The sequence below is a fragment of the Podarcis tiliguerta genome (genome assembly GCF_965153285.1).
Source record: "Podarcis tiliguerta genome assembly, chromosome: 6".
NCBI classification, from domain to species: Eukaryota; Metazoa; Chordata; class Lepidosauria; order Squamata; family Lacertidae; genus Podarcis; species Podarcis tiliguerta.
The window spans coordinates 45,388,913-45,459,705 of NC_139539.1; the positions used below are offsets into that span (position 1 = coordinate 45,388,913).

The 70,793-nt window shown below is 45.0% G+C and overlaps 2 protein-coding genes and 1 long non-coding RNA gene across 5 annotated transcripts; 2 read left to right on the forward strand and 1 right to left on the reverse strand.

Moving 5' to 3' along the window:
- Positions 1 to 5,836: 5,836 nt before the first annotated feature.
- Positions 5,837 to 9,719, forward strand: LOC310679973. The gene is made up of 2 exons (XR_014512573.1): positions 5,837 to 6,676; positions 8,104 to 9,719. It is a non-coding gene; the product is annotated as an uncharacterized lncRNA (long non-coding RNA).
- Positions 9,720 to 15,327: 5,608 nt separating this feature from the next.
- Positions 15,328 to 32,047, reverse strand: MTCH1 (mitochondrial carrier 1). 2 transcript variants are annotated; one of them, XM_083445911.1, is made up of 12 exons: positions 31,798 to 32,047; positions 31,057 to 31,141; positions 28,579 to 28,685; positions 26,592 to 26,669; positions 25,438 to 25,495; positions 24,534 to 24,585; positions 22,989 to 23,048; positions 22,127 to 22,220; positions 20,789 to 20,836; positions 19,499 to 19,566; positions 18,792 to 18,867; positions 15,328 to 18,053 (listed from the first exon to the last, which is right to left on the reverse strand). In XM_083445911.1, exons 1-12 carry the CDS (start codon positions 31,969 to 31,971, stop codon positions 17,985 to 17,987), a joined length of 969 nt encoding a protein of 322 aa, XP_083302037.1. In that variant the 5' UTR covers positions 31,972 to 32,047; the 3' UTR covers positions 15,328 to 17,984. The 2 variants fall into 2 exon arrangements, with proteins under 2 accessions (XP_083302037.1, XP_083302038.1); XM_083445912.1 differs by lacking the exons at positions 15,328 to 18,053; positions 18,792 to 18,867 and adding an exon at positions 19,157 to 19,391 and having other exon boundaries at positions 19,495 to 19,566; positions 31,798 to 32,024.
- Positions 32,048 to 32,340: 293 nt separating this feature from the next.
- Positions 32,341 to 56,149, forward strand: FGD2 (FYVE, RhoGEF and PH domain containing 2). Of its 2 annotated transcripts, none has more exons than XM_083445721.1 (16): positions 32,341 to 35,653; positions 42,127 to 42,448; positions 42,780 to 42,860; positions 43,389 to 43,537; positions 44,629 to 44,785; positions 46,065 to 46,203; positions 47,277 to 47,335; positions 47,440 to 47,586; positions 49,339 to 49,431; positions 50,338 to 50,417; positions 50,509 to 50,539; positions 50,846 to 50,938; positions 52,094 to 52,228; positions 52,484 to 52,630; positions 54,252 to 54,395; positions 55,030 to 56,149. In XM_083445721.1, exons 1-16 carry the CDS (start codon positions 35,586 to 35,588, stop codon positions 55,240 to 55,242), a joined length of 2,058 nt encoding a protein of 685 aa, XP_083301847.1. In that variant the 5' UTR covers positions 32,341 to 35,585; the 3' UTR covers positions 55,243 to 56,149. The 2 variants fall into 2 exon arrangements, with proteins under 2 accessions (XP_083301847.1, XP_083301848.1); XM_083445722.1 differs by lacking the exon at positions 32,341 to 35,653 and adding an exon at positions 41,022 to 41,224.
- The last annotated feature ends 14,644 nt before the right edge of the window (positions 56,150 to 70,793 follow it).

The window sequence follows — 70,793 nt, forward strand, 5'->3', positions numbered from 1 at the left end:
GCATCCTAAGGACAGTTTGAGCATCCTAGGAGCTCAGTCCTTGACACAATCACCAAATTAATGTTATTGTACTAGATTTGCCTGGTAGATGAGAATGAACCAGATAACTCTGTTTCCCTTACTCAGCATAGCATTGCACTTTAGTTGTTGTGGATGGTTCAAGCCAATATTTGCACTCATGCCCAGCTAAAGTGAATTAATAGGACTAGGCTGGCTAAGCACAGCCGAGGATGCTTCAGCTATACAATTTCCTGTCTCAATGCCAAAGGCTAAAGAGATGGTGCTTTGCACACCTATGATTAAAAAGAAGGCCCACACTTATTTAGAGTGGAGCAAGAATAACAAAAGTGTGCAGAAAAAAATACAAGATCTCTTTACAGTAGAAAATCAGTGGTGTGCAATAAAACTTTTTCCTGACTTCATTCATATTATTAAACCATGCTTTCAATTGTTGAAACCACAATCTTTTATAATGTATTCATTGCACCCACATTTGGTTCATTGTTCTGCTTGTTTCCCTTATATTGTTTTCCTTTAAAAAAGAAAATAATAATGACAATTTCTAAGGCTTTTCCGGAGCGATGAGTGCACTATTTTATTTACCCAGAATCCTCTGGATGTTTCATTGCTCTGGAACATTATTGGGATAACAGCTGTAGCTCAGTGGTAGAACATCTGACTTGCATGCAGAAGATCCCAAGTTTAACCTCTGCCTGAAACTCTGAGGATCCACTGCCAGACAATACTGAAGTAGATGGATTAATGACGTGGTGTAACACAGCTTCCTATGTTCCTAGAAGATGGCAACTGCTCCAAAAACTTGCTTCTCCTACTGACAGTTGCTATCCCCACAGAATGCTTTGGGATCACACACCAGGGACATTTTGAGTAAATGAAATGGCAGCAGCCCAAAGGGGCTCTGCTGCCACCATGAGAGAGAGGCGTAAGCCCTTTCCCCAAGCGGCACAAATGGGTGCCAATTAAATGAATGGGACGCCCGTGTATACCCGTTCATTCTTCTTTGTGTTGATTTCAGAATGAATGGGAATTGAACCGAAGAAGCCCACCTTTTCTTCCATTCTGAAACAAATGCACACACCCACAAATATTCCCCTGTCATACCTGTGTTCTCCTCCTCCCCTGATGTATAGCTTAGCTGGAATAAGACAATAAGAGGAGCGGCAGCAGCATATTGGATATTAACTGATTGGCTATGGAACAAGCTTTTAAAGACAGGAGCTCATCAGATCTGCTAAGGGTGTGCACGTGGAGGATAAGCTATGTAAAAAGGAAGTCCAAGTTAATTAGATGTACAGTGACAACAAGCCACACACATTTTTGGCATCTAAATGCTGAATTGTGCATTCTGGGGTGGAAGGAAATGCATTTGAAGTTACATTTACACACACACAAAATTAAAGGGGTACGCCACCAGGCTAAATGGATGCTGCTCACTTATAAGGCCTGAATGCTATCATACTAAATGCTTGTACATTAAGATTACACCATGCATTTAAATCAAAGAAGCCCACAAACTGTGGTTCATTAAGGGTGCTGAAATGTCACATGTTGGAAAGTGTGACAAAAGACAAAATAAATGGAAACTTTGAGGTTTTGTGGATAAAACGTCTGTATTTCTTCAGGGAGTTTTTAATGTTCGATGTATTGTGTTTTAATTTGCTGGAAGTTGCCCAGAATAGCTGGGGTAACCCAGTCAGATGGGTGGCATATTGTAATATTATTATTATTTGGTAGTAATAAATTCATGGACCCACAAAATGGATTTGTGCCTAGAAAAAGAAAGGACCTACTAATGTTGCCAACTAGAAGGTGTTCCTCAGCAACAATGTTGCTCAATAGTCACAAGGTGGAAAGGGGCTTATGTTAGCCTAGCATGCCTTTATAAAGAGACGGCATAGTTCTGCATTAAGCTTTACAATCTTGTGGGCTATATTGAATTTATCACAGAGGAAATTCTAGGAGAAGTTCACTGAAGTCAATGAAGATGCTTCATGTGGGCATAAGACTAGATAGGGAAGAAAATAGATGTTAGCTATGTTGAATTTTGCTTCCCACACAGGAAATTGGGCTCAAAGCAAAGTAGTCAATGAGAACATAATCACCAACCACAGATCTATGGAGCTATGGTGATTTCTTCCTAGAAGGAATAGGGGGGAAATGGCAAGGGAGAGAAATGTGTTGGGAAAAGATGGGAAAGGAGGTGGCAATGACAACAGCCAAGTGCTACGTACAACTGCCAACTTCAAAGGAGTATGAACAAGATCCCTGCCCTATCTTGGCAAGCCTGGTGCCAGTCGCTAGACCCAGTTTTTAAGCTGCATGCAAAACCAGAATTTTTGCACCTCTCATTTAGAGCACCTTCCAGAAAATTACAGGCAACCCAAGTTTTAAACTTAGCAAAGGTGTCACACCTGTACAGATGAATATTAAAGATCGTGTGAAACTTTGAAGGAGCTCGAAATATGGACTCTTCCTGCTGAAAGCATCTATTTTGAACTGTGTCCAGTTCCTTCTGAGCAACACCCAACTAGAAATGGGGTTGATATCTTGCTGCTCTGAGCTTCCCAGCAGCCTGCCCCATCATTACCAAGCAATTTGATCAAATGGGCTTTTTTATAGTGTTGCTACTGAATGCCCAGGGGAAAAAACTTTGCGCCTTTGGGGGCATTTGACGGGAGTGCTTGTAAAATCCAACTGATTACTGGGGAGAGCTGGACTGGGCTCATCCATCACTATGAAATATATTCAGTGGTGAGTAACTGAGAAAATATGACTCAGTGAGATACAGATGTTTGAATTTATCCTTCCTGGTGATGCTGAGCATTCCCATTATGCACCTTGCTTCCAGCTGTTGTGTGCACATTCATTACTTTTGCCTGTAAAGGTCACCGTGCAGTATTTTTAATGCATCCACACAGACTGTGTTAAGTATGACTTACATTATTTCAGCATGATTCTAAAGCTTTCATAAAAGTACACTCCAGGCCTTCAAGAGAGTTAGAGTTGGAGGCATTGAGATGGGTGTGTGCATTGTGAGGGAGCTGGGGCTGATGTGAGTTGTAGACCATAACATGTGGAGGGTACCAGTTGGGAAAGGATGATTTAAAATATTGCATGCTACCCCTGGCCTACTTGATAGGGCAGGAGATACATTCAAACAGTTAAATAACAGTGAGATCACATTTACATTGGAATAGGTGGGCTTGTGTTAACACTTAATCATGGCAAGAGTAGTGCATTGTGTCCTCTGGCCAATTTAGAGTTGAGGACATCAAAATACAAGCTAGCTCTTGCTTCTGCTGAGAAGCAAAAGGCAACCCAAAATGATGGGTTCATAGCAAATGTGCAAGCTATGCTCCTGCAACAGGAATCCAGGTTTTCAAAGGAGTATTTTGCTCTCAATATCCCAATCAAGATTTATTTAACTCCATGCTCAAAAAAGCACTCTGAAGCAATAAACACAGCCAAAAATCCTAACAAATAACACACAGAGAGAATTTTAGGCATCCTAACTTTCAATCACCTCATTCTGGGTCCTTAAACATAATCCACTGTGTTATAAACGCTATGTGCAGAGGACCAGCGATTTTCTTGTACAGGAGTTACTGGCAAACCAGAGAGGAGGAGATGGTTCCACAGTTGTGAAGGGGGATTTCTCTTCAGATTAGGTAGTAAGTCCTTTTTTGCAAGGGGACAAGTCTATCCTCAGTGCCGGAGATCTCTTTCTCTTTGGCAACAGGGAGCAGGGTATTTAGAGAAACTAAGATTTTGTACAAGGCCCGGTTTTCAGAGTTTGAGAAGTCATGTCCGGCATTCAATGAGAGTTCTAGCTGCGGCACTCCTGGGTCACAGAGCATTTGTTCCTTTGCATTCAACACTAGCATTTAGAAGCCCGTGCTGAAATTTCTGTTTATTGTTCCAAGGGTTTCCCCCCCATTTTGGGAGCTTTGTTAATCACAAAACATTTAGTAGGAAGCAGTTGTCTGTAAGAGGAATCTGTTACTCTTGGGGAAACAATATTCTTTTGTTTTAGACAACAGGGGCCTAAATTAAGCTTGACATAAAGAGGCCAGATTTACAGACACTAAGCACAGCCCCTGAGATCCATTCCTTCAGTGTACGTCAGGAGGGGCTCCGTTTGCTGTGGTGGAGTCCATCAAAGTTTACACCAGTGGCAACGGAAGGGTGGAGCTACCCCTATGAAAGGACAAACCTTTAAACATGAAGTGAGGTGGGTATTGTGGAAAAGCATCCCATTTTACTCTTTCCAGTTGCTTCCATGCTACACCTAGATTTCTCCCAATAAAGACCAAGTGATGATGTCATCCTTCAACCCTGAAGGATGCCAGAAATCTACCAAACGTGCACCAAATTGCTCTTCCCGCCCTCCCCGGGTCCAAAATCTGTGCCAGCTAAGTCAAAACAAAGAAAAATATTTAAAAAACGGTATCTAAATGATAGACACAGAACAGCTCGTAAATGGTTAACATTTTGCAAAATACCAAGATGAGGAATAACATGGCCGAACTTTTCTTCTTGAAGGCTATACATAAAATCCCCCTCCCTGAAAAATAAAATAAAAATCCAAGGGAATATTTATGCCCCAATTCTTGGTCAACCTAACTCTGTCAAATTCCATGCCTTCAAAAATAGACACTTCTTGCCACAAAAGACATTTCTTTCGACATTGTAAAGCCATACTTTCTCAGCTCAGGCTGCCATGTTGAATTGCAGTTCTGACATGATTCAACACTTTCCTCTCTGCTGCGTAGTGTGGCAAAAATCCAGGAAAAAAAACCCCAATCACCCAGCCCCCCTCCTCCCGGTACCCATAATCAAAGTATTTTTTTTCAGAACCAGAATAAATAAAAGAGCCCTGATCTATGGGTGGGCAGTACAAATAATTTTTTTTTTTAAAAAAAACCCACCATCAGTTTGTCTGGTTTTTTTGTTTTTGAAAAACCTTGTATGTTTTAGCCCCACGAAAAGCGGGAAGGTTGCGGCAGGGAAAGGAGGATGTAGCAGTAAGCACGCGCCAGAACATTTGGACAAATAAAAAACGGCATTTTCAAACATTTCTAAAAGAGCTACATTTGATTTCGTACCCGAAAGAGACGTGCCATGAAGGAGAAAGGTTTTGTTGCTCGGTAGTCGCTCTCTTTAGTTCCGATTATCTGGACAATCATCAGGAATGGTTTTCTCCCCCCCCCCCACTCTGAGCAAGGCCAGTTTGAGTGAGACAGCCCCCACCCTGCGTTCCCTTTTCCTTCTCATAGCAGCTCAGCGCCAAGAAATGGGCGGTGCCTGCATGCCAGGCTTCATCCGAATGAGACGCCAAGGCCGACAAGAGGCTGGCACAAAGGGAGGCTGGCAGGAATTCCAGCACTTGGAACCGTTGGTTAGCATGCCCCTGGGACGGTCTCCCATTATTAACATGGTCTTTAAACATACTTTTAAAAAGACAACAAACCCACAAAAAACCCTGCCAAACACTCCAGTGACTTTTCAGGAGCTAGTGCATGGAAAGTTTTGCAGCTTTTTGTGGGAACACCCTCCAAAGGGCCAAAACGAAGAACAAAAAAAAACCCCCAACCTCAGCACACCAACACCCTAAACCACCCTCTTGCTTCCCCAACAAGCATTCCCCGGTCTCCCCAATGTACGCACGTAAAATAAATCTTGGCTCCTACTGTCCTGAACTCGGGATGTTGGTGGCGGCACAGTTCTTTAACCCAGCCAAGAGAGATACGAGGGCGGGAAAACAAAAACAAAAACACAAGACCCACCCACCCCCCACATCATCTTAGTTATGCAAGAAGCATTTTCGCTTTTGTGAAATGCCTCATTTCCCGATTGAAAAATGGAGCTAAGAGACAACAAAAACAAAACAAAAACGGAGGCAGGTGAGGATGATTAAAAAAAGAGAGAGAGGGAGAAAAAGAAAAGACAGAAAGAAAACCAACCCACCGGGACATGCCAGAGGAGAGCAGACAGGCCCCCACATTTTCCATTTTGTCCGTGCCAGTCTTAGAAAGAGACAGAGAAAGAAAGAAGAAGAAGAAGGGGGCAGAGTGAATAGCTGCCTCGTTCGGAAATGGGCCTACAGCCACTTCCCACTTTGGAAGCCTCAGCAGTCATTCTCTCGCTCGCTCTCTTTGCGTTCTCCCTGCCCACTCTGGCTCGGCTGCCAAGTCAGAGTTGGCACAGCTTCCCAGGCAGCGCGGAACAAAGCCCTCTCCCATCCCTGAACAGGCACTGACAGTAAGCAAAGTGACAGGCACATCTTCTGCATGTTAATCCAAACGGAGAGGAGAAACTGGCGTGAGAATTCAATCCCTCAATATCTCTCTCTATAGAGATATATAGTCATGAAAAACAAAAAAAGCCTCTATCCAGCCTGCTTGAAAGGATCCTTAAAACAGAAAAAATACAGCTAGCTGCAATAAGGATTGGAGAAGGGAGGGAGGGAGAGGGGGGGGAGAGAAGGATTTACCCACCAGCACCTTGGCAAAGAAGGCTGCTTTGCATCTGTTGTACCTGTTCCTGTTGCCTTCCTTGCCTTTTGGATTTGTGACAAGAGAGAAAAGTCGCCTCTGGTGGGTTGCTCAAAGCTGCGGGTCTGCAGCCCTGTGCAGGAAGTTGGCACCGATCCCAGGTAGGACTTTACTCCCACATTTCTACCCTCCACCTCCTTCCTCTCCTTCCCCTCCCCTTCTCCTTCTTTCTCTCCACCCACCCACCATCTCCCTTGGTAAATCCCCCCCTGCTCTCCCTCAAAGCCTGTTCTTAACTTACCTCTTTTTCCACTGCACCACTCTGTGCGTGTCTGTGTGTGTGTGTGTGCGCGTGGGTACATTATGGATCGATCAGATGCACTCAGCACCCTCCAGCATCCAAGCTAAGAAACACAAACACCCTTTAAGGGTGACCTGGGCAGCAAAGACGGCAACAGCTTCCTGCCTGCACTGGCTCCCCTAAATGCCTGTTTCAACACATGGAGTTGGGCAGTGGTTGGGTTAATTCTCTCTCCCCCCCCCCCCCGTGCTGCCAAGGAGACTGGACAGAACGCAAGGGAGGGAGAAAAAAAAATACTCCGAACTCTGTACAGGGCAATGAAAGGAAAATGTTGAGCTTCGTGAAACTCCTAAATCCAATCCCCCCTTCCCCCCCTCTTTTAATACTGCCTGGGCTTCTGAATTGTTTGAGCCCACAATTGAGAGGGAATGTACAGTATAGACTCCCTGCGACTGGCAAGAGTCTTGCAAGGGGGGGGGGAGAGAAAGAGGAGGAGAGTTCTTACAATCAAACAGCGAGAAGAGCAAAGAGAAATTAACATCCAATTAGTGCCGTGTTTAACGAAGGAGACAGAGGCAGCCGTTGTTTTATTGCCCTGTTCTTTTCTTTCGGCTCTGACAGGCAGCGCGAAAGGCACCCCCAGATCGCGGTGACGTCATTTCCCACCCCCCCTTTTCTCCTCGTCCAAGTTTCTCAGAGGTTGGCCATCACGTTTGCTGGAAAAGTTAATTATATTTATGGCTGAGCTTCAAACAAAAAAACAGAACGAGAAAAAGCACGCTCTTCTTTCTCTTCGGCAAGGAACCCAAAAAAATTAAAATAAAATGGAAGATATCAGCCCTCTTTCTCTCTTTCTGTATCTCTCTTTCTCTCTGCTTGCCTGTGTGCCTTTGCTTGTTTTCCTGCTCACTCAGCTTGTAAAAGTTTGAGCTGTGTGACACTCTATTCGGCCTCCTTTGGCAGCGTGACAAGAACTGCTTTGGTGTATCAAAGAGAACAGGCAGCTTTTAAGGAAGAAACTCAATTCAGAGAGATTAAAGAATTATAATGTTTTAATCAAGGGAGAGCAAGAGGATGAGTGGGAGGCTTTTCCTTACATCTGGATCAACATAAGTGGCCCTCTAAAGGCTTGCAGCAGCAATTTGGAATTGGGGAGGGCGGTGGGGGGGAGAGAGGGAAAGAGATGAACTTAGAAGCAGGAATCCAGCATTTATAGTCTCCCTCTTTTCCTCCCCCCTTTTCTTTCTCCCCACACACCACATGAACTCTGTGGGCCGCTGCCTGAAGGAGACGAAGAGACGCCATGATGGCAGGGCCTTTGTATACTGCCGCGGGATCCTACAGCATGCTCAGAAAAGACTCTTGTGCTTTTGTAGTTGTGGAGAAAGATTATTTCCTACCACACAGAAGACCCCTTGCCCAACATGGCCACCTTTCCACAGCACCCAACTGGGAGGAATCCAGCTGCTTCCCTTTTACCTCAGTATTATAGCGACGTATTCCCTCCTACCAGGAAGGACTCTCCGATCAATAATGGGAGACGGCATTCTCAAGCAAGGTGCTTTTAACCTCGCAACAACGCCACGAGCTTTCCTTCCTCTCTCTTCCCCCTCCGCCCCCTTAGTTTTCGCCTCTTGAATCCTATCCAAACTGTTTGGAACTGGATTTTTCCAGCTGCTGGAAGGAAAGCAGCTGAGCTTAAGAGCAACCTCCTTGGGTTCCGACTGAAGTCGTTTTATTCCAGTGATGTCCCTTCTTGTGCTCGAGTAACGGCTGCCATTTCAGGCTGCAAGTCTAGGCTCAAGTGGAGGCCTCCGAAGGTAGGAGTATATATCCGGGGATAAAACGAATCTAGTTGAAACATACATTGAAAATGAGATTTGTTCAAAACCGTAAAGCCAACTTGAGTATGTTGGCAAGAATGCAGTATATAAATAAACAGGCCGGTCTTTATTAACAAAGGAAATAGAACGCTTTTAGAACACAAGAGTAGCTCTGCTGGATCAAACCAAAGGCTTCTCTAGTCCAGTATTCTGTTCCCACAGAGGCCAGTCAGATTCCTACTGATGGGACACAAGCACAGTAGCATTTCTCATGTTCTTTTATAAGATTTGCCCCATCTATTTCATTAGGTCAATGAATGACTAGATCAGTCTGTTTCTGGCCCATGCCTCTTTCTGATGTGTTTATTCAGAAGACCGTCCTGTCCCGTTTCGACATCAGTCTATTATATTTCTACCTAGCTATCTATTTAAAGTTTTCTATTTAATTTTCTCAAAAAATGCATTTAATTAGGTATCTAAAAGAATATGCATTTTGAACATATTGTCTCACGAAACGCACCTTTTGGAATGCATTTCCTCTCAAACCACACATTTCAAAGCATATTTCACTGAATATGCAGTTTGAAAATGCATCTTGAGCCTAGGAATCGCATCAGAAATTTTGGAAAAGTGCAAAATCCAAAGACACATGGGTTCCAGCTCTCACATTAGTGTGGGAGGTACAGATTGGGACTGTTCATCATCTGAATTCGCAGAGAACGAATTTTCCAGTGCAAAAGTGAGCCCTGCAAACGCTGCCCGAACACTGTTTCAATTCCTTACTGCAGATTTCATTATGCTGAAATTCCAACAACCCTCAGTCTTGCAAGGCACCATATGATATTGGAACTGAACAGTAGGGGAACCAAGATGGTCATTAATTTTTTGCCTGAAGATTCGTTCATTTACGTAACTTGAGTCTTGGCTTGCAGCAAGTTCATGAGGTACACAGAGATGGAGCATCCATTTAAATGTATCTGTTTAATAAATTTGTATATAGCTTTTCAAGAAAGAAAACATGTCCCTAGAGGCATTGTCAAGCCAAACAACAGATGTACAATAAAATACAATTTAAGAGCATGAGTTAGGAGCATCTCCTGACAGACAGTATGGCTACTGTTCTCAAAGAGAAGGGGTACTGGGAGAATGAGGTGCTAATGACTGCAAATTAGCACTTCAAACCTTCCACATCAATCTTGGGCAGGAAAGAAAAAGAAGCAGCCAGCAGAGCTGAATGCAGATAATATAGATTCAAAGCTCTTATTGCCCCATGGTACGCACATTCATTTTCTGTGGGCCACCATGATCTCTGATCAAATATTGTCTTAGGTTTTCTTGGCACTTCACACAGTACCTAGGAAAAGCTTCAAATATCCCCAGCAGTATGGCTCATATTGTGGCAATATATTCAAGACAAATATCACACTAATCTAGGAACGCCTGGATAAATTTTGGAAGCATTTTAAAGTATACCGATAGATAGATAGATAGATAGATAGATAGATAGATAGATGATAGATAGATAGATAGATGATAGATAGTAATTATTTGTGTCAATATGTTAAAGGATGGACACATATTTTTACAGAGAGAAAAATGTGAATTTTCCTTTGGGAGAAAAATCATCAGCAGCACAAGTCTGCCTTTGGCCCAGACTTCCATTTACTGATAATATCACATTAGGGATGGGGAGAATTTTGATTCAATTCACATGTAATGACAAGCCTACCTAATCTGCACTTCCTGAAGCAATACCCAAACCAAAACACAGCCATCTTTTGAAATTTGCATTTCTCTGAATTTTGCAATGCAGTTCTCCATCCAAGCAATGTGCACAAAAATGCATATATTGAAACAAAGTGTGCATTTAAGTGTGCATGTTAGTGAAAGTGACATTCAGAAAGGCATTTTTAAAGGGAAAACTGCTTTGCAAAAAAAGTATACATTCAGTAAAACTGAATAAGAAACTAGGAGAAATTTGCAGTAAAATCTATTGCGATATTAACGAATTTCATAACTTGTTTTTAATTTTTTTTAAAAAAACAAAAACCTGAAGCAGGAACATAGACATCTGAATTTAAGGGTGGAAAAAGAAGAAAGGGAGAGAAACAAAAAATAGGCAGATTAACCTATCCCTACTTGACATTCACATTGACCTGAAATACGAATTCCTTGCCCTCCAATTCCCTGCTCCAAGGAAAGGAGACCCTCTAGGACTGTAGCTTAGCTAGCTGTCTGCCCTGCACTCTCTCTTCCCTTCCAAAGCCAGCCATGCCCTTCAAGCTGCTCAGTGGGAATGCGAGGCCTGACCCCACCCCCTCTAGCTGGGCTCTGCTGTCTTCTTGTCTACGTGCTGCCTGCTCTGGCACAGTACAACAGGAGCAGAGAAAAGCAAACATTCCTATCGCTCTGGGCCAAGGGCGTGCTCCACAGCCTCAAGAATGGCTCCTCTGTTTAGCATGGGGCAGTGCGTCATCTCCACACACTAGTTCTGCGTGTAGAGCAGCCTCCATAATCTTGGAGCACAGGTAGGAGGCGGCAGCTGAAGCACACCTTGCCGAAGCCTGAGGCCCTGAAAAGGCCTCGCTTTCCCCTCTGTTTGCTTAGAGCAGCTTTCCTCAACTTGGTGCCCTCCACACGGTTCAGGCTATGGCACTCCTCAGTCCCAGTCAGCATGGGCTGGCTGGAGCTGGTGAGAGTAACAGTTCCAGCAACCTGTGGAGGGCAGGAGATTGGCAGTCCCTGCCTACAGGATGGCTTCAGAGCAGAAGAATCCAAGCTTCAGCTGAAAGCTGAAAGCTTCCAAAAAAGATTCCTGTCGAATGCCGGCGCTGAGTAACACACCAGAAATTCTCTGCATATTCAAGTGTTTGTCAAAACATTTGAAAGCACGGCTTGACCTCTAATGCCATTTGATTTCAGTTGCTTGACAGTGTCAAACAGTAATTAGCAACTGGGACCTGCAACAAAAGGTGCAGCATGGATGTCTTACCAGCCAATCAGCCACACCGTCTTCCTAGGTAGTCCATATTTTCCCTCCTTCATGGTCCCCCCCTCCCATATTTTTCCAGAAGTGTTCTGTGGTCATTCAGCTTTGGGCCCCCTGTTACATTTTGTTCCTAAAAGTTTTGTAGGATTCCCTTGGCTCCCCAAGTCTACCACTTCTTTCCTCTTTTGCACATTGACCACATAAAGGCTGGCATTCAAATGAGCTTCCCAGTAGGTATGAAGGTATTTGATAACTACTACAGTGATTTCAAGTAGATGAGAGAGTTTAGACGCGGGTGGCGCTGTGGTCAAAACCACAGAGCCTAGGGCTTGCTGATCAGAAGGTCGATGGGTGAGCTCCCGCTGTTCGGTCCCAGCTCCTGCCTACCTAGCAGTTCGAAAGCATGTCAAAGTGCAAGTAGATAAATAGGTACTGCTCCGGCGGGAAGGTAAACGGTGTTTCTGTGTGCTGCTATGGTTCGCCAAAAGCGGCTTAGTCATGCTGGTCACATGACTCGGAAGCTGTCTGCGGACAAATGCCTCGGCCTATAGAGCGAAATGAGCACCGCAACCCCAGGGTCATCCATGACTGGATCTAATGGTCAGGGGTACCTTTACCTTTACAGTGATTTTCAAGTAGATGATAGAGTTTAAGGAAAGATGATCTAGAATATCTTCACAACAGGAGCTACACAACATAAGCTCTTTTAGCGTCACAAAAACCCATAGCTGTGATAGCAATAATCCGAAAGCAAAGGTATCAACCTGATTCTACAGATTGCACATGTAGTTACTTGCACCCGACGCCTGTGAAGCAAGGCAAGTCCAACTGGTTCTAATCGTGAGCCTGTGACCAGAGGCTATCTTCCATTATACTCCCTGCATTACACTTAGAACAGCCTTGCCATGGTATCTGGTAACCGACAATATTTGGCAATAGCTGGCAATGGAGACAGCTGGAGAGCTGTTTTGTGGTTCATACCTGCCAAAAAACAAAATAAACCACAGCATACATACTGCCACCTTCTCATTGTAAAGCACTTGATTTTTAGGATAAACATTTCAGATCCAAATTAAAGAGCATCAACATTTGAAATTTGGGCAAACTTCAGACGTTTCAGCTTTTATCTGAGAACTCAGGTTTCACAACAAATCCACCCAGATCTGTCTTTTTGCATGGTTCTCAGAATTAAGAAAGCTGCTCACTTGAAATAGACATCTCAATGGCTCTGATCTTCAGCAGTCTTTCCACCATGTGGCAACAGAAGCTCACTGGGAGAAAAATTCATTGCTGATAAGCTTATCAACGTGAATGCTCCACTAATGGGTCATCTAAAGAGGGGGCTCTGAGGATATGGATGCCCATGCGACTTGGGATATATAAGCGAGTCAATCTGCTCGACTTTTTAAAAGGAACTAACATTCCTCTGTAGACTGGTCCTTTTTTTTTTTTGCGGCTATCTGGTCAGCATACGGGCTGGAGATGACCCAGGAATCTCCTCTCCTTGGACCCTGATTGTTGTAAACAAAAGAGCTGCAAGCCACCCACACGTGCCACAAATGTTCTTAGCTGCAGCTTCCTCCAAAACAGCAGCTCTGCATCATGCTTGGGGGTGAAAGAGACACACACAGAGAGAGAAAGCCATTGGCTGTTCAGGACAATATGCCATGCACTCAGAGGCACCAGACGGAAGTAGCTGCCAGAACCAGATATAAAAGGGGAAGGAAGCAGATGCAAAAGGGGAGGAGAGGAGGGGGCTGTCCCTGGGGGTAGACTCTGGAAGGACGTGAAAATGGATGGGAACAGAGAAAAGGGAAGACGAGAAATTTGTATAACAGGAACATTCGCCTACACAAGCCCCTGCAAGGCAGACTTTTTAACTGGGAAGGGCTGATCCACACTCCCCTTCCTCTCCAGTGAATGAATTTTAAAAAGGGAACGTACTGAGCAGTTTCATAAGAAGAAATCCCTTTGAACACTCAGAACTGAACCACTTCAAGTTAAAAATAGGAGATGGTTGGCACGCTACATACTGGCCAGAGGTACCAAATTTTTACAGCCGACTCTGTGTGCTCCCTTTCAGCGGAGCCAGTGTATTGTTTTAGTACTTCCAACCCCCTCAAACCAGAAAAGCTTGTGCTTGTCTGCCCACCAATGCATGGCTGGATTTCTACAGTGAACTGATGTTGTGCTGACCCAGAGAGAAAAGGGTCTTTCCCAGGCTATTTCCTCAAATTCTTGATGGTGAACTGCAGTGTGACAAGAGGAGCATAGAAGCTTATTATGCCTCAGAAGATGTGATCCTCAAACAAAGTACCCTAAGCACGATCACCACAGTGCTATTGGAAAGCTCATAAACAAAATCTGCATGTAACTGGGGAAAGCAAAGTTTGCTTCATATACAACTACGTATATAAATTAGCACCTTTACTAAAGGTTGAAAAGTGACCCTGACCCTGTCACTGCTGTTGAGATCTTACTTTTTATTAATAATAATTTAGTAGTCAGTTGTACAGTAAAACCACTGCCAGAAGCCAAATGTCTACCTAATCTAATATACATTCTTTACCAGATCTCTAAACAAACTGAACTATGTTTATGAGTTGCCAAAGCCTGGGATATGGTGAAAAGAGGATGTTTCAGCAAGGAAGACAGCCTGGAGTCCAAGACAGTCTATTGAGGCTATTGTCTAGGATAGGGGATGGCAAACTGTGGTCTGTGGACTTCATTCAGGTGACCTGAGGTGCATCTGAGGATTTGTAGCTGAAGATGAGAGCTGGCACATCCATCGCGCTGAATATTAATTGTATTTTTATTGAGTCTTTTATTTCATATACTGTATATTACAAATCAAATTCCTACAACAGGCAAAAAAGTAATTAAGTGGTTGACCAAGACCCTAAGCAATTCTGAAGTGGTTGATGGAGAACCACTGATGTGTAAAAATCTTTAGGCCTGGTAATATGAAGGTGACTTATACCAAGTCAGACCATGGAACATATAGTCCCATATTGTCTACTCTGGCTGGCAGCGACTCTTTTAAGGTCTCTGAAAGGAGTCCTTCCCAACCCTGATACCCATGTTCCTACAAATCAGAGGTGATCTCTATTATTCCCATCAAGTCCAGGCAACATGGCCAATAGTCTTAGTATGGCATAAATAAGGAAGGTGGGTATGCGAAAACTGACTTACTGAAAAACATACCAGTACAACCAGTACAAGAACCGGTACCTTGGTTCTTGAACGTAATCCATTCTGGAAGACCATTCAAGTTCCGAAACATTCAAAAACCGAGGTGCAAAGGACTGTCTGCAAATTCAATTGAGAAAATTGAAAAACAAGCAGCGGAAGCCGTTCAACTTCCGAGGTGCCTTCGAAAACAGAAGCATTTACTTCCGGGTTTTTGGCATTTAAGTTCTGAAGCATTCATCAATGGAGATGTTCAAGAACTGAGGTACAACTGTATTTTGTAGCCTTTACACAGCAACACTGTGGTGCAGAGTGAACACTTCATTCTAGTTTCATTGTTCTGATTGGGTCTGACCTTTACAGTCTCATTTGAGCAGGATGGACATAGCGCATAACCACAATGGGTGTTTTTGTGTGTGTGAACATTTTAGATTTAAAAACAAACAGACTAGGCGGCTGAGATTTACAGTCCTTGGGTTCATGCATAACATTAAAGAAGCTCAAGGGATGTCATTTTCCACAGTTTTATTTCAAAGTGAATTCAATTAACAGTTATAAAAACAATATCATGCAGTTTTATGGTAAAGGTAAAAGCATTAAAGTGATGGGTTGGGTCAAAGGGATAAGGTAGCAGATATTTTAGATACCACAAGAGCCTCCCACATGTACTAATAATACATGTACAAATATGCTATACAGGACAAGATCTCCAAAGCATCAAGACAAGTATCTGTTCAAATGACAATGTTTGGAAAGTAAAAGATTTGGGACACCTATCTGGAAAACAAATGACCCTATTCCTTCTCTGAGGAATTGTTGCGGTTCCTTGGATGCAAGAAGCAAGACCAGGCTCTTCCTGGGCTCCCCAAGGATTTAGAGGGGGGGAAATCACAAGACATCCATATCATTTTTCACTGTATGACATTACAAAATTAATGCCCTTCCTTTTGACCCAGAAAGAATCCCCAGGCACTGCAGAAGCCAGCACAGATGCATTTGGAATTACTTAGTAACACATACAGCACTCATGCACATACAACAAAGAACTAACAACACAGCAAATAGAACGGGGAAAGCCTATGTACAGCAGCACTGGACGGGAATATAGCCATTTTTTGTGTGTATAAATAAGCTCTGATCACAAACGAAGGAATGCCTCTAACACTTTTACTGGACAAGGAGTTAGTTGCCTTTAGAATCCCAATTCTCATCACCTAGTTTCCTGAAGACAAACACTAATAGTTGAACTTAAGTTGAACCAGCGTGCTACAACCACATCCTTGCTGAAATGAAACACTACTTTAGTGCAATTCACAAATAAACTGACTTTTCTTATATACTGTTGTGGCATACAAGATCAAGTAGCTTAAAAGTTGCAGAACCAAAGCAACCACAAAGCAACCAATGTGGACAACCACATTAATTGACAAGAGTTGGCTTGGCCTTTGTCTCAAGCTCAGCACCAATTCACAGAACTAAAGTGTGGTGAGAATATGAGTTTAGCAGAGAAGTCTCAAAATTATTGGTAAAGTAGATGCTTTGCCAGGAAGATAATTTCCCAACGTTTGCCATGCTACTGCAAAGATGCAAACGTGGGGGAAGCAGTCAGCTGTGGACTGAACTGTCAGCCATGCTTGTGGCGAAGTAGCCACACAACTCCCCTTTGACTGTGGAACTGATCTAATAATGAAAGTCTTCATGTCAACTAGAGCCAACTCACATGAACTTCTAAAGCAGAAATTAGAAAAACTAATCATGGCCCAAATTCACATGATCAGAAGGCAGCCTTAGCTATGACAACCAATGTGCAAAAACCATTCTGTTCTACACAACAAAGCTACAAGTCCTTAACACGGCAGACGTTCTTGCCCAGCATCATCTGACAGTGGGGAGCACTGCTGAACTGGGGAAATAGGTCTAGAACAGCAAGTCTGACAAGCTTATTCACATACAGGTCAGCAGAGAAAACATTTCCTTTCTTTGCTTACATGCTATCTCAGTTTGGCCATGATTCACCCCCCAGCTGCATCCCCTTGTGTGCCACTGAATCCCACCCCAGAAGGTCCCCTGGCTTCATGAATGGCAGAAGAGCCCTAGTGTACACATGTGGTATCCACATGTGGCCCTGTGGACACTATTAGCGCTACCTGTGCTAGGGCTTTTTTCAGCCGTAACTTGCAGGAACTCAGTTCCAGCACCAATCAGGCGGGTGAGGTTGCCATTCTGAGAGAACAAGGGAGGCATTCATGGTGAGTTCCAGCACCTCTTTTTCTAGAAAAATAGCACTAGCTATACCAATTCTGGCTTAAACATCTCATTAGTGGGCAACACTCAGCTCAGTCTTAAGGTGCTTGTAGTTATGTTCCCTTAGGAAGTGTATCTTCCCTCTTAGTGTTCAACACCCCTTTCCCATGCTCAGGTTGTTCAAAACCCAGATAAAATTGATTACTCTTATGTGCCAACTTAAGAGAAGAACCTCATGAAAAATCTGGGTGGTGGAAGACCTGAGAGATGCTATGTTAAATCAAGATTCAGCTCTATGCATGTCATTGTTAGGAAATGAATAATACTGCCACTTATGGTACGTTTTCTGTGGCTCTCCTGAATCCTAAGTATGAAAAATATTCTAAAACCAATTGGGATTTTAACATGTAGGCTAGCCAATGAGGCAGAGGCCAAAGCTGACAGAGCTAAGTTTAGCTTCTCCAATTTGTCTAATGTTTTGCTGGTCCACAGACTAATGCAATAATGGCTATTCTATTTTACTTGTCTAGCGATGGCACCGAGAAGAGACTGCAGCCAACTGAAGTCTCGGCTGGTTTAGGCAGTGCAAAGAATGATGTAAACAAACTTCTCATTGTGTCCCTGACTCCAGAGAGCCATGTGCATGCCAAGCCTTCAGAAGCTATAACCGTTCTCCAGTAAGGCTGTCCCTTTGGACTTTAGGCTTGGCTGGCACTGAAAAGTGTTCCTGCCCCACCCTGACTGGCAAGATCAGCTGGCAACTTAAGTCAACATGGTGCAGTTAGGAAGCCAGTCCAATTTGCTGGGGAGAAGATGCTCTTGCTCTTTCACCTTTGACTTCAAAATTAAAAAGGAAATGTCAAAGCAAGCATTGAAGGTTTCTTCTACAAGAGTCTAGGTTGACCTCTTTCTCCCAGATGAGATTAATCAATAAGATATGCTGGTGCAGATGCTCTACGAAAAAGTAGGCTGGAGCCTCTGAAGAGCTGCCCCTAGGGAGAAGAAGACAGGAGAAGAAGACATTTATAAGAGCTGTCATTTTAAAAAAAATGTATAGTAAATAAGGGTGCTGGATGCAGCAACAGTAAACCAGGAGCAAAATACAAATAGTAATCCCCCATATGCATTCATTTTCCCCTCTTCCTCTTACAGTGGTACCTTGGTTCCTGAACGGCTTAGTTGTCAAACAAATCGGCTCCCATCCGGTTTGTGAATATTTTCCAAAAGCTGAACGTCTGATGCAGTTTCCGACTGAGTGCAGGAAGCTCCTGCAGCCAATCGGAAGCCACGCCTTGGTTTTTGAACGGTTCCGGGGGTTGAACGGACTCCCGGAACAGATTAAGTGTGAGAACCAAGGTACCATTGTATTTTATACATGTCTAGGGAAACCCTGCATAATATTACGGTGGTGTAAAAAGACAAACACCAAATCTCACAGGAATAGACTTTACTGGGAAGATTATCCTTACTGATGTTAGTCTGAACAAGATTTTAAAGATTATGAAAACACTAAAGAGTAAAAACGGCAGGGGAGTTGGGGGGTGACATTTTGCTTCTTCTGTGGCTAAATTTGCAAAGGCAGATTTGCAAAAAGTTAAGAATCATCCACTTCTGTTCAGGACAAGAAAGGATGCATGCTTCTGCCATCCATCTGTACTGAGGAACTGCTCAGGAACCAAAGCTTTACTTTCTCTGGCTAAACTCATCTCAGAGTAAACACGGCTGCTCACCTGAGCACTGAGGTGTCTCCAGCACTGAATCCAAGAGGAAAACACAGGGGTGCATGGAGGGAGGCCAGCAAGTAACCTATACAGCAAAGAGAGCAGTCAAGGAAGAGAGCAAACTGAGGGCGAGAGAAGCAAGCAATCAAGGTGTAAACAGGAATCAACATCATTACTGCCTCCAGATGCTCTCATTTATTCAGTTACGACAGACACAAATATATACAGTCCCTGCTCTAGAAAGGGGGCAATACGCAACATAAAACCAAACCCTCTCATTGTTCTACAAGCTGCAGAAACTTTACAAAAAGCCACCGACTTAACTCCATCTCCTTCAATGACCATGAACATTCACAAACCTGAGACACAGAGGCTGTTCACTTCATGTTTATTGACCTAAAAATGCTGGCTGGCTGGCTAGCAAAAATAACTGTGGGCTATTTCCACATATGCACACAGCCAATGTCTTCTCTTCCTCCTGTTCCTTCAGTGCGGCGCATCATCTCCAAACACATCAGCCTGAAGTCTGTCTGTCCCAAATCACTTTTTTAGGTGCGTGCAGGGATGCGAGGGCGTGATTTTTCATGCTGTGTGTGCATATGGTCCAGGCTAAGCTGTTCAGTACAGGAAAATATGACTAGAATAAGTAGTTCTGCCAACTTATTAAGTTTTCATTAATGACGCTGGTTGGGGGTGGGGAGAGTGAAATCACATACCCACAATTGTTCACCGCCATGAGATCTCCCACAAGAAGAAAGGGGTACGTCAGCATGCTCACAGCAATCTGAAACAAAGACATATCTAAGGCATTCCCTTCCATACGGCAGAGCGAGACACTGTCCCCCACCTCTCCCCCCGAAAAAACAATGAGCAAGAAGCCTCATGCAACAAGACAGGACCAGCATATTTTGAGTGTGCAGAGAGAGAAACTTTTTCACCTGAGGCAGCTTAACTGTCAGTTATGTAGAAAAGCAGCATAACAGGCCCCAGATATACATCAACTGGCAGGAAGAACTGCAGCTGAAAGATGCTTAACAACAGAGCTGCACATGCTTGTTAAAAATTACACGTGGAAAGAGATCCATATGCATTAAGGATAAGTTATGATGACAGCTGGTTTCCCCACCCACATCTTGCACTTTATTAATTGTGGGTTTATTCGAGTCCGGTTTGGCATTGGGCAGTTTCTCAAGCCCAAGGAGAATCTGGTTGACCAGCAATTTTTTGGCCACTCGCCCGTTGCAGTTTCATAGGACTTACAGGTAGGAGACTTGGGCCTTTCATCTAACTCACCTTGCCTCAAGCAGACCAGATTTTTTAAAGTGGCCAACCTGTGGCATAAGCACCATTGCTGGTGGAGCAAGAGGCAGTGACCGTGGGAGCCAGTACAGTGGTACCTCTAGTTGTGGACTTAATCCATTTCGGGGTGCCATTCGCACCCTGAAAAGTCTGCAACTAGAGCGCCTCTTCTGCACATGTGTGCGGCGCGATCGATCGTTTCTGCGCTTGCACGAAGGGTCTGATCGCTTCTGCGCATGCGCGGGAGGCAAACCCGGGAGTAAACACTTCCAGGGTTGCTGCTTTCGTAAGCAGAAAGTCTGTAACATGAGCGGAACACAACACGAGGTATGACTGTATTTGGGAGTGAGCCAAGTCTACACAGCCTGCCTCCCTCTGCAAAGCTATGCTGATGAGAAAAGGCCAGGAGCAGAGGCCTGGGATGGGTTACAGCTACTACAGTGTGCAATAATGCCTGTAGCAGCACTGTTTCATACTTTGGACCACATTTGAAGCACACTTGCCAAAAAGGCTGCCAGTTATTGCTTTAAGTCAGGGTCATAAATCAACCGTTCAAACCCTGAGATCTGAAGTTCCCAGTTGCCGGGACTCAGTACTTATACAAAGTCATACAAGGGTGTGCACTATTTCCCTAGAACAGTGGAAGAGAGAAGGAGAACAAGTCATATGTCGACCAATTCCCCCAAGAGGCACAATCGCTTACATACCCCCATCACAAACTTGGTGTAGCTTCGTATCACAGAGGCTTGGCTGAACTGAAACAAAGAGAGATCAGAGGTGTCTTCAGGCTCAGACCGTCACACACATTGAGCGAATGCAAGCAGATCACCGGTTATCAATAAGGCTGCATGGAATATGCAGAGAAGCTGGCATAGTTCTAGATATAACCTAAACCAGATCTGAGCTAACACAGGCAGCAACAGCTTTAAACTGACAAGGGGCACCTACTAAACCAGGTGTGGGGAATGCTTGGTCCTCCAGATGTCACTGAACTACAAGCCCCACCAACCCTGGTCACTGACCATGCTTGCTGGAGCTGATGGAAATTGTAGTTCAGCAACAGGTCAAGGGCCAGAGGTTCCCCATATCTGCACTGGATTGAAGACATTGTAAACACAACTCCACAAAGACTGCTGAGTTGTTACACAAGTATAGGCAATTCAGCTTGCTTTTCTTTGGAAATAACTTTTCCATAGTTAAACTCCACCTGTTTTAATATTTGATCCCATGTCCCCAAAGGGGAAAAGACTTCATGAGCCGTATTAACAAGCAGCTCCCAGCAAACAGGTCTGAGAGTTTTGATATTTTCTTAGCCCAAATTAGCATGCTGCAAACGAGGCAAAAACTGAGTATGGGGAATCAATGATGTTTAAGAGAAACCATGTGCACTGAACAGAAAAAGTTGGCTAGAATGTGGCAAAGGCACTTCCTGGCTGCTATATGGTGACGGCTCGAGCTTGTAAAGTTTACAGACGAGCAGAACAGTATTGCTGGGTGGGGGGAGGTTTGTGTTCTCTGCTGAGATTTGTCAGCTACTTAAAACCATGCTCAATTTGAGCTGTGGAAACAGAGAGAGGCCTCACTTACAGATGACACCCTTCCCCCTTCAGTTTAGAACATTCTGCAAATCAAGGCTTCAACCTAGGTCCAAATATGTCATTGACAATTTCCTGCTTCTCTCTCTCTCTTCACACTTTTGCTATCAAAACATAGCATGTTTTATTTCAGCTATAAGCAAGTCTGCTAAGTTCTTCCGACCCATATGTTTCTGTGATATCAGTACTAACTAGTAGTCCCTAAAGCATGAGTGCCAGGTGCTCAGTCAGGTGGACATACACTAAGAAGTCCAGAAATTCAATGATACTATCAAAACCAAGTTTAGAAGTCCTTCCATACAAAAATCCACTCCTGGTTTTCTCCCAAGCATTCTTTTTCACAAGTAAGGTGTGTGTGTGTGTGTGCTGATTCAGGGCAAATCACCCAGAGATCCACTGTTGCACTAAACCAACAAGCAACTCAACAGGATGAGAAACCCCACCACTCACGTTGTCATCCACTGCGTAGGTGTTGATCAAGTGAGCCAGAAGGTTGCAGCACCATAGAAAGATGACATCGCCTAGGATATGAGGAACTAAACCGCTGAAAAACCAAGAAGGAAAATTGGATAACAAAGACTTGAGTTAAACTACAAGAGTTTTGTGGCTATTTAAAACAGAACCGTTGCCTTTAAAAAAAAGAAAGATGCAATTTAGACAAAAATCTCATCAAGAGTGACCAGAAAATGTGGTTAACCCCTACCCTGATACAGAGATTCCAATCCTCCAGGTCTGTTAATTCAAAAGGAAATCACTAACTCATTCCAAATGGCATTCTACAGCACAGATGCATTTTAGAAACCTCAGTGCTGATTAAAAAGTAATCACAGATAGAATAAGATTTGTTGATCTCCTTATTGCTGTTTTGACCGAGCCATTCCTAGTAATTATTGTTGCTTAAGTAGTAAGTCTGGGACTCCTTCCAAAAAGTGCCTTAGGCTCTGACATAATGCAGGGAGGAGCTCCAAGGCTGAGGTGCTGCCTATGAAGCCCAAGTCATTTGCTTTCATCACTCTTATGTGACGCGCAGGAGACACTACTGCCTGGTCATGATGGGCCGAAATTTATCTCTATGTACCTGCAGAGTTTTAGAATTCCAAAGGAGTCTCCTATTTGGAGCAGCATCCTATGTACTGCCTGATAGAAAAATGTTGAGTGCAGAACTGAATCCTAAGGAGTGGTAACAGCAACCTGCCGTTCTGCTGGCAGATGGCTGTGTGGCATAAGAGCTGGCCCAGGGTGTGGCAACTGATCAAAAACAAAAGTTTCAGATTGAGTAAGGTTTGCTAGGAATTCAGACAGACTCACGTACACAAAGAATCCCAGCAGCCCTTCTTCCTTCCAAATTGTCCCAATGGAGCTGAACACGCCCCTGTTGAGAAAGGAAATGGTTAAGACTCGGGGAAGCAACTCTCACACGCCTCTGCAGTCAGCAGCGCATTTATGCAGCTGCTACTGGCATGCTTCAAGCAGGGGAAAGAAGAATCGTCTTCCTCTCCTTGGAACAAACCAACAGCTAAATTAGCATTATGATTCTAGCACAGGGGTGGACAACCAGCGGCCCTTGGCCTAATTTCAAAGCCCTCAGCAAGCAGCAGTTCATAACTCTGGCCAGGAGTAATCTGTCCTTGGCCAGGGAGGAAAAAGGAGTGAGAAAGGGGGTTGCGGGGAGGGAAGGCTCTGGCCCTGCCCACAGCCACCTTCAGTCCCACTCACACAGCCTCCAACCAAATACCCTCTCTTCAGAATGCATCTCTCCCCTCCGGCCCCGGTCTCTCTCTCAAAAAAGCTTCCCATCACCATAATAAAATAACAGTTGGCAGCATAAAAATGTCCAGCAGGGATGAATCAAAGCATATCAATAGCACATAAGTGCAATTCAGAATACTCCTACTCACAGATACCTAATAGGCCTGTGAATTTTTTTTAAAAAAATCCTGACCTGGGGACAAAAGAACCCTAAGGAGGCACCGAGCCAGCCTCTCTCAGATGGGCATTCTACAACTGGGGTGCCACCACACAGAAGGCCCTCTCTCCTTAGTAGCCCCCCACTTCACTTTGCTTAGTGTAGACATCTTCTTCTGTAGAGTCGCTGAAGAAAGGATCAAGGAATCTTGTAGTCCTACTTCGGACCAACTGCAGTTTCTGGATTATTTTTGAAAGCTGCTGTGTATATGCTGCATTGCAGTAAGCTAAGCATGAGGTTACCGGGAGATGGGTAGCTGGCAACCAAGCTATCTCTATTCAGGTGGAACTCTCTCTCCTAAGAAGTGTGCATGGCCTCCACGCTGCAGATTTTTAAATGAAGCCTTAAAAGCCATCATTTACAAGCTGCCCTTTGCAATTTTTAATTTATTTCCAGAATTGGTACATACTATAGCACTCTTTGGTTGTTTTATTAGTCTCTGTAACTGTTTTAAATGGTCTTTTTAATAACTATTAAGGCTGCAGCCTTTGCTAGTTGTGATTAGTTTAGAGTGCTGTATTTATTGCGTTTTTACAATATTGTGAGCTTTCTTAGGTCGAGTATGTCCCCCAAAGCATCATATGCATGTTTTTATAGAAAGAAAATAAATACTTAAAATTGTGACTGAATAGTTGAACTATCTTAAATTTCTGTACAAGGAGACCATTATGAAACTATATTGGTGTTTCACCTCCTTTTTGTCTGAAACAGAAGATGCTGAAACACATAAAATTCTAGTGGGACAACGGATATGTAGCGTCAAAGACACAGTGGAGTAAGAGGAAGAATGGGGAGCTGTTCATGCTGGTGCTGCTTGGTTCACATTGAGCAAATAGTTTATCCAAGACTATTATTCTCAGGTTCAACTCTCAAAGGGCAGAACAATCTCACCTGTACTTCACTTCCCGTCCGACGAACTGGACCATACAGCGCATTGAAATTACTGCAGGGAAACAAAGGGATTTAAGCAACTGCAGTTGCAAACCATTTCATCACTTCATCAGGATCTACCAAGCAGTACATGAGGCACGAAATCCACCCCCCAAAATGCAGCATTCTATCAGTCATAGTTCTTAGTTCATGATGCTTAACAGAGATATAAATGCATACCTCCCTAGCAGCAAAAACCCCGGGAGCGCCTTGTGGCTCCTTAAACATTAGCAAGTTGCGTAAGATTTCACTGATTATGGGGAACCTGTGGCCCACCTGGTGCTGCCACACAACAACCCAGGATCCCTGATCACTGGTCCTTGCTGGCTGTGAGTGATTGGAACTGTAGTTCATCAATGTCTGGAGGGCCACAGGTTATTCATCCCTGCATCAGAATCCACCTAGTTAGATGTATGAAATATTTTCTTCAGTTGTAGAGTGAATATCCCTCTTACACTTCAGCACATGCACCTATTATTATGTAAGCTGTAGGACCAAAATGTCATGAAATGGAACAAGTCTCAGTCTCTTGTATTTCTATGCAGAATCAAATTTACTTCAGCAATCATTAGTGACAGCAAACTTCCTTCTCTATAGATTTTAACACCTGAAAGTGGGGGGAGAGAAATGTTTTCTTTAGTAAGTAAGAACATCTCAAATGAGTCTGACTCAAGATCAGGCTCCTGCCATGGCTAGGAATATCTTTCCCAATTTTGTTTAAAACAATTGCTTCAAGACCCAAACTAAAAGCTAGTTTTTCTTTTTATCAAATTTTTTATACCACTCGATTGTAAAAAACAAAACAAAAACCCAACAACCCTCAAGGTTAGAAAGAGATCGAAAGGCAGCAGACCACACAACTCACCATGCAGCGGGTGAGAGATAACCCGGGATACGCACTGCATCATCATCTCATGGGAGGTCTGAGGAAGAAGGTCAAGCAGAGTGCAGTATGAACCACCTTCTGAGAAATGGCATGGCTGCAACTGATCACACTGTCATTAGGACTATGTTGGGAAACCGATTGCTTTTAAGTGTTTCAGCTTTGTGTTTTGAAAAACAAATTGGGGGGGGGGGGAGGGAGACTACACGGAAGGCAGCAATTCCCAGAGTCTCACTACCTCAAGCCATGACCTGCCTCCCTCCCACATATCTTTATTCTGATGTAACTGTATATGAGATAATTCAGAGGGGAGAGATTGTGAAGCTTCGGTAACACAAACAATTTGACCTCAGAGGTATACCCATGTCTGAAGGCAAATTTCTGCTTTCTTCAAAACTTTTCAAGCCTCACAACATTATATATGTTGGAAGACCACTTTCGGGTCTTTTATATTCTCACTATGCCATTTTTCAAAAATCATTTGATGGTATCTAATGCTGCCACAAAACCTGTACAGCAGGCTCCTACTTGAACAACAGAACTTCTCCCTTCTCCCCTCTGCAACCCCTCCATCTCAAAAGCTCTTCCAAAGCATTGGGGGACCCTCTGGAGCAGATTTCAGGTTGCACAAGGGGAGGAAGGGAAGTCCCTTCCATGAGTGTATTGTGCAACACTCGGTTGTGCAAGTGCAGGAAAAAATTCTACAATGGCAATGGAACTTCCCTTCCCTCTCCCCACTCATCTGCCGAATGTCCTCTGCAGGTTCTCTCTACCTTCTGAAGATTTGGGGGTGGTGGTAGTGAAATTCCATTGTGCTCACAGAAATTGTTCTGCAATTATTTAGTGAGATTACATCCATTCATTTTGATTTTTAATTTCTTGGGTGGCAGAAGAGCCAAAATCTTAAGAAATCAGGCTGACCCCACATATGCATTTTCAACCTTTCCAATCTTCTCACAGCGTTAGCCCCAGGCAGTTTTCCAAACTAGGTTTAGCCTTACAGGAAGTTGGGGAGAAATGAACCATGTTAACTTTCCTAGATTTATGAGAATGCAAAGTTGCAAAACAGTGTTGCTTTTCCCCAAACACTAGGTAAAAGATTAAGTAAAGAAAGATTGCTCGATAATGGATCCCACCTCTTTTGCCACTTTCAGGAGGGACGTTTTCACATCATCCTTGTTAGAAACATGTTCTATATCCTCCAAAGGAAAGGCCTAAAAGACAAAATAATAAAAAATAATAATAATAATAATATTTTTTTTTATACCCCGCCCTTCCCGGTTCAGAAAACCGGGCTCAGGGTGGCTAACAACAAATTTAAAACACTTAATTGATGCAACAAAAAACAGCATAAAATACAGTATTAAAACATGAATAACAATAAATTCAGAATTCAAAAATCAATTTGGGGGAAAATCCATCCAATAAACATTAGATGATCACCAGGGCTAGTTGGCTAAATTAGTCCTATTTGGGCCAGCGAGGAAACCAGGGAAGAATTAGCTGTGGGATCCCAGAGTAGATAATCTTCATAAAAAGGGGAGAGGGAGGGAAGGAAGGGGAATAAAAGATCAGGCTAAGTTCAAATTGAAAGCCAGGCGGAATAGTTCTGTCTTACAGGCCTTGCGGAAGGAAGTTAAATCCTGGACAGACATTATTAAGCTCACCTCCCTTCAGAGACTTGGCTATGAAGAGCAATGGCACTTGATGCATCTGCTCTTAGGGGTGTCCCCAAGGCTCCCTATTCCCCATTTCTAATAAATATAGCTGAGGGGGAATGGGAGAGCAGCTCAGAGGACCATACATGAGGGGGGGATCACCATGTTACACAGATTAGGTTGAAAGATAGTGACTTGCCCAGTGAGCTACACTCCCATCTTTGCTTCCTCCTTCCTCCTTAAGGAAGTAGGAACCATGTCAGTTCATTAGCCAACCTAGATAAGTGTCTACATGGATTGGCCACAGCTGTCCAGTGCTTTTCCAGTCCTACCTGAAAATGCCCAGAGTTGAACCTCTGACCTTTTGCATGCGAACCACATGCTCTATCATCAAGCTATGGCCCTTCCCCAACTTCCTTCCCTTCTCCCTATGCTCTTGCTGCAAGGGAGCCCTGTCGGGCGTGTGTGTGTGTGTGTGTGTGTGTGTGCGCGCACACACAACTTTTTCTGCCTCACAGAAATGGAGAAGGATGTTGCTCTCCACTTTGAAAATGCCCAGCTTCGAAGCATGCATTTGCCTCCTGCTCATCACCCTGTGTCTAAAGCATCATTAGCAGGAAGAGAATCAGCATGAGGAGGCCCAGACTCGAAAGCACTGAAGGAGCATGAATGAGCCTCTCTTCCCGCTTCCAAGCAATGCACAGACGGGAGGGAGTGGCAGCCGGCGCAGGCTCCCGAACCATAGAGCTGAATCAGGCAGTGTTGAGCTTTCGGAGCTTTCCTGTGCACAGCAGGAGGGGACGGAGTGGAAGGCAGCCAACTCATCTTGGCAGGAGACAGAGCACCACTCCTCCCATCCTTAATGAGGAGCTGTCACTGACGATTAGAAAAGTGAAATCAACAGCCCCACTGTCAAAGACTGAGCAGGCCAAGAAGTGTCAGACTAACAGGCTTTCACAGGAAATAAAAGGTCACTAAGAGAGGATCAGCACATCATTATTTTAGGGAGGCTGAAGGCACTCAAGACATTCCTAAAGCAGCCTGATGGTGACTTAATAATCAATTAATTTAAAATATGGTCCAAGAGGGCCATCAGTAATAAAAAAAATAAATGCTGAGGATTCAGGAAATTGTTCACAGAATGAAAAAGGGGGAAAGTTAAAAGACATGCTCAGAGGGCCTCCGTTCAGCATAAGGCCAGCAGCTGCTGCTGCTCTTTCAGCTCAGCAACTCAGGATCTTGCAAAGGATTTACTGCCTCTGGTTGAAGGAAAGGGGCTGTTTGCCACAACCAGAGAAGTGGCAGTGGTGGCTGCTCTTGAAGCTCATTCCTTCTTCTCACTCCACAGTGGTGTCAGCTGACACTTGAGTTATAATGAAATGCTGACCTGACTTTCTTTAAAAAAAAAAGTCATTCACAACTAGCCTTCAGTACACTGAGTGCAGAGAGCAAACTTGAACCTTACCTTCTTTACTCTCCCCCTGCTTATGGTGGATAAAGTGCTAGAGAGAATTCGAGGAGCAAGGCCACGGAAAAGGCCTCTTTTCCCATCCACTTCCACAATGTGTCTGGCTAGGAAATAAACGATTGTGGTGTCACATCATCGTCGTTGTCAGTCTTCAGAAGCTCCAACTTGCAGCTGACTAAACATCTATTTGGAATAACACGTCTCAGGGCATTAGACTATCCACTGATACTGAAGATCCCATTGTAAAATGAGGAGAACCCTGACATTGCCAACTAAATCTTTCAGCTGTGGTCTGCCTACCTTAAAGAGTTACACTGGATTTTACTGGCTAGGTCAGAGTGTGAAGATTCCTTTAACTCGTGCTTAGCTGTGTTGCCTCCTTCCACCCCAAAGGGTTCAGGTTATAATCTGCAAAACGTTTTGAAAGGAATTGCATAGAGCCTAAATTATTACAAGCATCGGATGGTAAGACAGAGAGGAAAAACTCAAATGTGCTTCTAGTATAGTATAATGCCGTGGTTGTTTGCTACAGTGGAAATATAAGACTAATTCCACTTTTCCAACCCTCATGTTGCTGTAAAGCAGCATTTTTTCCTAACTGTATTTGTTTTCAAAAGAGAAAATGTTTCTGTAAAAGCAAGTATACAAAGTGATCTTCATTAAACAGCTGATATACTAGCTCTTCAGTTGACTGTCATGCTTCACACAATAAAACAATCACAAAGAAATGCATTTAAAAAGCTTCATTAGGAAAAAAAACCCCAGCTTCTACATCACAGTATGATTGCTCTATACCATTATATACATAGAAAGCAAGGAGTATTATAGATTCATGCAGTGATGTATACACATTTTGCCTCTCTACATGCTATAAATGTGTCTGTCTTTTAAAATTCTGTTTTATGCAAAACTGTTTGCTAATGAATATTTTTTTTTTAATAGGTGCCAAACATTTCTCTAAGAGAAGCACATAAGTGGTATGGCTGAAAGTAGCAAACTAAACCCTCAACAATCATACCACTACACATAGTAACACTTTCACAACTAATATCTGTTATAACGAAATGATTTATTTTATAATTTGATAGCTTTATAAAATGTATACACTGGTTGATTGCAAAACAAACAAACCCTCAAAGTAATTTACAAAAAGGATGAAATCCTCATCCATCTAAATGGATGTCCCAAAATCAAAAAAGTACAATCAACTAAAAAGGGTTTTCTGGCCTAACACTAGGGATGTTGCTGTTGTTTTTTCCTGTAATTTTGTTGGAAGTGACATAGAGTGCCTGGAGCAACTGAGTCAGATGGGTGGGGTATAAGAAATATTGTTGTTGTTGTTGTTGTTGTTGTTGTTGTTGTTGTTGTTGTTGTTGTTATTATATTATTATTATTAGCGTTATTCATATAAGTAGATATTATTCACACCAAAATGCACTTTTTGCAGCACATGCAACCCTATCTAAGTCAATAAGGACCAACAATGATTCCATACAATCTATGGCATAGACAATACTTTTTTCCTGTTACAAAATGACTAGCAATATAAATGAGATAAAGAGTGTTGGCCTGGTTTGCATGCAATACTAAGCCAAACCATGGCCAAGCGTGTGGGTACTCACTGTAAAAATTACAGCCACTTTGTTCCTCCCCCAGTACTGCTGCTACTCAAAATGAAGACATGGTTTGGCTTAGCATTATATCTGAAACCAGGCTCATGGTTTGTCTGGAGTGAGACTAGCTATGTGCCTGGGTTCAGCCGTAGTAGTGCCAAACCATGGTTTCATGTTAAGTAGAGCAGCAGCAGCAGCTTTTTTTTTACTGAAAGTACCTTCATATTCATGCATTCATGCTTAGATACAGTATGACTCAGCATTACATGCAATTGGGCCACTGCCTACAAGATTTAAAAGGCAATAATGCAATTCAGCACATGCCTACTCAGAAGATAAGGTCTACTGGAGAGTACTCCCAGTTTCAACTATGAAAACCTGGTGCACCATACAATTTTAGCTATCACTTTTTTTGTCTTTGTCTGTGATCATTGCAAATCAAGATGATCTAAGCAGTATTCCTCCTGCAGCATCTATATTCTCATAAAAAATAACTTTGTTCACAGAAAAGACTTTTTTTTAAAAAAGAACTGATTTATCACAGCACTATACTACTGTTGACTTATCATTTCTAAGTTTTGTATTATCCTTATTTAACTACAGTGGTACCTCGGGTTAAGAAAATTCATTCTGGAGGTCCGTTCTTAACCTGAAACTGTTCTTAACCTGAGGTATCACTTCAGCTAATGGAGCCTCCTGCTGCCGCTGTGCCCCGGCACACGATTTCTGTTCTCATCCTTGGGCAAAGTTCTTAACCTGAGGTACTACTTCTGGGTTAGCAGAATCTGTAACCCAGTGTTTGTAACCCGAGGTACCATTGTACTGACAAACTTTCCTTGGATTTTTATTAAAGTATGCTCACCATATGTAAAAAAGCCAGGTAGGTAAAGTACTTTTCTTCCCAACAAGTTTCTCCCAACAGTTGGAGGAAGAGGTTCATGCCCAACCTTTAAAAGAGATACCAATCAGGCAACATCTGCTTCTTGGAAGAATCCCCCATACCAGTGTTCTTCAATCATAAGTTTACATCCTATATAGATGGTACATTTTCCCATTTGTTCTCAGTTCTTACTCAGTTTCACCAACACCAACCCTTTACTGAATTAAAAGATTTACAGGCCCGGTACCTCATAGCTAATTTTAGTATTGTCTTTTTGCATTGTTCTAACCCACTCTGAACCCTTATGGTGAAGGATAAACTGTCCAAATCATTCTCATAGACACACAATTTTTAGTTGTGACAGTGCCATTTTATACAGCAAGCGGAATAGCAACGTTCTTTACAATATCTAGTTAAATTGCAAAAAGGAGATTAACCTGATTTATAGGAACTGACCCTCCTCCACCTGTTGCAAGGGGTCACACCTACCACAAAACCCGGAAACTGAGCCCTAATTAGGGGCAGCCCCAATAATTAGGACGAAGGCTACACCTACTTGCCCAGGGATGCTGGGAAGCACATCCCAAGATAAACAGCAAATGCCAATAACTCTAATTCATTTTCGGGCCCTGCTTCGCAACCCGCAAATTCTTGGGGCTGCCAGCTCCGCCAGAGGCCCACAGAGACTGCCCACCCGGAACCGGCTTTCGGATGTGACCGCACCTGCACCAGCAGCTTGACATAGAGCAGAGGGTGGCTCAAGGTCGTGAACCCGGCGCTCAAGGCTACGAAGAGAGCGTCGGCGCCCTCCGCCGGTCCCGGCCCCATTCCTGGCCCAGCGGCTGCAGGAGGTACCCCAGGGCCCACCGTTACAGCCGCCATCCCCTCTGCCCCCATCCAACAAGGGGACGCACTTCCGCGTACAGCTCCTTGCCCTCGTCACATGACCGAGCCCTTCGGTCACCGGGCTTCTACGTCATCACATCACGCAAGGGGAAGAGCTGCGGCAGGGAGAAGGAACTGGCTGCTTTCTTGCATAGACTCAGTAAAATAGTAGAGTGACCACGGATAACGATAACTTCCGGGTTCATTTTCATGCTACCCCCCCCCCCCCATCCTGGGTCGAGCTTTGGCGAACAGTGAAAATAATGAACCAGAGTTTCAAGAGCTTTTTTTAGTTAGAAGCGATCCATCCAGAAACACCCAGGGAAAAGGGTCGTTTCCTACTTCAGATGTTATTTCATTTGAAAGAAATGTGATTTTAAGCTTTATTTTTAGTGGTGAACCCTTAAAAATGTTCAGGGAGGGAGAGAGCCTTACGAAAGCGAGGCTTTCCGCTGCCAATACTGCAGTCTGCAGTTGGAGTGGCCTTTCTGCGACCTCCGCTAAGCCCCGATTCAGCGCTCAGTTGTGCTCGGAATCAGTCTGATCCATGGTCTGCATTAGAAAACGCAGAAGATCCGCCTCTGAGGCCACTGCTGGCCGTGTTTGCCCAGGCACGGATCCGGGATTCCGTGTTTGTTTTCTGCTCGAGCCGTCATTTCAACCCAAAGCGGGGAGGGATATGGCGCTCAAGGGGAAGCCGAGGCAGAGCCATGGAACCATTCGAAGTCTACATTTCCCTATCTCTGTAACTATTGGACGATACCATTGTTGTGCAGAGGGGAAAGTTGAAGGCTGCCGTCGGAAGCGCCCGATTCCTTCTCAGGCATGTTTCCTTCTGGCAAATACCTAGTGGAAACAAGTCCAAGGGCGCCCTTGGGCGACAGGAGCCCCCAGCTTATTAAGGGGGCGGAACCATTTAAAACTGTTTAGGGCGGTAAGCAACATAGAGATAGCAAAGAGTTGACGCCCAGCCTTTTGGTTTGACAATCTCCATTTTACGCTCCTCGAGAGGTAAAAATCTCGGCGGGTCTGTGTGGAAAGAGCCGAAGCGCCGTCTTGCATTCGACTGGTCTTTTTTAGGGTGGTTGGAAGAGACTGCTTTTGGTGAAGGAGAGCATATGCACGCACCCCATGTCTGTCTTTGTTTTAGCACAGTCGTGGGATGGCTTCGGTTGGTTGACAGTAGAATCCTCCGCGTGTCTACTCAGGTTGTAAATCATGCTGAGTTCGTGCAAGTGGGCATAGGATTGCAGCTGCAGACACGCAAAGCTTGCGTGGTGAGTCTGAGCCCGTCCATCTTGCATAGTGAATCCCTGTGCAACTGCTCCACTGGCCGTCTCTGCCTCTTGACAGCTTTTGGTGTGTGAATTCTTGCACCGGAAGAAGACCCGTCCAAAGACCCGTCTCATTTAGCATCTTCTCCTCACAACAAGCCAACCAGATGGCAATGAGAAGCCCGCAGATAGACTCCCTGAGGACACAACCCTCCTCACTTGTGATTCCTACCAACTGGCATTCATAGAATCCTAGAATTGGAAGGGACCCTGAGGGTCATCTCGTCCAACCCCTTGCAATTCTGGAATCTTTTGCCCAACGTGGGCTCAAACCCACAACACTGAGATTAAGAGTCTCACACAAGTGAGAGAGACCTACTGCTTCTCAGTAGCAGCCCACCTGGGGCGGCAGAGCCACCCTCCTAACATGGACATTGCAGAAGCTCATCTGGATCGTGGTGGGGTTGGGACAGGGTGGTGGTGGAGTCAGGACCGTGCAGACACAGTGGCCGGGGTGGTGTGGTGTTGTGGGGTGCAGATTTGCTATGCTCATGTGTCAACAACACAGCCCTACCGAAGAAGAGCCCTGCTGGATCAGGCGAATGGCCCATCTAGTGCAGTATCCTGTTTTCACAGTGGCCAACCAGATGCACATGGGAGGCCTGTAAGTGGGATCTGAGCACAACAGCACTCTTCCTTCCTCCAGTTTCCAGCAATTGATATTCAGAAGCATACTACGCTTCTGAACCTTTTCAAGCTCTTCAGTGTCCCACATAAGGTGCGCTGACCAGAAATTTACAGTCTTCCAAGTGTGCTTGTACCACAGATTTGTACTAGCAGCTGTATTTATTTCATCAGTAAAGACTGAAAACAGGACAGTTTCTTAAAGTCTTTTTAATAGAGTTGCTGTTAAGCCAGTATCTATACATCTCATCCTCATTTGGAGTTCATAATAAACATGGGTGGGGGCAGCTTTCCCCCTCCCCCAATCAATATAAATAAATACAACTCTGAGGTTCTGTCCCCCTCCCAACGAAACCCTGCCCCCTAACAAAAATCCTGGCTGCGACCATGATAATATACAGTGGTTTATGGCAATCTGCAATATGGGGAGAATGTGTGGGGCTAAATTGCAGGGAACTTGGAGATCACTTGCCACCTAACTCCATCTCATTCCTACTGCTTGCTAACTGGATATGCAAGAGTTGCCACTCTGCCTCAGCCTGCAGAAATGGATGTGATACTGGTCTACATTGCAGGAGTGTTGTAAACTATTGTTGACCTCAGCATGCCTTCTTATAGCCGCAATATAGGGGAAATAATATTTGACAGTTTACTTCTCCCTTCCTGTCCTGGTGCAAAAAACATTGGCAGAGCACTTTTTTTAGATTAAAATAAAAAATAAAAATCTCAAGTTTTCCTCACATAGGAAGATCTGAGTGAAAAGGAGTATGAAAACCTGTCTTCTCTAGCGTGTTAGGTAAAACTATAATAGTCCTGATTTTTCCAGTTGTCTCCTCTGAGCAGTTGCTACTTTTAGTCCTCTGAGAATTCCTTTCCCAGTGGTGTCAGACGTAACCAGGAAGTTCTGTCTGTAGAGCAGGCAATTGAATTGCCAATTTATATATGTATTGTCTATAGCTGGGAATTGCCTAATATTGCACATGCTGGAGTAGCTGTATGGAGCCCCCTGGCGTTCAAATTTGTCAAGCACAGGATACTGTGAAAATACTTTGTAGACTAGAGCAGCCTTCCTCAAATGTTTTGGACTACAAGAGATAAGCAGCAAAATCCTAAAAATCTTACATTCTACATATGTAATTAGTTATTCTGTCACAAATAATTGTAATTTCTTTCTTTCTTGCATTGCTGATGGTGAGAAGTGGGAATTGCAAGTTGAAGTTGTATTGCAGCAGAAAATATTAGATACAGTGCATGACCGAAACAAGAGTCAAGGCAGAGCCAGAATTAAATGAAAAGACCACTTCTGATACATTTCCTTAAAAAATAAAATCATATACTTAATAAGAGGCTTACATTCCTTGCATACCCTTGTAAATCTTGCTCATTTTCTGCCAGCGTTCTGCTTTTCAGTACTTCCTCATATTTTTTTTCTGTTTATGGTAAACCAGAAGGGTTTCCCCCCTACATACCACTGAAGGCACCAGTTTGCTTGCAAACTGTTCAGTAATTTGAATATTCTGTCCAGTGGTTCAAAATAAATTATTCAGAAATACCTCAAGCAACAGAAAGACTGAGCTGTGGAAAAATCACAGTGCATCCTCAGTGTGGGTCCTGCTTTGACCATTACTTCAGAACGGCAAGTCCAGTTTCAGACTGACAGGTCTCGGTATGATGGAGGAGCAGAGCTATACAGCCACCTCTGTGGTTAACCTTGTGGACGCGTTTGAGAAACTCAGGTACAATAAATCTTCTCTCTCTCCCCCGCACCCTTGGAGATGTTATAAGAGAGATCAGTTTTTTAAAGAGCAGAAATTGTGTAAGGATCGTTTCAAGTAGCATGGTTAAAAAAACAAACCCTATGATTTTGCTGTTTATTTAATTCTGATAATCCTTTGGCAACCAAATTGCTAAATCCCCCTGATTCCTGCCTCTGGCAGAGAATGTGCCTGAGTCATGGACACTGCAAAGCTCATTCAGAGTCACTCCCAAAGACATCAGTGCCAATCCAAATTGTCACCTGGGAATGTGGTCTGCAGCCACACACCATACTGGGAAGTGCAATGAGGAATTTGCAGTCATACAAGCAGCTTTGCCTTTGCCGTGTCCCACAGAGACAATCATCTAGGGCTAAGAAGAAAATTCAGACTTTGTGGACTTCAGGGTAAAAAGCAGTATTGTGTCAGATGCTGAAAACTTTTTAGTTTTAACAGGCTGACCCGGCAGGATCCGTTTACTGGTGGAGCAGCATCCTATTCTTCTTCTTATTTTTAAAATCTGTTTTAGCTGTTTCATTTTCATTGTTGTATACTACTACTACGCCGTTGTTGTGATGCTTAGCTGTTTAGAAAATATTCCTAATAAATAATAATAAATAAATAACAGGGTGGCTAGCCTGTTTGGCTACATTTGTGAGATCAGGATGCTGGACTAAGTGGGCTTATTGGCCTGATCCAACCGTCTCTTATTCTATTCTTATGCCCCCCCCCCATCGTCTCTGACCATTGGGCATGCTGGCTGGGAATGACTGAATCCAACAATATCTGGAGGGCAACAGGTTCCCCATCCCTGTTTTAAAAGGTCATTCAAACCATTCTAGATAGTGTTGCAATCCATGCATAATTCTGACACGTTGCTGAAGTGTGGAAGCTTTGCCCGTAAGAAGCAGAAATCAACGTGGGTGGGTGTTACTCTTTATTTTCTCATAAGTAATACAAGTTTACTGTAAGCTGCGGAGGAGCGCTCTCCTTCCGTAGCCCAATCTGCTTCAGTGCTGGCCACAGAGTGAGCAAAGCCATTTCCTCTGCCAGGAAACCTCAGTGCTCCCTGTCTTCTTTGCCAGCTCAGACACTCACCTAAATGGAATTCTATGAGCTTGTCTGCGCAGGATGTTGTGGGTGAAGGTACCCTGGGCTCAAGCCATGGAGGGTTTCAGACGTGACAAGCAGCACTTCAGATTGAACCTGGACATGTATTGGCAACCAGCACAGCTATTCTGATAGTGGAGTAATATGTCCACACACCAGTGTTTCTGGGAGCACCTTTGCTTCTGCATTCTGCACCAACCTGAAGTTTCCAGAGGCCCTTCAAAGGCAGCTGCATGCAGAACATATTATACAGTAACCATTGCATGTCTCACTGTAGATAACTCCGATCTACTGATTAAATGGGTGCACATTTTTGGCCACAGCTGTTTGCTGGGCATCCAGTGGGGTAGCCCCCCCCTTTGCCAAGTTTTTCTGCACTCTGACAGTTCCGCTGTACATTCATCTGTTGCTAACATGATATTTCAGTGCTAAATAGGGAAATCGGAGCACAAGTTTGTACAAAATGAAGAAGGGGCATTTTCTCGTAAAACCAAAACAAATTAAGAACCAACAGAAAACTGCAGGGGTATTTGATCCCATTGCTCTCAAGAGCCCTGGCACTCTGCAGTGGCTCAGAGAAGGAAGGGATTTCCACGTAAACCCCTGAAATGCTGCATCCCTTCTGCTGATAAATCCGGTGGCTGGACTCTGCGCTATTTGTCAGATGAAAAGATATCAGCCTGATTTATATTGTAATGGATTTGGATTTTATGAAGACTACCATCTGGTTGTCTTTTTGCGGCATCCTAAGTCCAGATGTGGCTTTGCACTTTCTTTTTTAAGTTGGCATCCTTCTTTTCTATTATACCTCCGCATTAGAGTTACATTGCAAACTGGCATGATTTCATCATGCAGATATGAGAAAACACACACACCATGCAAAGGACTACAAAACAAAAGCATATGTGAATACCCCTTGTGAAATAGTCCTGAGAGTTGATGGGAGTCATACCCTGACCTCGTTGAGCCTCCTTTCCACCTTCCTGGCTTCACATAGCTTACACTTGTAGGAAGTGGGAAGGCCTGGGAAGCTCAGTGGTATGGCATATGCTTTGCTTGCAGAGATTCCAGGTTCAGCCCTTGGCATCTTCAGGTAGGGCAGGGAAGCACTCCTGCCTGAAACCCTGGAGAGCGGCTTCCAGTCAGTGTCAGCAACACTGAGCTAGATGGACCAATGGCCTGACTTGGCAAAAGGGCAGCCCTGCTTTCCTGCCACTGTTTTGTTGCCTGATCTCAGTGCAACGCTTCCTTCCCTTCCGTGTCTCCCTCTCCTCATGTGTCAAATGAAACAGGGGAAATTATGCTTCACTGTGTTTGTTGCTGTGCTTCCTTAGCACACTGTGAAGCTGCTGTTCCTGTTTATTAGTAGATGCAGACCGAGGAGACTATATTCTCCCTCTCAATCTGTGTCTCACAAAGGAGCAGTCAAAAGCTGGAACAGAAGCAGAATTGTTTGTGGATGGTCTTGATTGCATGGAAAGGTTCAGGGATAGAAATGGCTTTGGCGCTTCCGGCGGGCTTCACTGCTTTCTTGGACGTGACATACCCACTGCCTCTCTTGCTTCCAGTTCTTTGGCTTCATTATACCAGTCCCACCCTACAGTTTGACTGTCACCTTCATTTTCTAAGCACTTGACCTGGTGGAACTCTTAAGGGCTGAATTTGTAAAGTAGAACCCTTGAAACTCCCAAGACGAAATGGTCAAATGCTCCAGAGCTGCATTTGCCTGGGAGCTTCTTTTTTCAAAGGTAAACTGAACAACAGGAGAAGTTTCTCTGAGACAAGGTGCTGATGGCGGCGGGGAGAGGGAATATTCCTGTTATGTGCTGAAGTTCTCACCCTGGGCCAGCAGGGGGATACAGTAGATAGTTTTCACTCAGGTCCACATATGCAAATAAGGGATTGAAAGTGACGTTCAGTGATTGGATAGTTACAGAAAGTGGTTACTGTTGTGTTGTAGTGGAGCTCTATATAAGCAGGCTGGCTGAACCCTTCGGTTCTGTTCTGTTCTGGCCTGTGAATAAACAAGAGCTGTTGAAGAATCGCTGTGTCGTCTGATATGTTCACCCACAACTTAACAATTCCTGTGGTGTTTTTATAGGCCCTAAGCAATTTGGAATATGCCAGTGGGAAGAGGACTACCTTTTTTAATGTATGTGTGTGATATTACTGTGATATTTTCTTCAAAGTGTAAAAAACCTCCCAATCACAAACGTCATTCAATCACAAGTGAATCATAGAATTGTGGTGCTCTAGAAGGGACCACAGGAGTCATCTAGTCTAACCCTTTGCAATGTAGGAATCTTTTGCCCAATGCAACCCTCAAATTAAGTACCTCATGCTCCATCAACTGAGCTATCAAGGGGAAACTGAAGGAAGCTTACACCTTAAAGAAGCCCATATTTCCATAGGGAGTAGACTAGAAAAGAGGAGCTTATTCCCTCAGTTATTTAATATGTACCTGTGCTTCTTTTGTATCCAAGCACACATACTTCTCCGTCAGCAACCACTCTAGGTTGCCAGGCATCTTGCCTTGAGAAGTGCCTCTAAAATCTCTTGGATCCATATTCTTGAGTATACACCCTGAAATTAAATTGCCATGATATATTACACCCGCAGCATATCTGCTTTTAGCGCTGTTGTCATCTCCTGGCAACTATCGCCCTTTTCAGATCTTCTCCACACTTCTGTGGGATGTGCAGAGGGATGGGCGGCTTTTGCCCATTGGCCTCACTCCCTGACCTCCCGCGTTCAGGGGAGAAATTCCGAAAAGCGCCTCTGTGCAATGACAGCTGTAAAGGCACATAGGCTTTTCAGTCAAGCTGCCACCCTAATGGTGCAGAGTTCCCACCGTGCAACAAAGCCATAGCCCTGCAAAGGCTCATTTCAGGCTTTCTGCTGAATGTGGCAGGAGGATTAGGGCAGCAGGCAGAATCTGCCTTCTTCTCTGGCCCCCCGACATGCGCTGTGATCTCTGGGTGGGGAACATGCAAACAGTCTACCAGCTCCTTCCCTTAACTTGCCCATTCCCTACGTCAGCCCAGAGGGGGTTGTCCCTTTAGCAAGACTGCTGCCTCTGGTTTTAATCTTGAGCTGTGGCTTGTTTTGGAAAGGCAAAACATTGCTTTGGAAGAGGAAATAAAAGCTGACTTTTGGATACATGAGGAAGCTTAATGACGGCTGATTGTGGAACAGAAAAAAGGATGTAGCCCTCAGTAGCTACTCTCAATGTAAATGTGAAAGAGACTTCCTCAGCCCTGCTCTAGGGCTTGTGTATCATACCTTTTAAAGCACATCCCCTCCCCACTGCAAGAATCCTGGGAATTGTAGTTTTTAAGGGCCTTGGCAAATAGCTCTGTGAGGGGTAAATTGCAGTTCTCGGGATTATTTATTTATTTGATTTATAGCCCAACTTTTTCTCCAAGCAGCTTCGGGTGGCATGCGTGGTTCCCTCCCTCTTCATTTACTCCACACAACAACCCAGTGAGGTAGGTTAGGTGGAGAGGCAGTGACTGGCTCAAAGTCACCCAGTGAGCTTCATGGCTGTGTGGAGGTTTGAACCCTGGGCTCCCAAGTCCCTGTCCGACACTCCTGGTGTTTCCAAAGCTTGGGTTTCCAGCTGTTGCTGGACTACAACTCCCATCATCCCTAGCCAGTAGGAGCAGTGGTCGGGGTGATGGGAGTTGTAGTCCAACAACAGCTGGAGACCCAAGTTTGAGAAACACAGTTCTAAGCACTACATCATGACACTTAATGTGCAGGTACATAGCTTTCATATGATGTTTTGGTCTACAAGAGGCACAAGCAGTTCTATGAAAGAGAAGACAGGCAAACTGTTTGGTTTTTGTAGCTTCTCATGGGCCAATGAATTGATGTCCAGTGGTAGACTGTTCACATATGTAGGCATGATGGATGCAATGGATGCAAAGCCTTTGTGTATCCATTATGCATCCATGCCTATTGTGTTATTTGCAGGGTTGCAATGTTTATCAACTGATTAGTGATTTAGGCTGCAGTCCTATTACCCACTTACCTGGGAAAGTGAACTCAACAGGACTTACATTCTGGTGTAGGGTTGCACTGTTAAAGATTTTTGTAGGTACCAAAAAAATAAATAAAAATGCCCTAGATTAACTGGGTGCAGATTTTTGAAAATAAATGATGAAATCCAATGTCACATGGGTGGACTTCTGCTTATGTTGTGGGATGTCCTCTTTCTGACCTCCTGCCTGCAGCTTGCTGCCCTAAAAATCTGTTCTGATGCATTCTCCAACCATCTGAAGCAAATTTTGTGAGTGCATGTCAGCTGCAGGAGAAGGAGAGGAAAGGAATGGAATGGCCTGTTTGCACAAGAAGAAGCCTGTTCCACTGGTAGGCAGATCTCACCCATTATTTAAGAAAGAAAAACTCTGCAGATAGCAAGCACTTCTCCTTTTCTCTCAGGTATGATAGTATGCCTCTTCTAAGTTGATGCCTGCTGTGACACATGCATGCATTATCCAAACAAACCAAAAACCACCCCAAAGACAGCATTAAAAATGTTTGCAATCAGTGCATTAATCAATGAATCAACTCAAACGTATATGATTAATTTCTTAGATTGGGTGACTTGCAATCTTAGTTATTCAGCTACAATTGCTGATGCTGTTGTGTGACTAAGAATGGAGAGCTTTTGTTGCTGTCTCAGAAGTCCCTGTTCCAAAGGGCCCAAACAGAACATGATGTGGGAGGCTAGAGATCTGATCTCGTGGTTGTTGTTGTTGTTTGCTTAATCTTTTATTTTGGTTCTGTTTTCTGGATGTAAATTAACCCACCCCCCACCCCCAGCTACTGGTTAGGTGGGAAGGAGGAAATAGGCAGTCATGATACAGCTGCCTATATTTAGATGTGGGTAAAACTGTCAATCCTAGTTTGTTTCAGTTTCTCATTTTTCCAAACTAAAGTTCAGTTCCCCACGTTTTGACAAAAAAGTCCTCATGAGAACTCACCAGCATTTCAGTGTTAATTTCTCCTTTTTGAAAGGCAATTTTGCCTCCCAAGTACATTTTAACACAGTGTATTTTCCCTAATATTTACATTTCCCCTACTATAGTGTGATTTTGAATGTTATGTTCAGTGACATGAACATTTCCTGCACCTTAGTGGATGGTTCCATTACAAGGCTGGAGAACAGCACTGTAAAACTCAGAGAGGTGCAAATATTGATGGTTTGGTCCCCATGTTGCCTCTGAATGTTTTGCTTTTGCTTTGGATCTCACCATGCAGACTGCTTGGCTGTGCACTGTGTTTTGCAGAAGTGGGCTGAACAATGTCATTCTAAAACTGCTTGTCTTTTCTGTGGCTAGAGCTTGCCCGAGTGCCAGCAAGGAGCAGATCCTTCCTCAGTCTGGGTCCTGCTTGAGAGCACCAAATCTCATGGTGTCCTACCTGCTTCCACCTGCGACTAGCAGAAGAGCTATGAGCGAAGCCAAGCAAATGCCTGTACCGCACAGCCAGGTGCCCTGCCGTGCAGAATCAGCGATGGAGCCACGAGAGGCTCCCAGAGGGCTCACAGTCAAGTGTCTCAGCTCTTTTCGCGGCAAGATAAGTGCAGGCAACTGGAGGATTCCACAAGATGCAGACTTCCAGGCAAGCCTCAGGACAGACTCCAGCAGCTGCAAAAACCAGGTCATTAACTGCCAGATTAATGTTGTTGTTGTTGTTGTTACAGATCACGTAGAGTAGGGCCAATGTTCTGGGCAAGTGGCGCTGTCAGGCAAGGAATGTCTAGAGTGAGGAATTATCTCTTTTTGATAGACCAATGGCAGGACCCTGTATGAGGCAGCTTTCTATGTTCCTAAGAATATGCATAATTGTGTACACACACAAACACAGCCTTAGTTAGAGAACTCAGCCCTACTAATGTGCAGTGCCCCCACTGACAGGAGAGCAGGATCTACTCCATTGGGCTCATGCTTAATGCTCCCTATGATTAAACAGTTTCTCTTTATACACGCAGGAGCCAGAAGAGAAAAAAATAGCGTTGGAGCTCCTGCAAACAGAGCAGGCCTATGTCAGCCGCCTTCACCTTCTGGATCAGGTTGGTTTGTTACGGGCGACAACAGATCTATGTGCTTCTGATTGACGCACAATTGTGCATGCACATACGGGTCGGCTCCAAATCTAGAAGTATCCCGAAAACATCACTGAAAGGGTGGAATGGGGGCTAGGCAGACTGCTTTACACAGGTTCTGCTGATGAATGTAACCCCAGTGCAAAATGAGGATTGCCTGTGGTTTACTTGACAGGGGTGTGCTGGGTAATGGTGTTTTTGTTTCCTGAAATGGGGGTGGTAGACCAGATAAGTTTGGGAACCTCTGCTCTAGAGGGACAGGTGAAGGGAAAGTTCACTTTGGAAAATTGTGCATATTAAAATAAGAGTGCATGAAAAAGCTGGTGAATTTTCAGGAGGACTTTTCTGTCTGTGTGTGTGTGTGTGTGTGTGTGTGTGTGTAAAATAAATAAATAACAAGCTGATGCAGAAATGTGGGCGACTGAACTTAAGGCTGGAAAAACGAGCAACCAAGAGAAACCAAAACTGACAGCTTTGTCCATCCCTGGGTTCCAGGTGTTTTTCTCAGAGCTGCTGAAGGAAGCCAGGAGTGGAAGAACATTCCCAGAAGAGGTGGTGAAAATGATATTCTCCAACATCTCATCCATTTACCAGTTCCACGCTCAGTTTTTCTTGCCAGAGCTGCAGAAACGTATGGAGAACTGGTGAGTTATGGCAGCCATACCCCTTTCCCCACTGCATTCCTGGAAAGGGAAGTGAGAGGGGTGGGGTGAAGGTTTACGCAACTGAAACCAACTGTTGTATTATTTGAAGTCTAGAATCTGAAAAGATACCGTACGAGAGGTCTGTGGAAGGCTCACTTGGAGTTAAAACCTTAATTCTTTGTCCCACCATGAAATAGATCTCTATTATAGGTTGTATAAGGGACGCAGGTGGCGCTGTGGGTTAAACCACAGAGCCTAGGACTTGCTGATCAGAAGGTCGGCAGTTCGAATCCCCGCGACGGGGTGAGCTCCCGTTGCTCGGTCCCTGCTCCCGCCAACCTAGCAGTTCGAAAGCACATCAAAGTGCAAGTAGATAAATAGGTACCGCTCCGGCGGGAAGGTAAATGGCGTTTCCGTGTGCTGCTCTGGTTCTCCAGAAACGGCTTAGTCGTGCTGGCCACATGACCCGGAAGCTGTACGCTGGCTCCCTTGGCCAGTAAAGCGAGATGAGCGCCGCAACCCCAGAGTCGGGCACGACTTGACCTAATGGTCAGGGGTCCCCTGTACCTTTATAGGTTGTGCCATCTGACAAAGGACTAATCTTGGTGTGAAACAATAGATATTACATACTTCCTTTGTCTGCAGAGGGCACTTTGGCAAACATTTGCCTTTATAGAACAAAGACTTGCAATTATATGATGAAGGGCAATGAGGAAATATCTTAGATAAATAAGAACTAAATCAGCAGTACTTCTTGCATGTATCTGTTTTTGTCTTCCTGTGATGGGAGGACGTATGAGGACAATCATTTCACTTCCTTGCTTTTTTCTTTTTTACTGAAGATGTTAATAAACAGAGACAGCCAGGATTGTTTGTGCTGTGATGTATTGTTAAAACTGTGTAGAAGCTGGGCACTATCCAGCAGGGACTCCTGCAAATGTCACAAACCAGTGCCAGCGATGCTTGGGCATTGCAATTGAGACCAGGGATAGAGGCAGGCAGGCAGTTCCCAAAGCATCTTCCCTGGACCGTTTTGGCTGCCTTTCCAAAGATGCCAACAGCAGACCTGTTCTCTTGGCTTCTGCCTGCAGGGATTCCAATCCCAGGATTGGGGACATCATCCAGAAGGTAGCCCCTTTCCTGAAGATGTATAGCGAATACGTGAAGAACTTTGACAAGGCAGTCGAGCTGATCACCACGTGGTCCGAAAAGTCCTTGCCATTCCAGGAACTCATCTCAAGCATTCAGGTGAAAATTATTTCGCTATTCTTTCATTAAAAGTTTATACTGCTTGTTTGGGGTGGGGGAACACATTGAAGTGGTTTACAAAAATAATGAAAGAACGTCATTCTCAATTAAAAAAACAATTTGAAACCTTCAAAACATAGTTAAAATCAATGATAAGCCAGAAAGAAACCATGATAAAAACACATGTCAAAATTCTACATATCTGGGCAGGCTCCCTTGAACAAAAAAACAAAAATGTTTTTTTTAAATTTTTTTTATTTTATTTTAAATTTTTATTAAGCATATACATATAAGAAAAATGTTTTTAGCAGGCTCTGACAAGAACAGGGAAGGCACTTGCTGATGTCAATAGGCAGGGAGTTTGGAAGTGTGGGTTCTAAAAGATTAATTCCTTACAAATGTAGAATGAGTATTATGTGATACCTGCAGTAGTGCCAGTTCTGCAGATTGGAGCAGTCAAGAGGGCTTATATGGAGTCAGATGATCTTCCATGTAAACTGGTCTCAAGCTGTTAATACTAAAAGTAACACCTTGAACTTGGTCTTGTAGAAAGGGTCTCAGAGCTTATTGCACAGTAACCTTTTTTAAAACTCAGAGTAGCTTCTAACAGGGAGGCCACCCACACCATAACTGTATATATGTAGCATGGAACTTAGGCATTTTCTTCTCCTTGAGAAAATACTGGAAGGACACTGCCTTTTCCATCCAGACTAGCCTTTCTTCACCCATTTTGCCTTGCCTGGTGACTAATGTCTTCTACACCAATTTTTAGCCAGCTTCTCTCAGCTGGGATAATAGGCTCTGTAGTTCTTTCTTTGCTTCTTGGTGGGCCCTGTACCCCAGGTCTCAAAAGATTGTGTTGGTCCCATGTCTCACGTTCTTCCTGAGACACTGGACTCCTTCTGCTGCAGTGGCTGGGAATTTCTTGCTTGCAGAGGACCTCAAACAGTCCATCTCTGTGCTGTAGAAAGACTTGAACCAAAGCATAAAATTTCTTCCATCTGTTACACCACCAAGACATGATAGATAAGCCTTTACCCAGCTGGTGCCCTCCAGATGTTTGGCTTACAACTCCCATCAGCCTCAACCAGCCCAGGGGCTGATGGGAGGTGTAGTCCAAAACATTTGGAGAGCACCATGTTGGTGAAGGTTGTGGTAGATGGTCATCTGGGTTTGTGAAGTGGTGAGGCCAGCCAAGTATCTGTAGTTTGATGTTTATACACTCATGTCTATGATGCCTTCTGCTTTCTCTTTCTGCTATTGTTACTATCCTGAGCAGAGACGGGAGATCTCAGCCAACTTAACCTTGCAGCATCATATGCTGGAGCCAGTACAGAGAATCCCTAGATATGAACTCCTTCTGAAGGATTACATACGAAAGCTACCTCCAGAGGCACCGGACAGGGAGGATGCAGAGAGTAAGAGCTCCATTCGGTCTGTTCTGTGATGTGGGCAAAGAAGGAAGTTGACAGAGGAGTTGTTTTGTTGGAGGAGACTGTCCTTTAGCTGTGACACACATGTACCTGCTAGCTGAGCGATTCTAAGGCTTTCATACCAGGGTTGATTTGAAATTCCCCTGCTAGGCTTGTGCCTCCCTTCTTCTGCTCAGTGCTATGCAACTGCTAGAACCTTGGGGAAGTGGTGGAGATCGGGCAATGAGCTTACTGCATGCATTCCATTCAGGTCTGGACTTCTGTTGCTTTAAGAACTACATAGATAGAAGGTCCATCAATGTGTCATTGACGTCATTGTTTTGAAAACTCCCTGCACCTCCAAAGTATGATCCTGGTTCACCTGCATTTTTTAAATTAAAATTAAATGTACGTATGCATATATACATGTAATTACTTTTACCTTCCCTTTATATATGTAAGCAAGGAGAACAATCATCCAGTTAATATCAAACATTAAAGGGGCTGATGATATTTATGATATTTATGCAAATTGATATTTATATTTATGCAAATTGATATTTATATTTATGCAAATTGATATTTATTCAAAACCTGATCATACTTATTGGTTACTCAGGATTGCTCCTGAATATGATCCTGGTTCACCCATATCTTTTTTATTTTTTATTAAATTTAGATGTATGTATGTGTACATACATGTAATTACTTTTACCTCCCCTTTATATATGTAAGCAAGGAGAACAATCATCCAGTTAATTCATACATCATATATCAAAAGGGGCTGGTGATATTTATGCAATCGATTCAATTCAATATTCAAAAACCTGATCACACCTATTGGTTAACCAGGATCGCTCCATCTTCATATTTCCTTCTTTAGATTTATTCTAAGCACATATTAAAATACCAGTCCATGGCACCAATATAATTTTATCATGGGGGCTGTGGGCACAAGGGGAAATACTCAAAGGTGCACAGAGTGCCCCTCCAGTGCTGCCATAGCAAGGAATACAGGTGTGCAAATGGGTTGTGTGAGAGAGCCTTGAGAGTTTAATGTTTCTCTGGTGTTTTTGCAGAAGCTCTGGAAATGATTTTCACTGCAGCCAAACACTCCAATGCTGCCATTGCAGAAATGGTGAGTGCACTGACCTCATGCAAGTGACTCCTTGCAGCCAGAGACCTTTGCAACGGAGCTGTTTGGTCCCTGTCTTGTTCATCTTAATTCTGATGGTCCTGCAGGAACGACTCCAGAACCTTTGGGAGGTGTATCACAGGCTGGGGCTTGAAGACGACATTGTGGACCCTTCCAACGAGCTGATAAAAGAGGGACCCATTCAGAAAATCTCATTCCGGCACAACAACACAACAGAGAAATACCTGTTCTTGGTAAGAGATTAATCAGGTTGGGGGGTGGCGGGAAGGGAAGATAGCAGTACATTGCTGTTGGGCATCTGTGTTCTTTTGCACAACTCAGAGAAGTTGTGCTGCTGTTTGGATAAAAGAAAGAAAGAAATATATATGAGTTTGGGAAGATATGCACGGTATGTCTACAGTGTATAAAGGTAAAGGTAAAGGTACCCCTGCCCGTACGGGCCAGTCTTGACAGACTCTAGGGTTGTGCGCCCATCTCACTTAAGAGGCCGGGGGCCAGCGCTGTCCGGAGACACTTCCGGGTCACGTGGCCAGCGTGACATCGCTGCTCTGGCGAGCCAGAGCCGCACACGGAAACGCCGTTTACCTTCCCGCTAGTAAGCGGTCCCTAATTATCTACTTGCACCCGGGAGTGCTTTCGAACTGCTAGGTTGGCAGGCGCTGGGATCGAACAACGGGAGCGCACCCCGCCGCGGGGATTCAAACCGCCGACCTTTCAATCGGCAAGCCCTAGGCGCTGAGGCTTTTACCCACAGCGCCACCCACGTCCCCCTACAATGTATAGGGAAGGGCAAATAATAAGAGCCTTGGATCTGATTCCCTACAAAGAAAGGCTTAAAACTCCTGAGACTTTTTCATTTGGACAAAGGTGACTGAGACTGTGACAGAGGCTTATAAAGGCTGTGGCCTTATGCATATCCACATGGGAGTAAACCTCACTGGATGCAATGAGACTTGCTTACTGAGTGTAAGCATGCGCTGGACTGCACTGAAAATTATGTGCAGTGTGGAGAAAATAGATTGAGAAGTTTCTCTCCCTCTCAAGCTAGAACCTAGGAAGATAGTCAGCCAATGAAACTGATTGGCATGGAAGAACTTCTTCACCCAAATAATTTTTGGAATTTGCTGCCTCAAGATGTGGTGTTGGACGTTAGCTCAGATGAGCTGAAAAGGGAACGAGACAAATTCATGGAAGATAATTTACCCAGGGGCCACTAGTTGTGGGCATGGTGGCTATTTGAAACATCTAGGCTTAGAGGCAATATGTTCATGAATACCATCTGCTGGGGTGGCAACAGCAGAGCAGGGCTATTGCCTTCCTGCCTCTGAAGTGCATAATCCAAATGATAATTGTATTCTGATTTTCAAGCAAGGAGGGAGAATGAGAAGTGTGCCAGTAATAAATTGCACCCCCCCTGCAGTAGTCAAGTACCTCATTAGCCAATGGAAGTTGGTGTCCAGAACATCTGGAGGACATTTAAAGGCTGGCATAGCACTAAGTGATACATGCACTGGGCTCTTTCTTGATCCATTGGTGGCAACAATTCCTTCTTCCCTTGTTTGGAATGGTTCATATTCTGAAGTCTCTAGTCTTCAGAGGGAAAGATTAACTGAGACAAACCATTACAGTGGTACCTCGGGTTACATACACTTCAGGTTACAGACGCTTCAAGTTACAGACTCCGCTAACCCAGAAATATTACCTTGGGTTAAGAACTTTGCTTCAGGATGAGAACAGAAATCGTGCTCTGGTGGTGGGTCGGCAGCGGGAGGCCCGATTAGCTAAAGTGGTGCTTCAAGTTAAGAACAGTTTCAGGTTAAGAACAGACCTCCGGAACGAATTAAGTACTTAACCCGAGGTACCACTGCATTGTATTGACTGGTTCATTTGACATTTGCTCTCTTCTTTTGGCCCTTCTTTGTTCAGACTTCATGTGCCCCCCTCCCACCAAGGCTTTATCCTTTCCCACCTCTTGTCTCTCTCAGTTCAATAACTTGCTGCTGTACTGTGTGCCAAAAGTCATCCAAGTGGGCGCAGCGTTTCAGGTGCACAGCCGGATCGATGTGGAGGGCATGAAGGTCAGAGAATTTCATTGCAGGTTATTCCCTTTAATTATACTCGTGGGGTGAGGGGTGGCCCTGCCCCCTATTTTTTCCACAGGATGGCCACATCTGGAGAAACATAAAACAAAAATATAACAAGCAGAGCAGGAAGCAGAGTAACCCCCCCCCCCCAATAGGCATATGTAGGGGAAAAATGATAAGGAGAGGACTGCAATGTGGTGCTAAAGAAATCACAGTCTCAGTGCAAGCATTTCTGCTTGCTTGAAGGAAGAATACTCCTTCTATTCTCCCTGCACCCTGTTCTGGGTGTTCTCCTAAACCTCCCTCAGCCAATTTGGGGGTGTTTGTGTGTGCAGGGAGGAAAGCCCCCTTGTGCTAGCAGAAGTCTTTGAGTGGGCTTTCACCTGCAGGAACAGCAAAATCTGAATCTGGCCCATGGTTTTATAAATGCTACCCAAGGAAGGGTATGTTATATATCTGATTATATTGGGACTTTTAAATATTTGCATGCTTCAGGTGAGCTGTCCCCATTTCCCCTCCCTGCCAAACTTTTGCATGTGGATTGGTTCAGGTGTTTGCTTGCTCCTCTCTTCCTTTTGATTTGTTGATTATTTACTTACTCAAGTTTGTAGCTCACCCCTTCAACTTCCAAAAATTGCCAGGACAGCTCATGGAACAAAGCATGAAAAAATAAAATTCACGGTTTGTGTGTGAAAATATCCAACACTTGCATTACTCAGAGTAGACTCACTGAAATCCCAAGTTACTTAAGTGAGAGGTGCAGACCCAAGTCACTAAAGTCCATTGATCTCAGTGGGTCTCCTCATTTAGTATGGATGTAAATAAATATGACAGAGAAACAGCAGCAGCAACTTTTTTACCCACATCAGTGCTAATTGTTTTACTTATTTGGACTTGCAGGTTCGGGAGCTGAACGATGTGCAGTTTCCTTATGCTTTCCTTGTATCAGGGAAGCAACGAACTCTAGAACTGCAAACCAGGTAACTGACATAAGAATTTTGTCTTTTCTGATTCTCACGCAGAACGATGAGGACAACTCTTCTCTAACAGGTGACTTCTCTTTCTACGCAGGTCCCAGGAAGAGATGAATGATTGGATAAAGGTAACCCATGCTTCTACCCTTTACCCTATGTCAAGGTCCTGCCCCACGAGAAAGGCAAAGTGTTTGCCCTTTTTAACAAAATCAATGAAATCGTAAATGATTATTACAAGAACTTGCTGGGAGGAAAAACGTATGTAACGTTTGGTATGGGCATAGGGAGGAGGGGGAGAGTTTAGCACCCCTTGACTGCCAGCTCCCCACTCCCATACTTCAGAAGTGAGTGGGGCAGATGTGGCTTCAAGCTGCTACTTTCATGTCTGGCTTGAGCCTCAGAGCTTTCTTTCAACTTCTGCTTTTCTTCTCCAGGCCTTTGAGTCTGCCATTGACAAGAAGGAGAAAAGCAGTGGGACCTTCAAGGTGGCAATCCAAGGGCCCGATTCCGAGATGCAGGATTTAACTGTAATCCTCCTGACTGTACTCACTCACTGAATTATAGAATCATAGAACTGTAGAGGTGTCCAACCCTGTGCAGTGCAGGAACCCACAGCTAAAGAATCCCTGGGAGATGGCTATCCAAAACCTTCTGTGAAGGACAGTACACTAATCTCTGAGGCGGTCCATTCCACTTCTCTATTCCTCCTCATGTCTCTACCTCACTTCTAAAAGCATTTCCTGTATTACCGTATTTTAATTATTTCACAAATTGTATAGATCACTTAATAGAACAACTAAGCAGCTTGCTTTATGCAGTCTATTTTTTTTTAAAAAAACAAATAAAGCACACAAAAAATTACACGAAAATTGTAAGATAAAATGGGTAATATTAAAACACTTTTGTCAAAAACGACATGCTAAAATGACATGCCTAGGTAGGCTTGCTGGAATAAAAAAGTTTTGAGCCAGTGCTAAAAGCAGTACATGCCTGCCTAATAGGAAGGCCATGAGTGAACATTCTGAAATCTGCAACAGGGAAATGGAAAGCGTGTGATGATTGGAGGACAAGACAGAGGAGTGGAATGTGCAAGAAAGAGGTACCTAACAAGGCTCTGGCAATGGTACTAAGCAATATGGAAGAGGCTTCATACTTGTCCATGTCCTGGACCCTGTGAGCTGTAGCCATAATTGCCTTCATTGCCAGAGAATCCATCTCAGTGGTTCTTTGATTCCAACCCCCTTCACACAGTGCATAGCTTAATTCGCTCCCACAAGACGTAGTGATGTCCCCCAACCTGGATTGCTTTAAAAGAAGATTAGACAAATTCCTGGAGGATAAGTCCTCTCAACGACTACTAGCCACAATGGCTCTGTTCTACCTCCACTGTAGGAGGCGATATATCCCTAAATACTAGTTGCTGGGAATCATAAGTTGCCGAAAGCACTGTTGCACTCAGGTTCTGCTTGTGGCAAGGGTGGCCCGTGCATTAGGTTGGATTTTGCTTCAGACAGCAGATCTACCCCTGCCATTATGCTGTTGCCAGCCCTGCTGACATTGACTTGCAGGCTTCTCAAAGAACCTAGTTGGCCACTGGGAGAACAGGATACTGGATTAGATTGCCCTTTGATCATATCCACCAGGGTATATCTTCATGTTCTTATGGTCTGCTTTACCCCCAGCATTGCCAGTTTGATGAGCTGGGCAAGCGGGCTCCTCAGTGGATCAGGGACAAGCTGGTGACCATGTGCATGCATTGCAAGGGCCCTTTCAATGCGATCACACGCAGAAGGCACCACTGCCGGGCCTGCGGCTATGTGAGTACACCTCCTCCGAGTTCCTTTGGGTAGGGCAGCCACATGGAAGGGCCTTGGGACTCCAGTCCAGAGAACTGATCCCAAGAGCGACCATGCTTGGTCCAGCCGCATCTGGGTGCCGGTGGTGGTGGGGACAGATGCTGAACTCTTCCAGTTCTATGTTCAGTTTTGGTTCAGGTCTTGTTTAAAGAAGAATGGGGGTTTCCTCTGTGAATCTACGCTGCAGCAACCCTTTGGTTCCTCTCCCGGAGGCAGGTGGTGTGTGGCCGGTGCTCCGAGTACAAGGCCGAATTGCAATACGACAAGAGCGGGCCCAAGCGTGTCTGCGTGGAGTGCTACATCTTCCTGACAGGGCATTTGTTGCCCGACGAGCGGCAGGCAAGGCATAAAGGCATCCTGGAGGTGAGGAGGAAGCAGAGCTGAGACGTCTCCATCCTCTCTGTCTCAGTCGATTGCCTGCCCCATTTCCTGCCTTTCCTCCACTTCAGCCATGGCTTGGTCACCTGTGCTGGATTTCCTCCTTTCAGTCCATTCAGGTTCTTCAAATTAGGCAAGTAAAGTAAGTAGGGGGTGATGCTTACACCAAACGGAATGGGACAAAGCACTGGAGTATCCTGGCAAATAATGGCTCCCTACAAGCATCTGCTCATTGCGCCCTACATATTTACTGCTGGAAGTAGTGATGGAACCTGGTTGCCACAGAAAAGGTGTGAAGTGGAGCTGAAAGACAGGGGACAAGGGAGTGAGAGGGACTCTGTCCATGGTACTGAAGATTGAAAAACCAATAGACTAGACCTCCAGCCCCTACTATGTTGACACAAGGCACTGAAGGTTTTCTATGTATTATTTATTTATTGCATTTATTGCATTTATAGCCCACCTTTTAACCCCTGGAGCTCAGTGTGGCTTACGTAGTTCTCCCTCTCCTCCTTTATTCCCCACAACAAGCCTGTGAGGGAGGTTAGGCTGAGAGGGAGTGTTATAGATTGGCTGGATGCAGAAGAGTGGTGGGAGTCACCAGTCAGGAAAACACCCCTTCCCCAGGGAACCCCCAGAGGAAGAAGGCTCAGAGCCAGGGGATTAGTGGTCAGAGGGAGACTCGGAGGAGGAGGTGTCAGCAGCAGGAGAGGTGACAGGATTTAGTGAATGTGAAGAAGCCATGGCAGAGAGCAGTTCACACTCTTGTGCTGAAGCATAGGCTGGAGGGAGGGTGGCCAAGAGGCAGAGAAGAGAGAGGCTGCAACCAGCTCCCCTTCCCACTTGTCTCCTAGAACTCTCATAGAAACGAAATGGGCAGAGCAGAGGGTGGTTGTGCGCAGACACAGCCTGAGACTGCGGGGGAAAGACCCTGGAGAGGAAGAGTCCTACTGGGCACAGGGAAGGTGGGGACCTTCAGTCCTTGCAAGTGCTTCATCAGGGCAAGGCCTCCTAGAAAGAGTTGCTGAGACCACTAGGCCTGAGCTGTTCTTGTTTCCTTGAATAAAGAGTTTACTTCACTGGTCCAGGGTGAGTTATTGCTTTGTTGATGACCTACGCCTGACCCCAGCCCTGACAGGTAGTGCCTGGCCCAAGGTCACCCAGTGAGCTTCATGGCTAAGTGGGGAATCAAACCCTCGTCTCCCAGGTCCCAATCCAACACTCTAATCACTGCACCATCCTTACATTCTGACCCAGAAAGGAGTGAAAACAGTCATTCTCCCTGCCTGTTTTATCCAGTGGTGCAACTAGGACCAGGGTGGAATTTACACACATATAAAAAACATTGTGAAAATGCTTTTCTCAAAAATATGTTTTGAAAAACACATTGAATTTTGCATAGCTCACTATACCACCTAGTGTCAGATTTGTATATTGCACTTTACACCACATTTAAAACATTTTATTTGCAGCTGTGTTGCTGAGTCCCAGAACTGTTTGCTATGTTCCATTCTGTAGATCACAATCTATAGACACAGGAGCCAGTAGGAGCCTCTAGGCTAAAGAGCATTAAGGGAATGGTGTGGTGTTTTTGTTTAACTGGCAGAAAGAGTCTGCAGAAATATCGGGGCAGAGCCTGATGTGCAGTTTCCTGCAGCTGTTGGATAAGAACGGAAAGGGGAGCATGCGTGGCTGGTTTGTGATCCCACGAGATGACCCTCTTGTGCTGTACATTTATGCTGCACCCCAGGTATGTGTGGGCTTATTGAGAATTTGTTCTTGTGTGGAAGCTCAGATGGTTCACAACGGGCGTGGTTAACCTTTGGCCTTTCAGATGTTGCCAAACTACAACTCCCATCATCCCTGGCCATTGGCCATGCGGGCTGCATCTGATGGGAGTGGGAGTCCAAGGACACCTGGAGGGGCCACACTGGTTCTCCATCCCTTGAGGGTACTTAATTGCCAAGATATCCCAAGCTGCTGTTCTGAGTGCTCAGTACACAGGCCCACCATAAACGGGAGCAGAGGCTCCCAGCTCTTCCTCTGGCAGTTCCTGATGGGAGAAACCTTGAGTGCAAAAGTGGCTAGAGAGGAAAGGCTTAAGCAACCACATCCCCTGCTATTTCTCTGCTTAAATTACAGCGGCCTCTTGAGGCTGCCTTTGGTAAAAACCAAGAAATAACTACATTAGTGAGAAGATACATGCAGCTGCATGCCATGCATAGTTTTAGTCCTTAAACATTGCAAAACCAGCTCACATTGACAATGATCCCCTTGTTAAACAGGGAGCAACTCTGGATTGGTTTTGTGGAGTCAGTTTGGAACATCTGGAATTACTTCCTTTTGAGCCTCTCATCCCCCCTCTCTTCCCACTTGTCTCCCAGGACGTCAAGGCTCACACTTCCATCCCCCTGCTGGGCTACCAAGTCAAAGAGATGCCCCAGAGCGACCCCCGTCACATCTTCCAACTGGTGCAGTCCAAGCAGGTCTATACATTGGTGGCAGAGACGGAGGAGCTGAAGCAGCGGTGGATGAAGGCCATTACACACTCGGCTCGTGGGGAAGAGGAGGAAGACTCGTTTGATGAGCTGGAATGACTGGAGCCTTGCTGAGAGGCTGCTGCATATCTTGAGCCGCCATTTCAACATCTGCAAAACGAAAACAGTATTTGGATTCTTTTAAAAACTATTTTTTCAGCTGTAACTTTCCAACCAGTTTTGTAAGTCACAGTATTTCTGCCTAGCTCAGATTTCCCTCGTTTGCTTATGAGCCTGTCACATGGAATTGTGTCAAAAGCATCACTCAAGCCACACACAGTACATTGTTAGAACTGGAGACTTGCCAACGTTTGTGGATGTGTCATCCCATTCACATGCTCACCCACACACCTAAACATTGCTCCAGGTGGGATTTCCTATATGCACCTAGACTCCCACTAATTCCCTATAACCTGGCCAGCAAAACTAACATCTTCCTAAGGATGCTGCCCCTGTACCTCTTTTTGCTGCAGAATCTAGATGCTCCTTTCCATCCCCGCCACAAAAAGAACAGCAGTCTCACCTGCAGATGCACTAAGAAAGCTTCCATTAGGCTGATGGGGGAATGGGGACGGTGAGAGAAGTGCCGACTCCCTCGACTTGTGTCTACCAGCAAACGTAGGTGAGTTCTTTGGCCCATAAGAACAGAATGGCATAAGAAGAGCCCTGCCTCGTCCAAAATTCATCTAGCCCAGCATCCTAATCTCACAGTGACCAACCAGTCTCCCCCTCCTGCTGCAACCAGCTCCTCTACCGTCTCCCAAAAAACACACAGAAATGAAGAGGGTGGAGCAATGAGAAAAAAGACGACAAAGCCTTAAGCTGCTTGGGAAGGAATTGGGAGAGGAGCCTTAGAGAGTGGTCCTCAGAACTGCCTCACTGGGGCAAGACCTACTGGGATGGGTTGCTGGGACCACTAGGGCTGAGCTGTTTTGTTTCTTTGAATAAAGAGTTAAATTCACTCACACCAGTGTTTTTTATTGCTGACCTGCTTCTCACGCCGGCTCCTGACAGACTGGAGCTGCAACATGAAATATCTGTTACAAACTAAGCACTTCTCTGGGGCATGCCATACCCACAGCAGTGCCCCATCTGAGGAGTGCAGACAGGGCAGTCCTTTATGTCACCTGGTCCCAAATTGTTTAAGGCTTTAACTTAAGGCTTGGTTAGCATATTGGAAGTCAGTGCAGCTTCCTCAGTGGGGTACCACACTCAACAATCTAGCCTCTGCTTTCTGCACCGGCTGCAGCTTCTGGGTTGAGCCTCACAGAGAGTGTATTGTTGTCTTCTTCTTTGGCAATCACTCATAGCCAAGTAAGATTGTCTTCCATGAACATGGTCTTCACAGTGAGTCCATAAGTGACTGTGGAGGCCAATTCTGGATCCACACATCCTTCCACAATGGGGACATAGGTTTCCAGGTGGGAGTTGATCATGGTGAGCATGCCAAGCATGCCTTCCTCTTAGCACGTTTTTGTCCTGAGTTCGAGTGTCTTCAAAGCCCATGACACCTTCGGTAAAGGCTGTTCTCCCAATGCCAAGACCTCAGTGGCCAAGCTATCTTTGTCCAGGAGCTGTAGCTGTCTTACCAACCAAAGTGGATAAAAGTCACTCCTAGTCATCAAGGTTGCCTATGCCTCAAGTGACAAAGACGGATCAAGGAGCACCTGCAGATTCAGTTAATTTGCCCTCAGCCAGCTCACCACAGCACCCAGACACTGGTCCACAGCCTGCACACCTCCTCCAGATTCATATGTTGTAGTGAAATAGAACTGTGCGTCATCTGACACTTTGCTCCAACGCCCTTCGTGACATAGATATTAACAGCACAGTGCCCCGTGGCACCCCATAACACAGGTGCCAGGGGCCAAAAGAGCTTCTCCCCATCACTGCTCCCTGAAATCCACTCAGCAGATAGGACAACAGTCACTGTATGGCAATGCTCCTGACACCCACCTTGCAGAACCAGTCCTGGAAGATGCCCTGGCTGGTGGAATTGAAAGCCACAGAGAAATCAAGCAGAAGAAACAAGGTTGCATTCCCCTTATCCCTCTCTATTCGGACAGCCAAGATCAATTTGGTTCTGAAACAAGGTCTGAAGCCACACTGATATGGGTCTGGATAATCAATTTCACCCAAGAGCACCTACAGCTGCTGTGTCATGACCCTCTCAATAGCCTTCCCATATATATATTAGTAATTGGTTGATAACTATTGCAGATTAGTGGGTCCAGGAGCAAGTGCACCACGTTCAAAGTAGGGGTCACCACTACTTCTGAATGCTTGCAGCTTACAATGGAAGTGCAATGACTGGAAAGCACTAGGAACCCCTGGTTTGGAAGCCCTGGTTGGTGGTGTGAAAGATACTACTCACACCATTTTCTGGCACAAGTGTGGCCATGTGCAACAGCCCCCCCCCCCAAAAAGCACAGCTCGGATGCAGTGTCTCTCTATTGCAAAAATGATGGTGGCTGAGCAGCAATGAACATCTTAAAGACTGCACATTGTCAGTGGGATAAAAAGAGAGATAGCCACCAGATCATCTAAATTTAAGTGCTATGTTTCTAGGGGAAATGACTGCTTCCTACACTGGTCACATACAGGTGTGTGTGTCACTTTTTGTGTAATTTGTGCATTGGCTTCCTTATGGATTTTCTCCCTTATTAATAATAAATCAAAAATTTCATATCTTTGGCTTCTGACTTATTTTGATGCCCCCTTTAAAGATACAGCCAATTTTGAATCCTCATCTTAAAAATGGCTATTGCATGCCTATATATTTTATATATAACCTACATGTATATTTTATATATAATATACAAGGGTTCATGATTTATAGCTGCAAAATATTTTATCTCACTACTTCTGTAAGTTAAGAATCTAGAAAAATTAGGTTCTAGTCAGAGGCATTTCACCCTTGGGCCTTTAAGATCAAACATACCTGCAACTGATAAATGTTTGTTGGGTTCAAATTTCAGAGGGGTAGCTGTGCTTGTTTTCTCCAGCAAGTATCCTGTGATATTTTGACTACTCAGTAATTCACTGGAGATTTCTGTACTGTAATTCATATTCTGCACACCAGAGGGTAGTATAAGATATGGAATTGAGAAAATGAAGAAGACAAGACCGATTTTCCCCCCATAGAGATTTGGGCTTGAAAAGGTCTAGAAGTCTAGAAGAGAAGGTAGAAGTTTAGCGGAGGATGCATCAGCCAGTATATTAAAAATATGTGTGTGTTGTGAATAAGGGCTCTTATTCATGTTACAGTGTTAAGGGTCCAGGGCACAGAAAAATCTCAGCTGCTGATGGAAGTTCTCAGTTGGCAGGGGAGGTTGTAAAGGCAGGTTTACTTAATGGCAGCATTAATCCTGTGCTGGACACTCAGCCAAGTGCCATCATAAGTTATTGGGGAAAGTTGGCTGCACACATGAAAGTATTGTAGATATCTCTATATAAGGCCAGTCACTCCCAGTGTGAGCAAGAGTGGGAAGTAGCTCTTGGCAATGCATTTCTGTGCATGGAGCTCAGAGAGATGCACATTTGTCTCAAGACTGCTGTGAGAGGCAAGTCAGAAGGGCAAGGAGACAGCATTTAAGAAAGATAGTCCTTGCCCATCCACCCAATGCTGCACAAGGTGGGGCAGCAAGTTGCATCCCTTCTCTCAAGACCAGGAGCATAGTAGCAAAGGCCAGTCAAGAGATTTGGGTGCCTGAGGCAGGAAATCCCACAAGCACCTCTGCCTACCCTGGCAGCAAAAATACAACAATGGCCTTTCATCACACCTGAAACCAGCTGCTTCACAAGGCCACCTCACCTAATGTTAGGACCGGCCCTGTTCCTGTTATAGCAACTAAGAGGAAACATGATTAGCCCCCAACCAATGCCCAGCCAGAATATGGCTTAGCTCTGGTGCCAAGTAGTCACTGTGCCACTTTGCTTTGCACCTCCATTCCTGTATACTTTCCTCAAATGCTTTTGGGGCTCTTCCAGACGACCTGCTTACTGAGCATTCATCATTTGTTTGCGGGGAGATTAGACGATGTTGGCTACATAATGAGCATTTGTTCGGACTTTTTTGCAGGGAGGTAAGACAACGTTAGGGACGCGGGTGGCGCTGTGGGTTAAAGCCTCAGCGCCTAGGGCTTGCCGATCAAGAGGTCGGTGGTTCGAATCCCCGTGGCGGGGTGCGCTCCCGTTGTTCGGTCCCAGCGCCTGCCAACCTAGCAGTTCGAAAGCACCTCTGGGTGCAAGTAGATAAATAGGGACCGCTTACTAGCGGGAAGGTAAACGGCGTTTCCGTGTGCGGCTCTGGCTCGCCAGAGCAGCAATGTCACGCTGGCCACGTGACCCGGAAGTGTCTTCGGACAGCGCTGGCCCTCGGCCTCTTTGAGTGAGATGGGCGCACAACCCCAGAGTCTGTCAAGACTGGCCTGTACGGGCAGGGGTACCTTTACCTTTTAAGACAACGTTGCATCAAAACAAATACTGTCCCATGCTTTCCAGTTCATTTCCCCATCACCTTCCTTATTGCAAAATATTTGATCTTCTTTTGGGGAAGCAGGTTTGTTGTGCAAGGCCTTCCAGTTGCACAGGCTGCCCATATGCTACCGGGACAGGTTGCCTTAATCTACAATACCCTAGGGGACTGCCTGATCCCTTATATCTCTGCCTGGTCACTGAGGTCTTCACTGGGGTCACTGTAAATGGTCCCCCATGGCTCAGATGCGTGGCTCTATCCACCAGGAGCCGTGCACTCCGTATTGCAAGCCCAATTTTATGGGACTGCCTTCCAGATGAGGTCAGACAGGGCCCCTGACTGTTGAACTGCTGGTACCTGCTGATGATTTTTCTTTATTCCTTCAGGCATTTTACTAATTCTGAATTCATCACTTTAACAGATTTTTAGTTTCCTTGCTATTGGCTTTCTTGTTCACTGCTTAGAGACCACTGTAATTAAGCGGTATGTAAATTGTCAAAATAAATTTACAAAATTGTTGAAATAAAGCTGCAATTGCACAACCTGGATTTGGTGGTATGTGACTGAATTCTACCCCAAAATAGTGATAGTCTGGAAGTGTCCTTTGTTTCTCTGCTCTGGCTACTCCTAGCTTCCCCCTAATGAATTTGTACATCCTTAAAAAACCAGGGAAACCCCACTGGGTGCTGGAATATCAAACTCTGGAATTCCTTCTCAACACCTTCTTAGCATCATTTCAGAGGCAAACTAAACAAGACGGCACAGTCAAGCTGTCATTACCCAAATGGGCCTCTGATCCTAATAATAGACTTCTCATGGGCATAGCCGGGGGGGCAGGGAAGGGCACCTACCCCCCCCAAATCAATAAAAATCAATGAAAAAACATAGTAAACTGAGGTTCTGCCCCCCCCAACAAAAATCCTGGCTATGCCCATGAGACTTCCTGTTTTCCTCAAGCTAATAAAACTGAGAAATGGCTTCCTAGTCAAAGGTCACTCTGCTTCTATTTTTATGACCATTCTGGACCTTCCCATTGTGGCCTTCAGTTCCGTGCCACAAGCTGCCTTCCACAGAAGTCTCATTGTCAAAAAAAAAAAAAAAAAGTGGGTGGGGAAGGGTTAGCCATGTGAAAAAAAAGCTCAAGCCAAAATAAAGCTGAATTTCACATCCCTGGGGTAGCATGAAGAAATATCGTAGAAATGCTGCAAACTGCCCTGAGCTACAGGACTGGGCAGGGACTTAATTAAAAGCACATCAGAAGAATTAAGTTTTGAATCTTCTAAACATAAGCTGAATGAATATGGACCATTTTAGAGCTTTGTTGATATTGAAGTGCAATGCTGTTTAGAACTGGCTTTGGTTAATACAGACACACATACCAGCAAGCTTTGCACCACCCAAATACTAATGACAAATTGACTGATTAGTCAATCACATTTGCACCCCTCTAAACCCCTCTACCACACAGTGGGTAGCGCCGTGGTCTAAACCACTGAGCCTAGGACTTGCTGATCGGAAGGTCAGCTGTTTGAAACCCTGCGATGGGGTGAGTTCCCTTTGCTTGGTCCCCGTTCCTGCCAACCTAGCAGTTCAAAAGCATGTCAAAGTGCTTTTTAATTTTTATGCAGCCATTCAGACAGAAGTGCCAGCTTGGACCCGTGACCGTGGGTGCCCAGGACCATGGATGCCATGCAGCGGGTATGGCCCTGGCACTGAAATTTGTGGGTGCCTGTCCCCTTCATGGGGAATTTTGTGGGTGCTTGGGCACCCAGTGTCCCAGGGAGTTGGCACTTATGCTTTCAGATGAAGGTCTAGTTAGAAAACAGAACTCCTGGATGGTGACCACAGGTCTGACTCTGTACAGGCAGCTTCCTATGTGCCTGTGATTTATAACGTGGTGTTATAACTGAGCGAGTGTGAAAAGTAGGTGAAAGGGCAAGAATGTCTGTTGTATTCAGGGCACAGCTTGAGTCATCCTGATCTCTCCCTGAACTTCAAAGTCCTCCTTTCCATTCCAAGAACACTCATCACCATCATGCTGTCACAGGTTGATCAGCAGACACTTGCCCTGATCATCCCAGGTCCATGGCCCCTTTTGCAACTGGGGTACCAAAGTTCAGATGTGTCATCATACGGACAGCGGAAGCTGCAAGCAACCGGCTTTAGTAGAATCAGGGAGAACAGGTTTCTCCCCAGAGGGGGCGCTAGCAGCCAAGGCTGCTTGTTTACAAGCTGGGAACGCTTAGTCCCTCGCCAGATCAAGACCTGTTGACCCCAACCAGATCAGCGAGGAAGATAAGACTCCAGGACACGTCTTCATCAGTGACTTGTTCTAAAGGGAGGCAATTCCTTTCTCTTTGCCACAAAGCTCTGATGGGAAACTCATGAAGGTGCCCAGTATAATAATACACAGTCTTATTATTATTATTATTTATTGCCTTTGTAGCTCACCCTTTTCTCCAAGGAGCTTCAGGTGGCACACATGGTTCTCCTCCTCCTCACTTTATCCCCACAACTCTGTAAAGTAGGTTAGGCTGAGAATCAGATACTGGCCCAAGTTCTCCAAGTGAGCTTCATGGCTGAGTGGGGATTTGAACCCTGGTCTCCTAGGTCATAGTCCGACATTCAAACCACTACACTAAGCTGTATCTCTAGTGCTAACGGGGGAAAGGCATAAGTATTTGACAGCTACTGCAAGGACCTGACATAAGGCAGAGGTTAGAAAACAAAGACCTTTTTCCTTGTTAAAGCAGAAACTGAAAAGTCCCAACAAGAAGTCCAGTAACTTCCTATTCTCAAGAATGTAGAACTAGAGGCATTTACTGGAATTTCCCCTTCCCTTCCCTCCCCCCCGCCTTTTCTCGTAAACTCTGACCAAAATATGTTGTGAAACCCGCATAGTGATGCAGAGTCACAATGGGGAAGTGGGATCCGCCTACCCATTGATAAATCCAGAGCTGGGGTGAGTGGGATTGTCATGTTACTTCTTCTAAAAGCAGATGACCATGATCTTTATTTTCCACTGCGGGTCAGCATTATCTCAGCCCCGGTGCAGACTGAGCTTGCTCACCTGTTTATGTTGGACTTATTATTCTGCCTATATAGACGACGACAACAACAACAACAACAACAACAAACTCCCCTAAGTTCTCAGTAATACTTACAACAACTATGTTAAGTCAATTAGGTTGAGTATGGTTAGAGATGATGATGAGGAACAGTTTTTATTGTTTTTATTTTGCAGAGACTGACCATGCAGTCTTCCCCCATCATCACAAATATGTCAAAATATGCAGAGTAGGCTGTGCAAAATCCACACAGGTTATAACTTCCAAACCAGAGCCAGCAACCAGCTTGACACATACACATGCTGTCCACGAACGGGGGAAATCGATAATGTTTGCATGGTCTGAATTAAGCTCACAAGCGGTTGTGTGGGTTAATGCTGGAAAGGTCTTTGACACCCGAGAAGTCTCACAAGTGGAAAGCAAAAGGGAAATGTGGGTCAAAGTAAGTGGGACAAGTTTCGTTTTAAAAGCTGTGCGTCTGCAAATGCAAGAAGCCGATTCTGAGCATAACTAGGATTCACGAAACCATACACAATCTGAAATCTACATGTTCCTAAGTGTAGATTCTTGTGTGCGTTACTGCAGGTGTCTGTCTCGTGCGTGAAGGTGTAGTTCTTTTACGTGCGCAGTTGCTGTTCTGCCCTTGGAGCATCTCGATCTCTGTTTATTATCACCAGCCTTTCTCTTGGTCCTTCTTCAGACCGGCAGATGGCGCCGGTTTGTTTGTTTCAGCACTTCTGGGATATGGGGCAAACCCTTGGGCTGCAGTAATGCTCCAGATTAGTGAGCATTTCTTCCTCCTATCACTGCAACCCAGGGAACAATGACAGTTGTAAACCAAATGTAATACTTCTTATATTGCTGCTTGGAGAATCTAGTCAGATTTGCCTGGGAATACCCTACTAAAGGGAACGCCCTACTGAGTACCCAACATAAAAGGTGAACTTTATGGTGGGAATAACCAGCAAGAAGGACAAAGCCTAGGTGTGATGTTCCAGGAGAGCCTTCACCCCCTTGGAGGCCTCCTGATGTTGTTGGACTACAAGTCTCATCAGCCCCAGCCAGCACTAGGGGAAGAGTAAGAGTGAGAGGAAGACTCAGGCCATTCAGCGTGAAAGGCAGAGCATCTCATGTAGAATGTTTCACCTGGCTGATGCTTCAACAGCAACATGTGCTCTGGCACGATGTGCTTATGGAGGTTGCCAATTGCCCTTTGTTACATTCAGGTTGAGTGAAGCATCAGTCTGAGGTGGTGGAGGCTGGAGTGAGGGGCAGTGAGGTTTTGGAGGAGAGGTGGTGAGATGTTGGGAGGAAAAGACAGAGCCACAGGTGCTATGTAGTCTTCCCTTTCACCCGCTAAGCTAGCCTGCTGGTCAGGAGAGGATGGCATCCTGTCACCAGTGTGGAAGTCCAACGACCAGTCTAGCTGGCTTCTATACAGTGTGTGGAAGTTCAACAACCAGTCTAGCTGGCTTCTATACATGTCATGGGAAGGCACTGTTTTGTCCCTTGCCTGCAAAAGACCTTAGGGTGGTCTTGATAAGGAGTGGCGTATATTTTACATTGACCCTTATTTTACCTTCCAAGGGGAGGCTTTTTCTGCGCCATGTACCAGAACTAATGCTGGTGGCACTGCATCATTTCTGGCCCAGCTTTGTTGACACATCCAGCTGGACCAGTTTTACCATCCCAGGGGAGCAGTGGGTGGCGCGTTCCCAACAGTCCTACACAACAGCTTCTCATGCTTGACCCTGTGCATTTCCTTACATCTGTGGCTGATTTGCTTGTCCCTCAGTAGACTTTAGAATCAGCTCTCAGGTGACCCGTATCTCCAGACCTAGAAACCCACTGCTACCCTAGCTTCATTCCGTGTGAAGGATTTCCCTGGCAACAACAGTAAACTAGTTTCCACACCTCTTTGCACATGCGATTAAAAGTATCATCTTGTTGCTTTTTCTTCCTGGCTGTGGCAATACAGTTGCTATAATATGCTACTGCCTTCAGGTTTATTTATTTCATTATGTGTCCAAATGGCCCAGGATACTACAGTGGTACCTCGGGTTAAGAACTTAATTCGTTCCGCAGGTCTGTTCTTAACCTGAAACTTTTCTTAACTTGAAGCACCACTTTAGCTAATGGGGCCTCCCACTGTCGCCGCCCCGCCGCCATACAATATCTGTTCTCATCCTGAAGCAAAGTTCTTAACCCGAGGTACTATTTCTGGGTTAGCAGAGTCTGTAACCTGAAGCACCTGTAACCCGAGATACCACTATACAGTTGCATTTTTGTGTCTTTTCCACCCTTGTGAAATATGCACACGTACAGAGTACACAAACATACTTTTTGTGACCCTGCTCTCCTGTTGCCCATGCAGAAGTCTGTATCATGCCTTAAGAGATTAACACAGGGCTCTTCCAGTTTCATGGGCATAGACAGGATTTTTGGGGGGAGGGGGCAGGCCTTTTGTGACCCCCCCGAAACTCAGTTTGCTATGTATTTTTATTGGTTTTTATTGTTGGGGGGGGTTGCCCCTTCCTGCCCTCCCTTGGCTACGCCCATGTCCAGATTACCTATTTACACAAAGTTTACATGAAGATTAAATAATTTCCGGTCTCTATGTGCATTCCATTCTGACTTGTTTGTTGGAAGTTATATACCAATGAACATTCACCCTGCGTTTATTCTTATTTGCTTCTGGGGAGTTTATAGGTCTTCCTGTTAGTCACTCACCCATTCCACACTTTTAAGCACATTTCCAAGTCACTTTCCTAACTGCAGAAAATCCATTTCCTTTTCAAAGCAGATTTGTTGCATTAGGGCAACAGAATAGCTGAATCCATTTCAAATGTGAAAGTCTAAATTTCCCAGTAGGCACTTTAATCCCTCCCACAATACCCTGGCGGTCTGAAGGCACCCACAATGTCTATTTGTGACTGGTCTACCGGTTGATCAACGTCCCAAAAGAATGTTAGGAATCAACCTCTAATCCTGGTCCTACAGAGAAATTGGGCTGGCCCTGAGAAGGAGCTGGGCTCCTTCCACTCTCTATGTACACAAAACCCCTATTGTCAGGGGCAACCAGGAATTTGGGGACTTGCATTCTGCTGGAGTAAGGGAACTTCCTGCAGCCAGAGCAGAGAGAGGAAAGCAGCTTGGACAAATGTGTGGCATTATGGCAGCTATTGAAATAACAGGCTTGGGCATATAGCCAGTTACTTGGGGGGTGTTCTAGGGGGGCCTTGGACACATGCACCCCTTGACAGTTTTCCTTTCTGCACTCCCTCAAACCACAGCAATGGGCTCAGACCAAACAGCTAGAGGGCCTGTTTCTGAGACCCACAGCATCTCATCCTGTATGAGAGCTATGGGGCACCCTACCCCCAGATCTACTTATCTCTTTGAGCTATTACTAATTGTGTTTAGTCGTCTTTGAGAGGATGGCAGAAAAACAAGTTGATCATGTGAACAGTGTCCCAATACTTGCTTCTTTTCTTATGGGGCACCCTCCAAGTAGTACATCAAGCCCATCTCCCCCAGACCTAGCTTGGAAGTATAAAGATGTGAGAGCCATTGTGTGCTTTTGGTTTGGTTTTTTTAAAGTTGTACAAACAAACGAATGTACAGTTTAGGATATGTGCAAAGGGCTTCTTCATTCATCCTCAAAGATGTGCAGACAGTGTTTCCCAAAGTTAGTTTCCCATTTATTGTTGGTGTGTGTGTGTGTATGCACTAGCTGAAGGCAACAGTATGCCACCAGCTCTAGCTGGCTGGCAAGTGGCTACTGAGGCAGACACAGGGCCTTGATTGCTATTGACCAATTTGATCAAAAGCTGTCCTCAGGCAGAAGGGCAGTTGTGGGCACATATGGTAAACTTCACTGCAGAGGTTGTAAGCAGGGGGTGTTGAGGGATGCAATGCCTCATCTGGAGATTTGAAACTTTATGGGTCCTCTAGAAAGAGCTTTCAGCACTAACGGGTTAGAATATGATAAGTTTTCTCTCTCGACCCCATGTTTATAGGGGGAAGGGAGAGTGAGATCCATGAAGGTCCTGAGCAAGAAAGCTTTATTCAGTAGCGCAAGAGAGGGAAAACAAAGATTCCCAATGGGAGGCCAGCCCTCTCATTAGGCAGAGTGGGGCAACTGCCCTAGGCGTCAAATGCTGCAGGGTTAGATGGAGCTGCCCTCTTGCCCTCTGCTGGAGGATACAATTGTGTACCACCCTGCCTGTCCTATGGGCCTCCATAACAAGCCAACTTCTGTCAGGCGTGGTGGATGACACAGTCTCCTTGCTACTATTAAGGTAAGTTCCAGCTACCAGTCCTATCACCTTCTGCTTGTAGAATAGATGGAGGTGTGGGGTTGCCATCTTGTCTTTCACTCCAGCCAGAAAAATGTCTTGGACTGGCCTTGATTTCTAGCAACTGGTATTCAGAGGCAAATTTCTAAGATACCAATTCCCTCCATCCATTCAGCTGGGCCAGTGCACACTCAGAGAGTTTATGGCATGTAATTCTACATGTAGTCACATTCATCATCACAGAATTCTCCCCGCAGAGCAGAGACAAACTGTCATGACTTACACAATTCATCGGCTAACCGTGGGAAGCCTTCGTTAACTTAGGGCATGATAAAGAGTGCCTGCAGCCCGGGGACTTTTAGGGTGGTAGGAGCCAAAAGGGTCTCAGGGATGTTTCCTCTGTGCATAGAGGAATTCAGCTTTAGGAGAGCTCTCCAGTTTTAGATCACGGCCTTTACAATAGCTTTTTATCCATGAAAAACACATCAAGGACAAACTACACATGAGAAGCTCCATGTTTAATTTGGTCCACTTAAGGTGGGAAATCACCCCAGAAACAGAACATAAATAAAATCCTTGGCCATAAACAGGCATGTTTTTTGTTATACCCAAAGCCCAGAGGAGGGGAACTACAACTCCCATGGTCCCAGATCATTGCCAATGCTGGATGATGGGAGTTGGAGTCAAGCAACATATGGACCAACTCTCCATTCCTGCAATGGCCATGGTGCCTTCTGTGGGTGCACAGAATCAACCAAGCTGGTATCTAGTACATCATCATGGTAGCATGCTAGGTGCCAGCCTCCTTACACCTAGTCTGGCAGTGGGGGGGGGGAGCTGACGTTGCCCCTCCCTGAGAACTTTGGTAATCCTGACCATCATCTGTCATCAGCAATAAGTAGGGACAGGGGAGAAATTCGATTCAGTCCACATTCAAAGGTGAATCTATCGGATTTGCACTTTTCAGAACAATATGAGAATTGAAATAGAGCCATCCTTCGAAATTCATACTTATGCAAATTTTGCAATGCCATTCTCCAGTCAAACCATGTGTACAGATATGTATTATGGTCAGTAGAATTGCTTGCAAAGTGTGCACACCAGTCAAAACCATGTAACAGACATGTGTTTGCCAAGAGAAATTTGCACTCACTAAAACGCCGGTGAATTTTCATTTAGATTTTATTTCCATTTTCTATTTCTAAAAGGCTGCAGAAATACGGAGAGCTGAATTTAAGACTGGAAAAATGAGAAAGCAAGAAAACTGAAATGGGTGGATCGTTGCATCCCTATTGGCAAGGCAACCTCTGCAGCCTATGGGCTGGATGAGGCTCCAGGATTTTGCTGCCTCTGCTGGTGCTTGAAACCCCTCCTGGAGTTGGGGGAATACGATCAAGGTGGGCGATTTTTGCACTGAGTGCAGTACAAGCCTTTCAAGTCCCAGCTGGAGGAAACCGGCTGAACGGTAGCTAGTTGCCTTGGCAGCTCCTTTGACAGCCTGTTTTACGCAGCAAGAGTAATGCAGAAGTTCCTGCTCGGAGTATAAAGCAGACACTAAAAATATCCCTGTGTGCAAGAAGCTTCCCAAGGAGGCGGCAGCCGCGTGGCAGCATCTCTAATGAGCGAGCCAGCGAGGAGTTCATCCAAGGACAGGAGAATGTTCCCTGCCTCCTCCCTCTCCCACTCCTCTTTGCTGCTGTATTATCAGGTGCTGCTGGCTGGCTGGCTGGCTGGCTGCAGATCACTCCAGCACCCTGAAAGAGATGCCAGCTGCATTTGTGAGCAGGGAGATGCAAAGGGAGTCTTAAAAGATGGCTTTTAAATGGAGAGAGGGGGGAGAGAGAGAGAAGAAGGAATGTAGGGGAGAGAGAGAGAGAGAAGAAGAAGAAGAAGAAGGAATGTAGCAGTGGATTCTTTTTACATGGGAGAAGGAGGAGAGGGTGCTGTGATCTATACATAGCTGCAGAGTTGTTTCTCTTAATGAAAGCAATGAGAATACAAGCCACGTACAAGCCGTCTAAAGCTGGCAGCAAAGAAGTGGGTCAGATTAGGCATTAGGGCTGTGGCGGTGTAACAGATCTAAAGTGAGGCTCCTTAGAACTGGAGCTCGTGTTTCCAATGGGGGCCAAGGTGGTGCTGTGTGCAACTGGCAATCCTGTCCTCGCAATGTACAAGAAGCAGCCCTACCGTTAGGCAGAATGAGGCAGCTGCCTCAGGTCTTGGGTGCTGAGGGCAGGATGGTGGTGGCAGGCCCTTTGAACCCACAGGCTAGCCTGCTGTCCTCTGGTGTAGTGGAGGATATGGTACCACTTCCAAGTTGGATTCACATTTCACCTACAACGCCAGTCGAATTCTGTACAGTGGTACCTGGGGTTAAGAACTTAATTCGTTCTGGAGGTCCGTTCTTAACCTGGAACTGTTCTGAACCTGAGGTACCAGTTTAGCTAATGGAGCCTCCTGCTGCCGCCACACAATTTCTGTTCTCATCCTGAAGCAAAGTTCTTAACCCAAGGTACTATTTCTGGGTTAGCGGAGTCTGTAACCTGAAATGTATGTAACCTGAAGTGTATGTAACCCGAGGTACCACTGTACATGGAACTGTGGCGCAGTGGGGGGGGGCGTATCTTGTTCTTCGCCACAGGTAGTATATCTCTTGGGCTGAAAGCTAAAAGTAGAAAATGGTACTGGGTACAAGACCCGGCATGCTGCAAATCTCATCTCTCCCCTTTTTAAAAAGCAAGCTTCTACCCAGAAGTCACCATGAACACCTCCCTTGTTCACTGATGATGGCAATGGCACCCACCAGAGAGGTGCCAGAACTGAGTCCCAGTGAGTTCCAGCTGAAAAAAGCCCTGGATAAGGCTATCAGAATCTGGTTGCCATGTGCCTACGTTCAACCTCCACTGTTGGAGGCAGTGTGCCTCTGCATACCAGTTGCTGGAATGGCCCTCAGGCCCTTTTGTGGGCTTCTCACAGGCATCTTGTTGGCCGCTGAGAGAACAGGATGCTGGACTGGATAGGCCATTGGAAAGCTCCAGCAAATTTCTTTCTATGCTCTTAAATGCTAAAGATCCATGCTCCCTTTTGCATCTGACCACCCTCAAAATACATTATGTGAAGCAAGCAAAAATGGGCACACATACCTAAAATGCACAATGCATATTTACAAATGGACATCACAAAGATGGCACTAAGACAACATTATGCTTTGGGCAATTGGCCTTCTCTTTTGAGTGACTAGGGACGTGGGTGGTGCTGTGGTCTAAACCACAGAGCCTAGGGCTTGCTGATCAGAAGGTCGGCAGTTCGAATCCCCGTGCTGAGGTGAGCTCTCGTTGTTCGGTCCCAGCTCCTGCCCACCTAGCAGTTCGAAAGCATGTCAAAGTGCAAGTAGATAAATAGGTACTGCTCTGGCGGGAAGGTAAACGGCATTTCCGTGAGCTGCTCTGGTTCTCCAGAAGTGGCTTAGTCATGCTGGCCACATGAGCCGGAAGCTGTCTGCGGACAAACGGCAGCTCCCTTGGCCTATAGAGCGAGATGAGCGCCGCAACCCCAGAGTCATCCGTGACTGGACCTAAAGGTCAAGGGTACCTTTACTTTACCTTTGAGTGACTGCCCTGCTGATAACAATCACCAACATTCAGCATTTGAGGGGTGGGGAATGTCATTTCCTTCCCATTATGGCCAAGATCACACATATTTGTTGGGAGGGACAGTTTCAGGGACTTTCTCCGAAGTCCATTTTACTTGAGACAGCAACTACCTGGT

Bases quoted from the DNA above. Each gene is read 5' to 3' on its own strand.
- MTCH1 (XM_083445911.1), bottom strand. From the start codon at position 31,971: ATGGGGGCAGAGGGGATGGCGGCTGTAACGGTGGGCCCTGGGGTACCT. The intron at 28,686-31,056 runs GTGAGCATACTT...TTTATTTCCTAG, and splicing joins ACCTGGCTTTTTTACATATG to CCAGACACATTGTGGAAGTG. The intron at 20,837-22,126 runs GTGAGTGGTGGG...TCTTTGTTTCAG, and splicing joins CCTACGCAGTGGATGACAAC to TTCAGCCAAGCCTCTGTGAT.
- FGD2 (XM_083445721.1), top strand. From the start codon at position 35,586: ATGATGGAGGAGCAGAGCTATACAGCCACCTCTGTGGTTAACCTTGTG. The intron at 47,587-49,338 runs GTAAGAGATTAA...TGTCTCTCTCAG, and splicing joins CAGAGAAATACCTGTTCTTG to TTCAATAACTTGCTGCTGTA. The intron at 50,418-50,508 runs GTAACTGACATA...CTTTCTACGCAG, and splicing joins ACTCTAGAACTGCAAACCAG to GTCCCAGGAAGAGATGAATG.